The sequence below is a fragment of the Eucalyptus grandis genome, chromosome 3 (assembly GCF_016545825.1).
Source record: "Eucalyptus grandis isolate ANBG69807.140 chromosome 3, ASM1654582v1, whole genome shotgun sequence".
Taxonomy (NCBI): domain Eukaryota; kingdom Viridiplantae; phylum Streptophyta; class Magnoliopsida; order Myrtales; family Myrtaceae; genus Eucalyptus; species Eucalyptus grandis.
Window position 1 is genome coordinate 5847883 of NC_052614.1, and position 72089 is coordinate 5919971.

Genomic DNA, 72089 nt, shown 5'->3' on the forward strand with positions numbered 1-72089 from the left:
CAAAGAGTAGGGAAGAGAAAATTGAACACAAGGTTTATAGTGGTTCGGCTTATTTCAAGCCTACGTTCACTCTTCCGCACTGATAGCCCACCAGCTGGATTTTACTATGAACAAAAGAGTTGTTACAGCAAAGCTCTCCCTTGATTCCATAGTGTAGATATTCTACCACACTTCCTCAAGATTTCTCATGAATATAAACTCTCTTTTGCATACAAGATTTCGCTCAACAAATGAATTGACTAAGAACAAAAAGCTTCAGACTTTGGAATTCATCTTATCGCGCACACACTCGAACAACTGGAACGTCTTCCTTATATACTCCTTTATGCCATCATACCCGTTGGCACTTACCAAAAGAATTCCTCCAAACTACCCATTGGACAGAATCAATTAGGAAGATCATTCGAGCTATTAAAGGAACATGTCGATAGCCCATCAATCATGCTCGCCCATACAATCAGGATCTCAGTTTCCATAAGTAGAACCTTCCAAGTATACTTCGCCAATCATCGGATCCTTAACCTCCGAATCAATCATGATCAAATAAAGGATTCCGTTATGTCATATCCAGCCAAGAGATCTTCTCCAGTCGATAAGGTCAAATCCTTAATGAAGCACCCAGTTCTGGATAGCTCTTCTTCAACGGATTAGAAACTGTCAATGAGAATAGACTTTGAATAGAAGAGTCTACAAATCTTCAGACTAGACTGATAGAAATGTTTTGTCAGCTTCAAAATACTTGAGGAGGATTTCTCCAACAGTAACAACCAAACAAAAGTAAAGTCAAACAAAAGTCAAATCTGCAAATCTGCACCAACATTCTCCTGTTTTTTGTTAGCATTAAAAAGGTAGAGATGAAATAGAGATATGAATAAAATCAAGATTGCTTTGGAATGCGAACGAGCTGGAAATCTCCCATCGACTTGACAATCTCCTCCGGCTTTCTCAAGTCTTCCTTTAGTTGTTCTACTTCCTCATCCTTGGTAATTGCTTGTATTTGAAGATTAAGGGCATGAATTTGATTATGCAAAGAAATTGAAGAGTCTTGATTGGCATTCCGCATATTCTAAACTTCGCATCCCAAGGCATAAATATGCCCTCACATCTCCAAAAGAACATCAAGCAACCTTAGAAAGTCTGCTAAGTTGTCAGTTTGAGTGCTTGCTTCTGCATGATCAGTTTGTGGAGTATTGGCAGATGATGGCATTTTAGCATGAGCACCTAGATTTGGAGATGAAACCTCATGACCTTCTTCAGGAAATTGAGAGGCATATACATCTTCTTGATTGGCAGGAGAACGGCTAGCATCATAACTAGTAAAAATAAGTGAAGAAGTACCTCTTTTCTCAGAAGCTCCCCCTGTTTTAGTGCCTTCGAGTGGAGAGAAGTACTCTTCATGCTCTGTCTCGTCCACAATGACATGATGATCTTGTACTCCTCTTTCCTCTTCTTCTGCAGTTCTTTCTTCCTCTGCTGCTTTTCTCAATGCTTCCCTCTCCTCACGTCTCTGCGCTGTCTCTTCTTTGTCTTGATCCTCTCTCTCCTTTGTCTTTGGAACAAAATGCTGAAGGTTTCTTAAGGCAAGAGTGGAAATGGTAACATCATCCTCATCATCTTCATCCTCCAAGATGAGTGCTCTCTTTTTCCTGGATAGAGCTGTCAACGGCTCATTGCCTTTCCTTTTTGCTATCACAGAGTCTTTTCTAGTCTTGACAGGGGTTTTCTCCTTAAATTGTTGCAAAGCTTTGTTCAGCTCCTTCAGACGCATTTTGAAAACCATATTTAGTCCCACCACCATCTGATCACACATTCGAACACACAAGATTTTGGGAGGCTGAATATGAAATGTATGAATAACTGAGTAACAAGAGCTGAATAAGGAAGTTGGACCTTGTCCTTCACCATCGATCTATACATGTGAAGCATGATAGTGTGTGGCAGAGAGAACTTTTTGCCAGCATTGATAGCATACATCAACTTCGCTTCTGAATTTGAGACGTCAGTCTTTGAGGTTGATTTAGGTCTAAGGAAATTGATCACAATCTTGTGAACCAAAACATTTGAGGCATTCATCCTCAAGTACGAAATTCGTCCTTCCGCCATTCCATCCCAAACAAGCTCTACAGTCGCACGACCAATAGACACACTAATTGATCGGAATAGCCCTCTCTCTACTCCAATCACATCAGCCAAAGTGTCCATATCAACTACATAGTCCTGGTCTCAAACACTGAAAGAAAATCTATTCACATCCAAGAAACTTAGATTATAATAGAAATACGTAGTAAGTTCTGGATGAGCCACTATTGTCTCAGAACAAAATCATTCAAGTTGAAGTAAGGTGAATTTCTCTCGCAACTTCACGTTCAGAGAATCAAGAAAATCAAAGTCCACACTTCTTGGGTTCATCACCCCTCGCTTCAGCAATTTAGAGTAAATTCACTTGTGTTCCTCAAAGCGAAACAAATATGTCCTTCTGCTTTGAATATTCGCCGCAACACCCATTCTAAGATTAAAATGAGTGTACATATTGTCATCATTATTTCCATCAGGTTGACTAAGTCCTCCAACACGTGGATCGCTTGGAATATTCGCAAAGGCTCTTTATGCCGACCCCGCAGGAGCAACTCCTAAACGTTCCATTGTTCTTAAAAAGTGGGTTTCATTTCGATACCCTTTCTCTTTCAAAAATTCATCAATAAAGTTCAAGGAAGTATCTCCCTCCTTCAAGGCAGAGTAGAGTTTAAAGGTAAATGCAGGCTTTTGAGTTCTTACAGGTTCTGCATCTTCAATAATTTCTTCCTTCGCTCAATGATGAACATCCTGAGGTCTAGCTTGAGGAGACTGACGCGGTTGAGAATGTTGTGGATTATGCTGCTGTCTTGGAGATTTTTGTTCCTCTGTAAGATCAAAGTGCATAGGACCCTCACTCATATTCTGTGGTTCCCTGCTTGCAAGCCTTGAAGATTTTCTTTGGAAAGACATTCTCACAGTCTTTGAGATATTCCAAACTCGATTCGCGAGAAAGATGAAAACTTCGAGGGTTAAACTAGAGAGTAAAAGTAAGAAGATGATGCGCCGCTTCTAGGGTTTTGTGAGTAAAACAGAAGAAGACAAACAGTATATAAAGCAATCGAAACAGGGTATACGGATCGCCGTAGAAGGAAAAATAGAAAATGCTTTTTCAAAAAAATAACTGCCATTTTGAAAACAGATAAAAAATAATAAAAATAAAAACTGTTTTTTCGAAAAGGATAACTTCCCAAGTTTTGTAATTATAATTGCTATAATTACAAAACTTGGGAAAATAACATTAATCAATTACAGATTAATAGACATTCGTACCTTTTTGAGATTTAATCCAAGAGATAAAATTCTAAAACTAAAATAACTTATAGTTGTGAATCTTGATCTTCTGAGTCTGAGCTTCTTCAGACTTTAAGATATTAAGTCTGGAATGAATAGACTCAAATTGACTTTTCTCGAGGTTTTGTAAATATGTCCGCCGGTGATTCTTCGATTCAATAAATTGAATCAATACTTCTCTATTTTGAACATGATCTCTAATAAAATGATGTCGAATCTCTATATGCTTTGCTCTTAAATGAAGAATTGGATTCTTGGTGAGATTAATCGCGATGGTGTTGTCACATTTGATCTCAGTGCATGCATATTCTATTCCAAAGACTCTATTAATAATGTAACATACTGTAGAAACTGCTTCAACCTAAAAATGAGAAGAAATGTTACTTTCAATTAAAAGTGTTCTAACCATTTCTTGCAATGATCTATTCTTTCTTTCCACAACTCCATTCTATTCTAGAGTGTAAGGAGAGGAAAACACATGCTGTAAACCAAATTCATCACAAAATTTAGCAAAGTCTTGATTTTCAAACTCACCTCCATGGTCTGTTTGTATGCTTGAAATAACATACCCTTTCTCATTTTGAACTTTCTTAGCAAATTTTATAAAATAAGAAAATGTTTCAGACTTACTAGAATATATACCCAAGTGAATCGTGAATGATTATCTATTATTACTAGGCAATATTTTCTTACCACCAATGCTCTGGGTTCTGGTTGGTCCAAAGAGATCCATATGCAAGAGCTGTAGCACACGATTAGTGGAAACTTGATTTATTGGTTTGAAAGAATTTATAACCTGTTTCCTCAACACACATGATGTGCATAATTCAGATTTTTGGTTTGTTAGGTTGGGTAGTCCACAAACAAGCTTCTTTGTTGAGATCTTGGCTATTTGCTTTATGTTGATATGGCTAAGTTTTCGATGCGAGAGATTAGCTTCTTCTTGAATTGAAATCAAACACTAAGATTTTTCTGCTTTGATGTCCAATAGATAGATGTTCCCATGCCTTCGTCCCTTAAAAGTCTGAGAGAAGTCTTTACTAGTTCCTGAACATATTCCTTCTTGAAAGTTGATTTTGAAACCTATATTGCACAGCTGGCTGATGCTCAGCAAGTTGTAATTAAGTCCTTTCACTAAGGAAACGTTGTTGATTGTGAGACTTCCAATCTTTACTATTCCGTAACCAACAATTCTTCCTTTGTTATTTCCACCAAAAGAAACTTTTCCACCATTAACTTGCATAAGCTTTATGAAACAACTTGAGTGTCCTATCATATGTCTTAAGCATCCACTATCCAAGTACCATTTGACATTTTTCTTGATAGTGACTTGCATTTAAAAAATAAATTCAAGCTTTCTTAGGTCCAATGGAGTTAGTGCAATATACGGTATTTGCACAAACCTTCTTAATAGGTTTCCAAACCATAGGACATTCTTTCTCAAAATGTTCTGAGCTATTGCACTTAGAACATTTAAGAGCATTACGACCAACGGATTTTACAAAAACTTTTTGAAAATGATTTCTATAAAAATCTTTTGTAGGTCTTTGTTTGATCATTTCCTTTACTTTTGGAAAATCAATTAGAGGGATGGTTTCAGTAGTGATTCCCAAACCTGATTTATTAAAATAAGGTCTTTGAACTAAGAGAATATTTTTCAATTTCTCATATCCTATAGAAAATCTTTTGAAATGCTTGAAATATCGTTTTTCAAAAGTGTATTTTCTTTTGAAAGAGAGTCTGCATTTTATTTCAGAGTAATAAAACTTTTATCTAAGTTTTCAAATTTTTCTTTCCAAACAGTCTCTTGTTGCTTCAGTGCAAAATTTTCCCTTTTTAGTTCAAAAATCCTTTTGAGAGAGGTTTTAAGACTAAGACATAGTCCATCAATATATTTAGAGACTTTAGTAGGAATTTTTAAATTACTTACCTCGATTTCACTGTCTGAATCTGAGTCTGTCTCAAAGTCTGAATCTGATTCTGATTGTGCCATTAGACAAATATTAGCATAATCATCATTACTCTCTTTGCATTTGGTATCACTCCAAGTTTCTGCTTTGAGAGCATTTATGTACTTCTCAATTTTTCCTTTCTTTTTCTTCAGCAAGGGACAGTTGGATCTGCTGTGTCCATTTTTCTTACATTCAAAACAAATCACATCTTTATTGGATTCATCATCCTTAGCTGATTTATTTTGAACCTTTTGAGAGCTTTGTTTCTTCCAATTAAATCTTCTTCCCTTTTTGTTCAGTTTTCTGAACCTTCTTATCATGAGAGCAAGCTCTTCATCATCCATATCGTCTTCAGAATCTGTAACATCAGAATTATCATTAGATTTTAAAGCAATGGATTTGTTACCTTTAGGATCTTCATCTTCATTGATTTGCTCCACTTCATAAGACTGAAGAGTGACAACCAATTCATCAACGGAGTGTGGCATGATCATTTATGTCTCCCTTATTGAGTTTTTATGTGATTCCAATCTTTTGAAAATCCACGCAGCAGTTTGTTGACTTTCATGGGTCCAGAGATTGTTAACCTCAATACTCAAGACCATTCATGATTTCTATAAAACGATTAAACATGTCAGTGATAGTTTCTCCTAGTTTCATCTTGAAGGCTTCATATTGACCAAGTAGAATATTGATTCTGGTTTCTTTCACTCGATCAGTTCCTTCATAGGTGATGTGCAGCCTATCCCAAACTTATTTAGCTGTTTCACAAGAATATATTCTATTATATTCAGTAGGAGATAATGCACAATATAAGGAATAAATTGATTTTGCATCAAGAGCTTGTCTCTTGGATATCTCTTCTTGTGTCATCACGCTAGCCTCAACAGCTTCTTTTCCCTTTTCTAAGACTATTGTAGCTTTAGAAATGATTCCTTTGTCTACCACATCCCATTCCAAAGGATCTTTTTATCTTAGAAATGCCTTCATCTTGTTTTTCCATATGTTGTATTCATTTCCATCAAAATAAAGCGGTCTGGTCTTGCTTTGCCCTTCTACCAAATCTGGAGCCAACATACTAGCCATGGATCGTTAACTCTGAAGTAAAAACACTTCAATTCAAATGAGAATACAGGCTCTGATACCAATTAAAAGTGCTAGTATGAGCACCTATAAGGGGATGAATAGGTGCAAAGGCAAATTTTGCAAAATATAGTATAAATTTTTTCCTTTTAATCAGAGTCTGGTTGACAATAGACTTTGCATAAAGAATCAAACTTTAACAATTAAATAGAGTAACGAACAAAGTAAAAGAGTTCAGGGAAGAGAATAAGAACACAAGGTTTATAGTGGTTCAGCTTAATCCAAGCCTACGTCCACTCTCCCGCATTGATAGCCCATCGGCTAGATTTCACTATAAATCAAAAGAGTCGTTACAGTATCACGTCCTTGATTCCACGGTGTAGAGACTCTGCTACACTTCCTCAAGGTCTCACAAGAATCTAAACTCTCTTTTGAGTACAAATTTACGCTCAACAATTGTATCAACAAAAAACAAGGAGTTTCAGACTTTGGAATTTATCTATCACGCACTCTCTCGAATAACTAGAGCGTCTTCCTTATATACTCCTTCATGCCTACATAAGCGTTGATACCTTCCAAATGAGTTCTTCCAATCTACCCGTTAGACATAATCAATTAAAGAGATCTCAAGTTATTTAAGGAATGTGATGATAGCCCATCAATCTTGCTCACCCATACAATCGGGATCTATGTTTCCATAAGTAAAACCTTCCAAGTATACTTCGCCAATCAACGGATCCAAATTATTCGAATTGACTTCAAAACGAATAAAAGATCTTGAGATGTTATTTCCAGCAGTGAAATTTTCTTTGGCCACTCGAATCAAATCCTTAAAGAAATACTTGATTATGGATAAGTCTTCTTTGACGGTCTAGAAACTATCAATGATGGCAGACTTTGAATCTTGAGTCTAGAGGTCTGGTGGTCTTTAGATTTTGACAAAAGAGTCTGCAAGTTTTCAGACTAGACTGATAGAAATATTTTGTCAGCTTCAAAACAAATAAGGAAGTTTTCTCCAATAGATCTAATAGCAAAAGCCGGATGGAAAATTCTTGATTGAAAGGCATTAGGTTCGATTCATCTAGGGTTGACAAAAAAGATAAGGTACCACATTGTGAAAGCAAAAACTACAAAAGAAGCCATGGATATTCTAACAAATATTTATGAGAAGCTATCCACATCAAATCGGGTATTTTTGTTGAAGAAACTGGTTAATATGAAGTTATCTGATAGAGGTTCTATGGCAAAGCATATTAATAGTTTATTGTAGGTCACAGGTCAATTGCATTCCGCAAGCATAAATTTAGATATGAAGCTTCAAGCTTTATTTATTTTTTTGTTCTCTTCTAGAAAACTACAATACCGCAGTGCAGTGAATTTTGAGCACCGTGAAGGATCATTTAACTCTTGATGATGCTGTGAGTAGTATCATGGATGAAGAGATGCTAAGGAAAGTTTCAAGTGGAGATAATTTTTTTGCATCTACATCTTCAACGACACTTGCAGTGGAGAACTGTGGAAGAAATAAAAGTAAAGGAAAATTCAGCGGACATGGCAAATCACAATCAAGGGGTAAGAGACAAGTTACAAAAGATGAGTGTTGGTTTTGTCACAAAACCGGACACCGGTGGTTTCATTGTGAAGCCTATAAAAAGAAGCAACAAGATGAGAATCAAGAAGCTAATATGGTTAGCGATGAATCTTTGTTAGATAACTTGTGTTTGTCTGCAGGGTTTGACTTGACAATAGATAAATGTTTTATTGATGATGGTGCTTCTTTTTATTGTACCTCGCAAAGAGACATATTTTATGATTATGCTGATGGAGATTTCAGACAAGTGGTTGTGGGAAACGGCCACATGTGTCCCATTGATTGGAAAGGAACTATGACTGTGAACATCTCAGATAGAGGATGTCTAGTTTTGCGTGAAACTAAACATATTCCGGAATTATAAAAAAAAAAATCTAATTTCAATTAGTAAACTTAACCAAGAAGGTTTGGTAACAACTTTTGGATGTGGAGAATGGAAGATAACCTCAGGGGCAAGAGTAGTAGCAAAGGGAAAGAATACATGTACACTTTACCTTCTCCAATGAGACAATATTAGTGATATGGTTACAACTACAATTGCTACAGGTAATTTGTCTACTCTTTGGCATTATCGTATCGACATCTTGATGAAAAATGTGTAAAGTAGTTACACTTAAGGAAATTACTTCTAGGTTTGCAAAAAGTTGAGTTGGATTTTTGTGAGAGTTGTATTTATGGAAAATAGAAAGTTGTTAGTTTTCAATTGAATGGACGACAAAATAAAGGCCAGAAGCTAGAGTTGGTTCATATTGATATATAAGGACCTGCTTAGGAACTCTCTTATGGTGGTAAGAGATATTTTATCACCTTCATTGATGTTGTGACAAGGAAGACTTGGGTCTATACTCTTAGAGAAAAATCGAAAGTGTTCAAGATGTTCAGAATGTGGAAGACCATTATAGAAAAAGAAACAGGTTATTAGATTAAAGCTCTGAAGTCTGATAATAGTGGTAAATACACGAGTAACAAATTTGTAGAATATTTGAGTCAAGAAGACATATATATAACCTATTCCTAGATCTCTTCAAGAGAACGATTTAGCTTAAAGGATTAACAGGACTATTCTAGAATGTGCGAGATGCATGAGGCTACACGCGAGTCTCCTGCTACACTTATGGGCTACCATAATTGATGCAGTATCAATAGAAGTCCATCTACTGCATTGGATGGAGAAGTACCACAAGAATGTCGGTCAGGTAAAAAGATTAATTATTCACATTTAAAGGTGTTTGGTTGTATTGCATATGCTTTAATTGATAAAGAGGATAGGAAAAAGCTTGATGCTAAGTCCCAAAAGTGTGTCTTTATTGGATACGGTGGCGACGAGTATGGTTATAGGCTTTAGGATTATGAGAATAACAAAATCATCTGCAATTGGAATGTGGTATTCCATTAAGAAAAGATGTACAAGGATTGTCAGACAGAGCATGAGAAGGTAGTACAACCAGAATATGTTGAATTAGACACAATGCCCATGAAGATGTTTCCAGTAGATCAAAGTGCACTTGAAAGAGAGGTTCAAGATGAGCCTATTATCAATGAAGAGGTAGTTCAAGAGGAATGTAGTGATTCGGAGCAAACTAACAACCCTGAAGTACTTGTATTGAAGAGGTCTACGTGTGTGAGAAAGCCAAAAGTAATTTTTGATCCATTAGCTAATACTGTTTTGAGCCATGTCTTATATACAGATTCAGGGGAACTGGAGACTTACAATGAGGGAAAGGTAAACACGTCTCACTTGCAGTTCGAGTGTGCTATGAAAGACGAGATGAGCTCATTACTTTAGAAAAAAAACTTGGAAGTTGACTAAGTTACCCACAAGTAAAAAAGCTTTATTAAACAAATAGGTGTACATGATTAAGAATTAAGCAGATTGTAGTATTAGATACAATGCGAGACTTGTAGTCAATGGATTTTCTAAAAAAGAAGGGATTGACTACTCCGAGATATTTTCACCTGTAATGAAAATGACCTTAACTAGAGTTTTGCTGAGTATAATTGCAGTGGAGGATCTTCATCTTGAGCAGTTAGACGTAAAAATAGCATTTTTACACAGTGACTTAAATGAAGAACTATACATGGCACAACCTAAGGGTTTTAAAGTCAAAGGTAAGGAGCACATGGTATTTCGCTTAAAGAAAAGCTTGTATGGCTTGAAACAAGCTCCGCGGTAATGATACCTAAAATTTCATGGTTTCATGAAAGAAAAAAGATTTGCACACTATGAGTCTGATCACTATGTTTATTTTCACAAGTATGATGATTGTGACATTGTGTATCTCTCTTTATATGTGGATGACATACTAGTGGCTAATTACAATATGAAGAGAATCGTAGAAATGAAGAAGATGTTATTATCACAGTTTGCTATAAAAGACTTGAGAGAGGCCAAGAATATTTTAGGCATGAAAATCATCCGGGATAGGAAAAATAAGAAATTATGGCTGTCGCAAGAAGACTATGTGAACAATGTGTTAAAGAGATTTAACATGGACAAGACAAAACCAGTTGCAACTCCTCTAGCGGGTCACTTCAAACTTTCCAAGGATATATGTCCGAGCACTCAAGCTTTGAAAGATGAGATGGCGATAGTTCCATATGCATCAACAATGGGGAGTTTGATATATACCATGTTGAGCAAGAGACTAGACATTACACAAGCAGTGAGAGTTGTGAGTCGATATATGCAAAACCCATACAGAGAGCATTGAAATGAAGTGAAATGAGTTGGAGAAAACTTCCGTATTTGTTTTGAAGCTGACAAAACATTTCCATCAGTCTAGTCTGAAGGCTTGCAGACTCTTTCGTCAAAGTCTGAAGAACGCCGGACCGTCAGACTCAAGACTCAAAGTCTACCTTTATTGACAGTTTCTAGACCGTCGAAGAAGTCTTATTCAGAATTAGGTATTTCTTTAAGGATTTGATTTGATCAACTAAAGAAGATCTCATGGCTAGATATGGTATCTTGGAACCTATTATTCTTGAATTTAATTCAGGTAATTTGGATCCGTTGAATGGTGAAGCATACTTGGAATGTTCTAATTATGGAAACCTAGATCTTGATTGTATGGGCGAACATGATTGGTGGGCTATCGTCACATTCCTTAAGTAACTCGAGATCTCCTTAATTGATTCTGTCCAACGGGTAGATTGGAAGAACTCCTTTGGAAAGTGCCAATGGTTATGAAAGCATGAAGGAGTATATAAGGAAGACGCTCTAGTTATTCGATGGGTACATGATAGATATATTTCAAAGTCTAAAACTCCCTGTTCTTTGCCAATTCAATTGTTGAGCGTAAACTTCTACTCAAAATAGAGTTTATACATTTGTGAGACCTTGAGGAAGTGTAGCAAAGTCTTTATACTGTGGAATCAAGGACGTGATACTGTAACAACTCTTTTGATTCATAGTGAAATCTAGCCGGTGGGCTGTCAGTGCGGGAGAGTGAACGTAGGCTTGGATTAAGCCGAATCACTATAAACCTTATGTTCTTATTCTCTTCTCTAACTCTTTTACTTTGCTCGTAATTTTACTTAATTGTTAGAGTCTCTTTTCTTTTTAAAGTCTACTATTAAACAGACTCAAGTTAAAAGTAAAGTTTTACATTATACTTCTCAAAAGTTTATTTTTGCACCTATTCATCCCCTTTAGGTACTCGTACTAGCATTTTCAATTAGTATCGGAACCTGTGTACTCATTTAAATTGAAGTGTTTTTACTTCAGAGTTAACAATCCATTACTAGTATGTTGGCTCCATGTTTGGTTGAAGGGCAAAGCAACACCAGACCGCTTTACTTTGAAGGGAAGGAATACAGTATATGGAAAAACAAGATGAAGGCATTCCTAAGATCGAAAGACCCTCTTGAATGGGATGTAGTAGACAAAGGAATCATTCCTAAAAGTACAACAGTCTCAAAAAAGGGAAAAGAAGCTGTTGAGTTCAGCGAGATGACTCAAGAAGAGATAACTAAGAGACAAGCTCTTGATACAAAAGCAATTTATTCTTTATATTGTACATTCTCTCCTACTAAATATAACAAAATATCTTCTTGTGAAACAACTAAAGAAGTCTGGGATAAACTGCACATCACCTATGAAGGGACTAATCGAGTAAAAGAAACCAGAATCAATATTCTGCTCAGTCAATATGAAGCATTCAAGATGAAACCAGGAGAATCTAGCACTATCATGTTTAGTCGTTTTCTAGAAATTATGAATGATCTTGAGTATCAAAGTCAACCAATCTCTGGACCCATGAAGGTTAACAAATTACTGCGTGGACTTTCCAAAAATTGGAATCATGTAAAGACATCAATAAGGGAAACACAAAGAATCATGCCACTCTCCGTTATCGAATTAGTTGGCACTCTTCAGTCATATGAAGTGGAGCAAATCAATGAAAATGAAGATCCCAAAGGTAAAAAAAATCTATTGCATTAAAATCTAATGATGATTCTAATGTTACAAATTCTGAAAATGATATGGACGATGAAGAGCTTGCTTTCATTATAAGAAGATTCAGAAAGCTGAACAAAAAGGGAAGAAGATTCAATTGGAAGAAACAAAGCTCTCAAAAGTTTCAAAATAAATCATTTATGGACGATGAATCCAATAAAGATGTGATTTGTTTTGAATATAAGAAAAAGGGACACATCAGATCCAATTGTCCCTTACTGAAGAAAAAGAAAGGAAAAGATGAAAAATACAGAAATGCTCTCAAAGCAGAAACTTTGAGTGATACCAAATGTGAAGAGAGTGATGATGATTATCATAATATTTGTCTAATGGCACAATCATAATCAAATTCAGACTCTAAGACAGACTCAGACTTAGACTCAGATAGTGAAATCGAGGTAAGTGATTTGAAAATTTCTACTAAAATTTCTAAATATATTGATGAACTGTGTCTTAGTCTCAAAACCTCTCTCAAAAGGATTTCCAAACTAAAAATGAAAAATTTTGCACTGAAACAACAAGAGATTGTTTGGAAAGAAAAGGTCAAAAATTTAGATAAAAGTGTCATTACTTTGAAAGAAAATGCAGACTCTCTTTCGAAAGAAAATGAACTTTTGAAAAATGATATTTCAAGTATTTCAAAAAGGTTTTCTATAGGTTCTGAAAAATTAGAAAAGATTCTTTCAACACAAAGACCTTACTTTAACAAACCAGGCTTAGGAATGACTGCTGAGACCATCTCTCTAATTGATTTTCTGAAAGTAAAGGAAAGAATTAAACAAACACCTACAAAAGATTTTTCTATAAATCATTTTCAAAAAGTCTTTGTGAAACCTGTAGGCCATAGTGCTCTTAGATGTTCTAAGTGCAACAGCTCGGGTAACATTTTGAGAAAGAATGTCGTATGGTTTGGAAACCCGTTAAGAAAGTTTGGGCAAAGACCGTATATTGCACTAACTCCATTGGACCCAAGAAAGTGTGGGTACCAAAGAAAACTTGAGTTTCTTTTTTAAATGCAGGTCACTATAAATATAAAAAAAAGGTTAAATGGTATTTGGATAGTGGATGCTCAAGACATATGAGGGGAGACTCAAGTTGTTTCATAAAGCTTATGTAAGTTAATGGTGTAAAAGTTTCTTTTGGTAGAATTAGCAAAGGCAGAATTGTGGGATACGGAACCGTAAAGATTGGAAGTCTCACAATCAGTAACGTTTCCTTAATGGAAGGATTCAACTACAACTTGCTGAGTATCAGCCAACTGTGCGACATGGGTTATAAAATCAACTTTCAAGAAGGAATATATTCAGGAACCAGTAAAGACTCCTCTCAGACATTCACGGGGCGAAGACATTGAAATATATATCTCTTGGATATCAAACCAGAAAAATCCCAATGTCTAATTTCAATTTAAGAGGAAGCTAATCTCTGGCATAGAAAACTTGGCCACATCAACATGAAGCAAATAGCCAAGATCTCTGCGAAGAAGCTTGTTCGTAGACTACCCAACCTAACATACCGAAGATCTGAGTTATGCACACCGTGTGTATTGGGAAAACATGTTAGAAATTCTTTCAAACCAATAAATCAAGTTTCCACTAATCGTGTGCTGCAGCTCTTGCATATGGATCTCTTTTGGACCAACCAAAACCCAGAGTATTAGAGGTCAAAAATATTGCCTAGTAATAGTAGATGATTATTCACGATTTACTTGGGTATATTTCATGGCAAGTAAGTCTGAAATCTTTTCTTATTTTATAAAATTTGCTAAGAAAGTTCAAAATGAGAAAATTGTGTGTTTTTCAAGTATATGGATAGACCATTGAGGTGAGTTTGAAAATCAAAACTTTGCTAAATTCTATGATGAATCTGGCTTTCAGCATGTGTTCTCCTCACCATACACTCCAGAACATAATAGAGTTGTGGAAAGGAAGAATATATCGTTGCAAGAAATGGTTAGAACACTTTTAATTGAAAGTAACATTTCTTCTCGTTTTTGAGCTGAAGTAGTTTCTACAACATATTATATTATTAATAGTGTGTTGACACCTAATTTTTATTTTCCAATACATAAAAAATTAGAGAAAAAGAAAAAAATGAAAAATAACAAAACAAGAAAAAGAAAAAGAAAAAGAACAAAACAACAAAAAATAGAAAAAGACATGGAAGGGCCGGGCTGGATTCGCCTTGGCCCGGCCCATGCCGCTTTCTCCCTCCTCCATTTTCGGTGAAACCCTAACAATAGAAGAAACGGAGGAGGATCGGGGGCAGCAGGGACATCAACACAGAAGAGAAGAATACAGAGGAGAGGGAGAGAAGACAAGGGAAAAATAGAGGGAGAGTGAGCTCGGCAGAGAAAAGAAGGGGGGAGAGTGAGCTCGGCAGAGAAGAGAATGAGGGAAAGGAGGGGGAGGAGGGTAGCGGCGGCGCTGCTCGACGCCGTCTATGTCGCTGCCCTCCGAACGCTGCTTCCTGCAGCCCGAAGCTACAATGCCGCCGTCGCAGTCCTCACCGCCTCAAACCGACGCCGTCCTCACCGCCGCCCTCCGAGCTCGACGCCGTTCGAGCTGCCACCGTCGAACTCCCTGCACTCGACGCCGCTTCTGCCGACGCTAGCAGCCGCAGCACCCTTCGTCGTTGCTCCCGACGCCAAGCTAACCGACACCAAAGGGAGAGGGAGGACAAACTCGAGCCATCGCGCCCGAGCGCTGCCTGACTCCGCCCGCGACGACCTGATGCTTCCGCTCGCCTCCGACGTAGCCGCCGCCCATCCTCGTAGACCCCGATGTCGTCGTTGCCATTCGCCGCGTAACCGCCGCCACCTGCTGCGCTCAACGCCGCTCGAGCCGTCGCCGCCCTCCGTCCCGACGAGCTGCTTGCTGACACTCACCGAACCGCCGCCTTCCTGCTGCTACTGCCGTCGTCCGCCGCCCACCGCGTCTCCGCCGCTGAGTCGCCGACATCTTGGCCATCCCTCTCGGCGCCGCGAAGAAACCTAAGGGTATCGGCCACGAATTGGGTCGCGCGAGCCGGGCCGGGTCCAATCAACCGGGTAGGGTTTTTGGCGTATTGGGCTGGGCATACTTGGGTCGGGCTTGGTTTATTTTTGCATGTGGGCTTGTGGGCTGGTCTCATGCAGGCTTAGGAAATAGGTGGGCCTTTTTGACTTTCTTTGGGCCCTGGTTAAAATATCCAAAAAAAAATGAATTTTAGGCCCGGTCGGGCTGTTTATGCCGCCGATCGGGCCGAACCAGGGTCAAACCGAACCCGACCCGGTTCACCTTTAAAATTAAAAAAAGTTAATTAAAAATTTTAAAAATATTTTCTTTAAAAAATCAAAATTTTAAAAATTTTAAAAAAATTAAAATTAATTAAAACAATTTCGAAAATCCAAAAAAATATTTAAAAATTAGAAATTAGTTATTTTTAAAAAAAAAAAATTAAAACAATTTAAAACAATTTCGAAAATCCAAAAATATTTAAAAATTAGAAATTAGTTATTTTTTTTTTTTAAAAAAATTAAAATAATTTCGAAAATCCAAAAAATATTTAAAAATTAGAAATTAGTTATTTTTCTTTAAAAAAATTTAAAAATTAAAAATTTCGAAAATTCAAAAATGATGGGGTTTGATTAGGACTTGCCATGTATTGCCATTTTAGCGTAATTAGTCCTTTATGTGCTCGGATTTTGATTACGTTGCATGTTTAATTTGCATATCTAATTATGTTTGATTGTACGTGTTTAATTTTTGTCGCAATTAAGATCTTTGTTATGGTTGTTACTTTAATGGTTGTGCACTCGCATTATCATCTCACATGTTAGTGGATAAGTATAAAATCAATTCAAACTGCCTGGGAAAAATCATTTTGTTAAAATGAACAAGATTAGGTACCGAAAGGGCACTAATCAGTTAATTAGTGTAAACAAGTCCCCGAACCTAGGATCTCTGGTCACGTAGGAAGTGAGGGACGCTCCCATGCCTCACTTGGTTTCTAGCCGACCCCAATAGGCTAGTGGCGACTCCTTTTGTGCAAAATTTCTTAAGAATATTCCAATGTCACGCGGGGTATGGGCTTGGGAGAGCTCGTGCCTAATCTTGGGCCTTAGGCCCGTCTTTTAGGCAATACCCCTAAACCTGTTCCCTCCCCCTGAGGGTAGGTCGCGACATAGTGTTTTTAAGGCCTATTCTGAAGAAAACTCTCTATGAGTTGTTCAAAGGAAAGAAACCAATTGTTTCCTATTTTCATGTATTTGGATGTAAATGTTTTATATTGAAAAATGCAAATGATCGAATTGGTAAGTTTGAAGAAAAATCAGAAGAAGGCATCTTCCTTGGATATTCAACAACCAACAAGGCTTATAGAATATACAACAAAAAGACTCAAATGTGGAGGAATCGATGAATCAAATTTCAAGACCTTATGCAAAATCAATTGATTCAGACTCAACCTGAAGAATATGAACCTGCTCCAGACTCTACAAAGTCTAAATCACCAGAAGCAGCTCAGACTTCATAAGACCATCAACGAACGATCATTGTAGAATCAAATGGAGAAAAAGATCAACAGTCTGACAAACCAACCAGCAACTGGAAGCACAAGTCTAGTCTTCTCAAATAACTCATTATTGGTGACATTGATGAAGGGATACGTACAAGATCCAAAAGGCGTGAAGAGTTTAGTACTATAGCTCTTATTTCTGAAATAGAACTCAAGAGCATAGAAGAAGCTTTAACTGATGAAAGCTAGATTGAGGCTATGCAAGAAGAACTCAAGCAATTCAGTATCAACGATGTCTGGGAATTGACTCCTAAACTAAAAGGTAAATCTGTCATTGGAGCTAAATGGGTTTTCAAGAACAAGATGAACGAGAAAGGAAAAGTCATAAGGAACAAAGCAAGACTCGTTGCCAAATGATATACGCAAGAAGAAGGGATAGACTATAATGAAACTTACGCACATGTAGCAAGGTTAGAAGTAATTAGATTATTACTTTCTTTTGCTTGTTATAAGAATTTCAGGTTATTCCAAATGGACATCAAAGGCGCTTTCCTAAATGGACTTACTTATCCAAGAAGAAGTCTATGTGGAACAACCTCCCGGTTTTGAAGACCCAAGGAAACCAGACTCTATATTCAGACTGAAAAATGCACTATATGATTTAAAGCAAGCACCTCGAGCTTGGTATAACAGGTTAAGTAAGTTTTTAATTCAAAATGGTTTTGTTAAAGGTAAAGTAGACACTACCTTGTTTATCAAAAGAGAAAGCAAAAACTTTTTACTTGTTCAAATCTACGTTGATGACATTATTTTTGGATCACATAATGAAAATCTATACAATAAATTCTCTAAGACTATGCAGGATGAGTTTGAAATGAGCATGATGGGTGAACTATCCTTCTTTCTCAGACTTCAAGTAAAACAATTAAAAGAAGGAACTTTTATTCACCAAGAAAAATATGCTAAAGAACTTGTAAAAAAGTTCAGATTGGAAAATTGCAAAAAATTGATATACCAATGTCAAGTTCCTTGAAGCTGGACAAAGATGAAGGAGGAAAGAAAGTTGACCAGAAGCTATACAGGAGTATTATTGGTTCACTTCTTTATCTTATTGCTTCTAGACCTGACATTTTGTTTAGTGTTTGTATTTGTTCCATATTTCAATCAAATCCCATAAAATCTCTTCTAAGTGCTGCAAAACGCATTATCAAATACGTTGCAACAACCTCTAATTTCGGTCTCTAGTATCCTAAAGAAAGGAGACTTTACTCTCCTTGGATATTTAGACGCAGACTTGGCAGGATGCAGAGTTGATAGAAAAAGCACCTCGGGCACTTGTCAATTATTTGGTAACACGACAGTATCTTGGTTTTCAAGGAAGCAAGGTATTGTAGCTCTTTCAACAACAGAAGCAAAGTATGTGACTCTTGGAAGTTGTTGTTCTCAAATCTTGTGGATAAAACAACAGTTAAAAGACTTTGGAATCAAAGACTCATGCATTGAGATCAAAATGTGATAACACCAGCGCAATTAATCTCACTAAGAATCCAATTCTTCATTCAAGACCAAAGTATATAGAGATTCGACATCATTTTATTAGAGACCATGTTCAAAATGGAGAATTCTTGATTCAATTTATTGACTCAAAGAATCAACTAGCGGGCATTTTTACAAAGCTACTGGAGAAAAGTCAATTCGATTTTATTCGATCAAGACTCAATATCTTAAAGTCTAAAGAAGTTTAGACTCAGGGATAAAAAGTCTAGAAAGGCTTAGACTCGGGAGATCAAGAATCACGGCTATAAGTTATTTCTGTTTTAGAAATTTATCTCTTGGTTAAAAACTCGAAAATGTACGTTTGTCTATTAATCTGTAATTGATTGATGTTATCTTCCCCAATATTCGTGATTATTGCAATCATTCCTTTTCGAAAAAAAGAAGTTATCTTTTAAAATGACAGTTATCTATTTTCAAAAATGAAGTTATTTTTTTGAAAAGGCATTTTCTATTTGACGTTCTGTATACTTCTCTTCGATTGCTTTATATACTATTTTTTTTCTTTCGCTTTACTCAAAAAACCCTAGAAAGCACATAACATCATCTTCTCTCTTTTACTCTCTAGTTTAATCCTCAAAGTTTTCATCTTTCTTGCGAAACGAGTTTGGAATCTCTCAAAGACTGAGAATGTCTTTACAAAGAAAATCTTCAAGGCTTGCGAACGAGGGGACCACAACACATGCATGAGGGTCCTATGCATTTTGATCTCACCGAGGAAGAAGAATCTCCAAGACAGCAGCGGAGTCCACAACATTCTCAACCACGTCAATCTCCACTAGCTAGACCTCGGGATATTCATCATCGAGCGGAGGAGGAAATTGTTGAAGATGCATAACCTGTAAGAACTCAAAAGCTCGCTTTTACCTTTAAACTTTACTCTGCCTTGAAGGAGGGAGGTACTCCTTTGAATTTTATTGATGAATTTTTGAAAGATAAAGGGTATCGAAATGAAACCCACTTTTTGCGAACGATGGAACGATTAGGAGGTGCTCCTGCAGGGTCGGCAGAAAGAGCATTTGCGAATATTCCAAGCGATCCACGTGTTGGAGGTCTTAGTCAGCCATATGGAAATGATGATGACAAGATGTACACTCATTTTAAGCCTATAATGGGTGTTGCGGCGAATATTCGAAGCAAAAGGATAGATTTGTTTCGCTCTGAGGAACACAAACGACTTTATTCTAAGTTGCTAAAGCGAGGGATGATTAACCTAAGAAGTGTGGACTTAGATTTTCTTGATTCTCTTAATGTGAAGTTGCGAGAGAAATTCACTCTACTTTAGCTTGAACGATTTTTTTCTGAGACAACAGAGGCTCATCTAGAACTTATTGCGTATTTCTATTCTAATCTAAGTTTCTTAGATGCAAATAGATTCTCTTTTAGTGTTCGAGATCAGGACTATGTAGTTAATATGGACACATTCGCTGATGTGATTGGAGTAGAGCGAGGGGCATTCCAATCAATTAGTGTGTCTATTGGTCGTGCAACGGTAGAGCTTGTTCGGGATGGAATGGTGGAGGCCGAATTTCGTACTTGAGGATGAATGCCTCAATTATTTTGCTTCACAAAATCGTGATCAATTGCCTTAGACCAAAATCGACTTCGAATACTAACGTCTCCAACTCCGAAGCAAAGCTAATGTATGCTATCAACGCTGGCAAAAAGTTCTCTCTTCCACACACTATCATATTTCACATGTATAGATCGATGGTGAAAGACAAAATAACTTCTTTACTCGGCACTTGTTTCTAAGCTATTCAGACATTTGAATATTTAGCCTCCCAAGATTCTGTGTGTTCATACCTGTGATCAAATGGTGGTGAGACTGAAAATGGTTTCCAAAATGCGTCTGAAGGAGTTGAACAAAGTTTTGGAGCGATTTAATAAGAAAACCCTTGTCAAAACTCACCAAGTTTCTATGGCTGCAAAACGGAAAGGGAAGGAGCCCATGACAACTCCATTCAAGAAAAGAAGAGCACTCATCTTGCAAGATGAAGAAGATGAGGAAGATGTCACCAGTTCCGCTCTTGCATTGAGGAACTTGCATCGTTATGTTCTAGAGACAGAGGAGAGAGAGGATCAAGATAGAGAAGAGTCAGAGCAAAGGAGTGGAGAGAGGGAATCTATGAGAAAAGAATTAGAGGGAGAAAGTGTTGGAGAAATCTTCGTGAAGTGTTTTGAAGCTGACAAAACGTTTCCATCAGTCTAGTCTGAAGATTTGCAGACTCTACTAATTAAAGTCTGAAGACCTCCAGACAGCCATACTCAAAGACTCAAAGTCTATCCTCATTGACAGTTTCTAATCCGTTGAAGAAAGGCTATCCTGAATTGGATGTTTCATTAAGGATGTAACCTTATCGACTGGAGAAGATCTCTTGGCTAGATATGACATAATGGAATCCTTTAATTGATCATGATTGATTCAGAGATTAAGGATCCGATGATTGCCGAAATATTCTTGGAAGGTTCTACTTATGGAAACCGAGATCCTGATTGTATGGGCGAACATGATTTATGGGCTATCGATATGTTCCTTTAATAGCTCGAATGATCTTCCTAATTGATTCCGTCCAACGGGTAGATTAGAGGAATTCCTTTGGTAAGTGCCAACGGGTATGATGGCAAAAAATAGTATATAAGGAAAACGTTTCAGTTGTTCGAGAGGGTGCACGATAGAAGAATTCCAAAGTCTGAAGTTTCTTGTTCTTAGTCAATTCATTTGAGCGAAATCTTGTACGCAAAAGAGAGTCTATATTCGTGAGAAACCTTGAGGAAGTGTAGTAGAAAATCTACACTATGGAATCAAGGGAAAGTTGTGTTGTAACATCTCTTTTGTTTATAGTAAAATCCAGCCGGTGGGCTATCAGTGCGGAAGAGTGGACGTAGGTTTGGAATAAGCCGAACCATTATAAACCTTGTGTTTAATTTTCTCTTCCCTACTCTTTGCTTTACTTTGATCATAATCTGTTTTGGAGATCTTCCTTTCTATCGTCTGCCTAGTATCGCTTTCGTATCTTGAGAATTTGTTTTTACACCTATTCACCCCCCCTCTAGGTGCTTATACTAGCTATCTCAATTGGTATCAGAGCCTGTGTACTCACTTTGTTTGAAGTGTTTTACTTCATAGTTAAAGATCCATGGCTAGTATGTTGGCTCCAGGGCTGGTAGAAGGGCAAAGCAATACCAGACCGCCTTACTTTGATGGAAAGGATTACAACATATGGAAAAACAAGATGAAGGTGTTCCTAAGATCAAATGATCCTCTGGAATGGGACGTTGTAGAAAAAGGAATCATTCATAAAGCTACACCTGTCTTAGAGAGAGGAAAAGATACTGTTGAGTCTAGTAAAATGACTCAGGAAGAGATAATCAAGAGACAAGCTCTTGATGCAAAAGCAATTTATTCTTTATATTGTGCTTTATCACCTATTGAATATAACATAATATCTTCTTGTGTTACAGCTAAAGAAATCTGGGATAGATTACATATTACCAATGAAGGAATCGATCGAGTGAAAGAGACTAGAATCAACATTCTTCTTGGTCAATACGAAGCCTTCAAAATGAAATCATGAGAATCTATAACTGACATGTTTAGTCGTTTTACAGAAATCGTTAATGGTCTTGAAAATCAAGGTCAACCAATTTCTGATCCCATGAAAGTAAACAAGCTTCTGCGTGGACTCTCCAAGGATTGGAATCACATAAAGACCTCAATAAGAGAGACACAAAGAATCATGCCATTATCTGTTGATGAGTTGGTTAGGACTCTTAGGTCTTATGAAGTGGAACGAATCAATGAAGACAAAGATCCTAAAGGTAAGAAATCCATTGCATTAAAATCCAATGATGATTCTGATGTTATAGATTCTGAAGACGATATGGATGATGAGGAGCTTGCTCTCATGATAAGAAGATTCAGAAAGCTGAACAGAAAAGGAAGAAGATTCAATCTAAAGACACAAAGTTTTCAAAAGTAACAGACTAAGTCTATTGAGGATGATGAATCAAACAAATATGTAGTTTGCTTTGAATGTAAGAAAAATGGACACATCAGACCCAACTGTCCTCTTCTGAGGAAGAAGAAATGAAAAGCTGAAAAGTATCGAAAGGCTCTTAAAGCAGAAACCTAGAGTGATACAGAGTGTGAAGAAAGTGATGATGATTATGCCAATATATGTCTGATGGCACAATCGGATTCAGATTCAAACTCCGAGGCAGACTCAGATTCAGACAGTGAATTTGAGGTAAGTAACTTCAAAATCCCTATTTACATTAATGAGTTATGTTTTAGTCTTAAGACTTCTCTTAAAAAGATTTCTGAACTCAAAAGAGAAAATTATGCTCTAAAACAACAGAAAAATGTTTTGAAAGAAAATGTGAAATGTTTAGATATGAATGTTTCTTCTCTTAGAGAAAGTGAAGATAATCTTTCAAAAGAAAATGCATTATTGAAGAATGATATCTCAAATGTTTCTAAAAAAAAATTATAGGATCTCGAGAAACTGGAAAAAATTCTTTATGTTCAAAGATCTTATTTCAATAAATCTGGTTTGGGAATGACTGCTAAAACCATTCCTTTAATTGATTTTCCAAAAGTGAAAGATAGAATTAAGCAAAGACCCACAAGAGATGCTTACAAAAATCATTTTAAAAGGATCTTTGTAAAACCAATAGGTCGCAATGCTCTCAAATGTTCAAAGTGCAATAGTGCAGATCATTTTGAAAAATAATGTCCTTTGGTCTAGAAACCTGTTAAGAAAGTATGGGCAAAAACCGCATATCATACTAATACCAATGGACCCAAGAAAATATGAGTACCAAAGAAAGTTTGAGTTTTTTTAAATGCAAGTCACTATCAAGAAAAAGGTAAAATGGTATGCGGATAGTGGATGCTCAAGACATATGACAGGAGATTCAAATTGCTTCATAAAGCTTGTTCAAGTGAATGGTGGAAAAGTCTCATTTGGAGGAAATAGCAAAGGAAGAATTGTAGGATTTGGAACTGTAAAGATTGGAAACCTCACAATAAGCAATGTTTCTTTAGTTGAAGGACTCAACTACAATCTGCTTTCGCATCGATCATTTGTGTGATACCGGTTTCAAAATCAACTTTCAAGAGGGAATATGTTCAGGAACTAGTAAAGATTCTACTCAATCATTCATCAGTCCAAGACATGGAAATATCTACTTCTTGGATGTGAAACCAGATAAATCGCAATGTCTAATCTCAATCCAAGACGAAGCGAACTTATGGCACAGAAAGCTTTGGCACATCAATATGAAGCAGATAGCCAAAATTTTAGCAAAAAAGCTTGTTCGTGGTTTACCTAATTTATCATACCAAAAGCCTGATCTATGTACACCATGCATATTGGGAAAACATGTAAGAAATTATTTTAAACCAATAAACCAAGTTTCCATTAATCGTGTATTGCAGCTTCTGCATATGGATCTCTTTGGACCAACCAGAACACAGAGCATTAGAGTCAGATGAAGGCATCTTTCTTGGATATTCAACCACAAGCAAAGCGTACAGAGTTTACAACAAGAAGACTCAATCTGTGGAGGAATCAATGAATGTCAAATTTCAAGAATCTATGCAAAATGAATCTACTCAGACTCATCTTGAAGAGCCTGAACCTACTCCAGACTCTACCAAGTCTAAATCTCAAGAAGCAACTCAAACTCTGAAAGATCAGCAACAAATGATTGTTAAAGATTCAAATGAAGAAAGTGATCATCAATCTGAAAATTTAACCAGTAACTGAAAGCATAAGTCCAGTCATCCCAAAGATCTCATTATTGGCAACATTAATGAAGGAATTCGCACAAGATCCAAAAGTCACGAAGAGTCTAGTGCTGTGACTCTTATTTCTGAAATAGAACCCAAAAGCATAGAAAAAGCTTTATCTGATGAAAGCTGGATTGAAGTTATGCAAGAAGAACTAAAGCAATTCAGCATAAATGATGTTTGAGAGTTAACTCCTAAACCAAAAGGTAAATCTATTATTGGTGCTAAATGGGTTTTCAGGAACAAGATGGACGAGAAATGAAAGGTCATAAGAAACAAAGCAAGACTTGTGGCCAAGGAATATACGCAAGAAGAAGGGATAGAGTATGATGAGACTTATGCACCAGTAGCAAGGTTAGAAGCAATTCGTTTATTACTTGCTTTTGCTTGTTATAAGAATTTCAGGTTATTCCAAATGGACGTCAAAAGTGCTTTCCTTAATGGATTCATTCATGAGGAAGTCTATGTGGAATAACCACCGGGGTTTGAAGACCCAAGGAAACCGGACTCGAGTATTCGAGACTCAAAAAGGCCTTATATGGTTTAAAGCAAGCACCTCGAGCTTAATACGACAGGCTAAGTAAGTTCTTGATTCAAAACAGTTTTGTAAAAGGTAAAGTAGACTCTACTCTGTTTATCAAAAGAGAAAGCAAAAGTTTTGTGCTAGTTCAAATATATGTCGATGATATTATTTTTGGATCCCATAATAAAAGTCTGTGCAAGAAATTCTCTAAGACTATGCAGGATGAATTTGAAATGAGCATGATGGGTGAGTTAACCTTCTTTCTCGGGCTTCAAGTGAAACAACTGAAGGAAGGAACTTTTACTCATCAAGAAAAATATGCTAATGATCTTGTCAAAAAGTTTGGACTGGACAATTGCAAAAAGGCTAATATACCAATGTCAAGTTGCTTGAAGATAGACAAAGATGAAGGAGGAAAGAAAGTCGACCAGAAGCTATATAGGAGTATCATTGGCTCACTTATTTATCTTACTGCTTCTAGACCTAACATTTTGTTTAGTCTTTGCATTTGTGCCAGATTTCAAGCAGACCCTAAAGAATCTCATTTAAGTGCTGCAAAGCGTATTATCAAATACATTGCTTCAACTTCAAGTATTGGTCTTTGGTATCCTAAAAGGGGAGACTTTACTCTTCTTGGATACTCAGACGCAAATCTAGCCGGATGCAAAGTTGATAGAAAGAGCACCTCGGGTACTTGTCAACTACTTGGAAGCAGGACAGTGTCTTGGTTTTCAAGGAAGCAAAGTACGTAGCTCTCTCTACAACGAAGCGAGTATGTAGCTCTCGGAAGTTGTTGTTCACAAATTATGTGGTTAAAACAACAGCTAAGAGACTTTGGAATTGAAGATTCATGCACGGAGATTAACTGTGACAACACCAGCGCAACCAATCTCACCAAAAATCCAATTCTTCACTCAAGAGCAAAGCATATAGAGATTCGACATCACTTCATTAGAGATCATGTTCAAAATGGAGAAATTTCGATTAAGTTTGTTGACTCAAAGAACCAACTAGCGGATATATTCACAAAGCCTTTGGAGAAAAATCAATTTGAAATCATCCGCTCAAGACTCAACATTTTGAGGTTTGAAGAAGTTAAAGTCTAGAGACTCTCAGACTCAGACAAACAAGACTTTGACTGTAAGTCATTCTCTCTCTCGAATCTCATTTTGAAAAGGCACGATCATCAACCGTGTTTGATTATTGCTATCTTTAATTGACGTGATTATTGCGACGTTTCTTTTTCGAAAAAGGAGTTATTTTTAAATGACTATCATCTAATTTTTCGAAAAAGGCAGTTATTTTTTTAAAAAGACATCTTTTACTTTCTTTTATGACGTTCCGTATGCCTCTCTTTTTAACTGTTTATGCACTGTTGTTTCTTCTTCGCTTTACTCTACAAAAACCCTAAGAAAGCACCGATCTTCCATCTCTGTTTTCTTCCCTTTGTTTAATCTTCGAAAAATTTGTCATCTTTCTTGGGAAAGTCAAGCAAGGAATCTTTCAAAGACTGAGAAAGATGTCGTCTTCAAGAAAGTTTTTGAGGATCGCAAGCGGGAGACCACGGCGAATGAGTGAGGGGCCTACGCACTTCGATCTCATCGAGGAAGAAGAGTCTCCCAGTCAGTAGCAGAGCCCACAACATTCTCAGCAACGTCATTCTCCTCCATCTAGTCCACATGACGATGCTCATTGAGAAAATGAAGAAATCATCGAAGGCGCAAATACTGTAAGAATTCAAAAGCCCTCTTTTATTTACAAGCTTTATCGTGCTTTGAAAAGAGGAGGAACTCCATTGAACTACATCGATGAGTTTCTTAAGGACAAAGGGTATGGAAATGAGTACATCTTTTTACGAAATATGGAGCGTTTGGGAATTGCCCCTGCGGGATTGGCAGAAGAAACCCTTGCTAATATTCCAAGTGATCCACGTGTTGGAGGGATGAATCAGCCAGATGGTAATGATGATGATAAGTTGTACAGTCAATTTCAAGCGAGAATGGGTGTTGCAGCAAAATTCGGGGAAAAATGACAAATTTGTTTCGATCGGAGGAACAAAAGCGTTTATACTCTAAGTTGTTGAAGCATGGGGTGATAAACCCTAGAAGCGTGGACTTTGATTTCCTTGAATAAACCCTAGAAGCATGGACTTTGATTTCCTTGATGCTATGAACGTAAATTTGAGGGAAAAATTCAGTCTTCTTCAACTTGAACAGTTCTGTTTTGATTCTACAGAAGTCTACGCTGAACTCACTGCTTATTTCTATTCGAATCTTAGTTTCTTGGATGCAAATAGATTCTCTTTTAGTGTCCGAGATCAGGACTATGTGGTGGATGTAGATATGTTGGCTGATGTCATTGGGGTTGAAAGAAAAAGATATCAACCGATCAATGTCTCAATTGCTCGTGCTACATTGGAACTTGTTAAGGATAGAAGAACAGAGGAAAAGATTTCCTACTTGAGGATGAGTGCGTTTAACATTTTGCTTCACAAGATTGTCATTAATTGCCTCAGACCAAAATCTACTTCAAAGACTGACGTTTCAAGTTCAGAGGCAAAGTTGATGTATGCCATCATCACTGGGAAAAAGTTTTATCTTCCTCACACTGTTATGTTCCACATGTATAAAGCAGTGGTGAAGGACAGAGGTCAACTTCCTTATCCAGGTTTTGTGACGAAGTTATTCAGACATCTGAATATTCAACCTCCACAAATTCTCTATACTCGATCTTGTGATCATATGGTGGTAGGACTGAAAATGGTGACTAAAATGCGTCTAAAGGAACTAAGCAAGATGTTGGAGAAATTCAAGGAGAAGACTCCTGTCAAAACTCATCAAATCTCTTCTGCAGCAAAAAGAAAAGGAAAGGAGCCCATGGTTGCTTCATCCAAGAAAAAAAGAGCTCTCATCGTTGAGGATGAAGATGAAGAGGAAAACATCACCATTTCTGCAATGGCATTGAAGAATCTAAGTCATTCTGTTTCAGAGAAACACTCAAAACAGAGGACTAGAGAAAGAGAAGAGAAAGAAGTAGAGGAGAGAGAAGCTGAACAAAGAGATGCTGAGAAGGAAAGAAATGAACAAGAAGAAGAGGAAGAAACAAGAAATCAAGAGGATGGAGAGCATGAACATTCTTCTCCACCTGAAGGCATTAAAACAGGGGGAGATCGTGAGAAAAAAAGGACTGTCCTCATATCCTGCTACCAGTGAGTGAGTCAGTCACTCTCCAGCAGATCCAGAGGACATTTATGCCTCTCAATTTCCTGAGGAAGGACATGATGTTTCTTCGCCAAATCTGCGTGATTATGCTAATTTGTCATCGTCTGCCTTTACTCCATCTAACCGTACAAAAGCTAGTATGCATACCGATAATTCAGCAAATTTTCACAGAATTCTGGATGTTCTCTTGGAAATGCGAGGTCAAACATATGCTCTGGGATGCGAAGTTCATAATTTGCAGAATGCAGGTCAAGCTTCTTCAAGTTCCTTGAATGATCAGATCCAAGCCATTTCTCTTCAGATTCAGGCTAATGCTAAGGGTGAGGATGTTGCACAACTGAAAGAGGAATTGAAAAAGCTGGAAGGCATCATTCAGTCAATGGGAGATTTCCAGCTTGTTCGTGTTCCCAAGCAATCTTGACTCTATTCCATTCTATCTCAACCTTTTTATGCTGACAAAAAGGGGGAGAGATGCAAGATTTGAAACTTTGAGAACTTTTGATTTATTTTGATGTTTGACTTTACTTTTGTGTCTGGATGTGGACTGAATTTGGGATTTCGGTTTGACTGCTTATATTAAGTACTATTGATATCTTATGGATGGCTTTACTCACATGCAAGACTAACCTATTTTTTTGTGGTTGCAGATTCTAGTGTTATCATTCATTAAGCCATTTATCTCTATAAGATATCCATATTTGGTTGAGTAATATTTTGCAAGTCAAAGTTATCCAAATTTGCAAGAAAGTTTTGTCACCATAAAAAAAGGAGGAGATTGTTGGAGAAATCTTCGTGAAGTGTTTTGAAGCTGACAAAACATTTCCATCATCTAGTCGAAGATTTGCAGACTCTACTAATTAAAGTCTGAAGACCTCCGGACAGCCATACTCAAAGACTCAAAGTCTATCCTCGTTGACAGTTTCTAATCCGTTGAAGAAAGGCTATCCTGAATTGGATGTTTCATTAAGGATGTAACCTTATCGACTGGAGAAGATCTCTTGGCTAGATATGACATAACGGAATCCTTTAATTGATCATGATTGATTCGGAGATTAAGGATCCGATGATTGCCGAAATATTCTTGGAAGGTTCTACTTATGGAAATCGAGATCCTGATTGTATGGGTGAACATGATTGATGGGCTATCGATATGTTCCTTTAATAGCTCGAATGATCTTCCTAATTGATTCCGTCCAACGGGTAGATTAGAGGAATTCCTTTGGTAAGTGCCAACGGGTATGATGGCATAAAAGAGTATATAAGGAAGACGTTTCAGTTGTTCGAGAGGGTGCACGATAGAAGAATTCCAAATTCTGAAGCTCATTGTTCTTAGTCAATTCATTTGAGCGAAATCTTGTACGCAAAAGAGGGTCTATATTCGTGAGAAACCTTGAGGAAGTGTAGTAGAAAATCTACACTGTGGAATCAAGGGAAAGTTGTGCTGTAACATCTCTTTTTTTATAGTAAAATCCAGCCGGTGGGCTATCAGTGCGGAAGAGTGGACGTAGGCTTGGAATAAGCCGAACCACTATAAACCTTGTGTTCAATTTTCTCTTCCCTACTCTCTGCTTTACTTTAATCATAATCTGTTTTAGAGATCTTCCTTTCTATCGCCTGCCTAGTATCACTTTCGTATCTCGAGAATTTGTTTTTACACCTATTCACCCCCCTCTAGGTGCTTATACTAGCTATCTCAGAAAGAACTGTTGAAGAAGAGGGCAGAGGAGAACAAGAAGAGACAGAGCATGAATAGTACTTCTCTCCGCTTGAAAGTAATGAAACATGAGCAGTTGCTGAGAAAAGAGGTACCTCTTCAATTGCTTTTACTAGTAAAGATGTTAGCCGTTCACCTGCAGATCCAGAAGATATATATGCCTCTCAATTTCCTGAGGAATATCATGAGATTTCATTGCCAAATCTAGGTGCTCATACTGAAATGTCATCATATGCCAATACTCCCCAAACTAATCATGCGGAGGCAAGCACTCACACTGACAACTTAGTAGACTTTCGAAGACTGCTTTATATTCTTATGGAGATGCGAGGCCAGATTTATGCCCTGGGATGTGAAGTTCAAAACATGCATAATGCCAGTCAAGCCTCTTCAATTTCTTTGCATGCTCAAATTCATGCCCTTACTCTTCAAGTTCAAGCAAATGCCAAGGGTGAAGAAGTGGCTCAATTGAAGGAGGAATTGAAAAAGCTAGAAGAGATTGTCCAGTTAATAGGAGATTTCCAGCTTGTTCACGTTCCAAAACAATCCTAATTTTATTCTCTTTTCGTCTCTACATTTTTAATGCTGACAAAAAGGGGAGATTATGCAGATTTGAGATTTGACTCTTGACTTTTTTACTTTTGATTGACTTTACTTTTGTCTGGTTGTTTGATTGTGACTGGTTTGGATTTGGATTTGGATTTGGATTGTTTGATCGTTTAATGTTTGCAGTATCTTAAGCGTTGTTAATATTCATGGCAAAGATAGTTGTTTTTAATAAGACTAACTTACCTCTTGTGGATGCATATTTAATGCTATCTTTACTAAGTCAATTATCTTTTGTAAGATATCCATGTTTGCTTGAGTATTGTCTTGCATGTCAAAAATATCCAAATCTACAGGAAAATTTTGTCACCATAAAAAAATGGGGAGATTGTTGGAGAAAACTTTCGTATTTGTTTTGAAGCTGACAAAACGTTTTCATCAGTCTAGTCTTAAGACTTGCAAACTCTTTCGTCAAAGTTTAAAGACCGCCGGACTAACAGACTCAAGACTCAAAGTTTGCCCTTATTGACAGTTTCTAGACCGTCGAAGAAGTCTTATCCAAAATTGAGTATTTCTTTAAGGATTTGATTTGATTGACTAAAGAAGATCTCATGGCTGGATATAGTATCTTAGAATCTATTATTCTTGAATTTAATTCGGGTAATTTGGATCCGTTGAATGGTGAAGCATACTTGGAAGGTTCTACTTATAGAAACCTAGATCCCGATTGTATGGGCGAACATGATTGGTGGGCTATCGTCATATTCCTTAAGTAACTTGAGATCTCCTTAATTGATTCTGTCCAATGGGTAGATTGGAAGAACTCCGTTGGAAAGTGCCAACAATTATGAAGGCATGTATGAGTATATAAGGAAGACGCTCTAGTTATTCGATGGGTACACAATAGATAAATTTCAAAGTCTGAAACTCCTTGTTCTTTGCCAATTCAATTGTTGAGCGTAAACTTGTACTCAAAAGAGAGTTTATACATTGGTGAGACCTTGAGGAAGTGTAGCAGAGTCTCTACACTGTGGAATCAAGGACGTGATACTATAACAACTCTTTTGATTCATAGTGAAATCCAGCCGGTGGGCTGTTAATGCGGAAGAGTGGATGTAGGTTTGGATTAAGCCGAACCACTATAAACCTTGTGTTCTTATTCTCTTCTCTAAACTCTTTTACTTTGCTCGTAACTTTAATTAATTGTTAGAGTCTCTTTTTTTTTTAAAGTCTGCTATTAAACAGACTTAGGTTAAAACATTATACTTCTCGAAAGTTTGTTTTCGCACCTATTCAGCCCATTTAGGTGCTCGTACTAGCATTTTCAAAATTGATATTGAGATATCTAGTAAGTACTTCCAATTACTCACTTTGTTATGGTGATATATCTCTAGAGTTGCAAGGTTATATAGATGCAGATTATTCAGGTGATCAAGATAATGGTAAGAGTACCACTAGATATGTCTTTACAGTTGTAGGTATAGCAGTGAATTTGGTATCTCAACTACAAAAAGTAGTGGTTTTATCGATGACAGAGGCAGAATATGTGGCGATCACATAAGCCTCCAAGGAAATCATGTGGTTACAAGATTAAATGGAGAAGTTACATCGAAAACAGCCAGTCAATACACTGTGGAGTGATAGTCAAAGTGCAGTGCACTTAGCAAAGAATACAGCTTATCACTCAAGGACTAAACATATCAAAAAAATGCTATCACTTTATCAAGTCAGTATTGAAAGATAATGAGTTAAAGCTATAGAAGATTGATAGCTCGAAGAATCTAGCTGACATGTTGACTAAGGTAGTAGACAGAGAGAAGCATATTTTCTATACTACTATCATTGGTATTACTCTATGTTAATTGATGAAGAGTATCGCAGAAGCACAAGTTTTCAACTACCATTTTTTGAAGAAGATGGATGCAAAGTTGCTTGGTTCTTGGGTATATTTGTCTTCAAATGGGAGGTTGTTATAGATGAAGCCAAATATATTTAAGGGCTTTTTTGTCTTTTCTATCATATTTGCTTTTAGGTTAAAAGTGATACATTTATATTAGCGATGGCAAGACATTGGCTGTCAAGATGCTAAAGAGGAAAAATAGAGAGACAAGAAAAAGAGAGAAGAAAAAGAGAATTTTTTATTTATAGGAGTTCTCAATCTTTTTGTGCCCTAATCTTGAGAGAATATCATCGTTGTATTTCCAACTTTTTTTCGAAATATAGTGGATTCGCAGAGTGCCTCTGCACAAAGACGTAAACCAGGTTTGGGTGAATTTCGTTAACAAATTTTCTAGTGTGTTCTTCTGATTCTGTTCTTTTATTATTATATTATGCCTGGTGAATTATTTGCAAGTGTAATTTTTCTGGAAACGATGTGCGATTTCGTAACATGAGTGTGATGGCCAAGAAAACGACCAACACCCAACAAGGGCTATTAATGAATCAAGAGGAATTTCAATTTAGTGCCATTTTAGGAAAGATGAGTCTTAGTAGATGTCCCACATTTTAGTAGTAGAATTGACAAGAACATAAACTTGGTTAATAGTTTGTTGAAACTTTAGCCTATGATTTCAATTAAGGGGATAAGTACACTAATGGTGCCATAAGTTGTGTACGGCGCTCACTTTGGTGCCAAAAGTTTCCGTCGGATCACTTAAGTGCCAAAAAATTTGAAAACGCTCACTTTGGTGCCAACTCCGACGAAATTGGCCGGAAATCCGACGTGGCATTTTTTATTAATTTTTTACGCCGACGTGGCTTGTCGGAGAGCTGAGTCAGCATCCAAACACCAAAACGACGCTGTTTGGTGTCTCCCCCAATTCAAAACCCTAATCTCTGGCTGTCGCCGTCCTTGATGGTCCTTGCGCTCAGCGGCCACGGCTTCAACCCCGACCTCGACCCCTACCCCGACAATGGCCACTCAACGGCAGTGGCTCCGACCTCGACCCTAACCCCGACCCCGACGATGGCCACTCGGCGGCTGTAGCTCCGACCTCGACCTCGACCTCGACCCCGACCGCGACGATGGCCGCGGCTCAAACCCCGACCCCGATCTTGACGATGGCCACTCGACGGCCGTAGCTTCGACCCCGACCCCGACCCCGACCTCGATGATGGCCACTCGGCGGCCGCAACTTCGACCCCGACTCCAACCCCAACCCCGACGACGGCCACGGCTTCAACCTCACCGAAACCCTAATTTCTTCCCCATGTGAGCTAAATGGCATCGTTTCCATGAAGCTATCCACGTAGGATGGCAAAACGACGTTGTTTTCTTAAGGAGGACCGAAAACGACGTCATTTAAAGGATTATCAATTTTTTTTTTAAAAAAAAAAATCATTTTGGCCGGAATCTTTCACCGGAGGCCGGAATCTTTCGCCGATGGCACCAAAGTGAGCGTTTTCCTCGATTTGGCACTTAAGTGATCCGACAGAAATTTTTGGCACCAAAGTGAGCGCCGTACACAACTTATGGCACCATTAGTGTACTTATCCCTTCGATTAAGTATTACAAGATTGGGTCGAGGGGAGTCCCATTCTCACTATGGAGGCCGATGTCTTGCAGTTATGCCAGGGTCTATCCTTGGAAGTGGCCCAAGCTCTACCTCGTTGTCAGTTGAATCTAGCTTACCGACTTATGGAGGGTTGGCTAAAATTTTCAGCGCCAGTGACATTGAAAAAGCTACTAATCATTTCAATGAGTCAAGAATCCTTGGCGAAGGTGGCTTTGGGCATGTATACAATAGCATTCTTGAAGATGGGACCAAAGTAGCTATGAAAGTTCTGAAGAGGGAGGATCAACAGGGTGGCCAGGAATTTTTAGTTGAAATCGAGATGCTTATGATTTCAAGGGAAAATTGTTGAAAAAAAATCCTAAACATTTTCACTTCATGTCAATTGAGTCAATCCGACCGATTTTGTTTGGAAAATACTGATGTAAATGCCGATGGTGCTGCATAGGACCAACAACTAACATGGACAATTTTCATAATATTTTAATATTTTTGAATTTTTTTTTTTTTTTTCTTTCCTTTTTTTTTTTTTTTTTTTTTTTTTGGCTTCATTCTTTTCCTTTTGTCGATGGCCAGCCGGCTGGCCTCACATGCCACAAGCGAGGTCCAACCAAGCAAGAGCGAGCCCTCATAAAGGGAGCCATCACCTAGGCATGGCTCGGCGAGGGTCAGCCTCACTCAGGCTAGATCTAGCAAGGCCAGCCCTCACCCAAGACAAGGCAGCCTCGTTGGGTGTTGGTCGATTTTTTTCTCCATAAAGCTTTGAAACAGGCTCAGTCAATATGTGGTGTTGAGAAAGCTAAATAAAATGTGTTATGATGAAAGGTAAGCCTTATCATACAAACCCTTATACATTAAGAGATGAGAATTGAAAATTTCCATGATGTTTAAACCCTTTGAGCCTAAATGTTAAAAGGATTTCTCTCAAAATTAACCCTATCAAGAGCCACCCCACACAAGGGCCAAATGGAGGTAAGGGTGACTTTTTTTTTTTTTTTTTTTGGTCAGTCCTACTTTACTCTTATTACAACTCTTAATTTTTTGTTTTACCTTCTTGTAGAAGGTAGGAACTAAAACCCACATAAGATACTAAATCGTTCTCATCCCAACCCTCTAAGAATATGAGGATTTAAACATCCCAATTCCCCCTTCTCATGCGAGAAGAATGGTCACTAGGGTAAACTCCAGTGATTAGGTAATGGTGACATTATAAGGTGAAATGAATAGAATTTTCTTGCTTTCACTTGTACCAATCTATAAATCTCTCTAATGCAAACGAACTTAAATGTGAATTTAAGTGCCTTAAAGTGATGAAGAGATCCAACCAAAAAAAAAAAACAAATGTGATGAAGAACATCCATTTCTCTCTTATACTCACTTTTATCCGTTGTTAGCCCTATTGAGTTTGCAAATTCATTTTTCAAACTCAGTTTCATTCCCCAGAGCAAGGTAAATGGATTATGATATTGAGACAACACGATCTAGATTGATGGCTTAAGATGAAGACCCGAGAGTCCAAAATGCTAAATCAAGAGCGGATGTAACCGCAAAATTAGAGTCAGATGAGTCTTTTGCTCTTCTGCAAGTAAATGTTTTAGCGAATAATCTTTTATACTCACTTTTCCGCATTTCCTCCACCTTATGTTTTCTTCAATTATAATAATACACGCACGCATGCATTCTGTTTATTATAGTCCTTGTTCAATAAAATAAATAAATAAAGGAATGTGACCCATTCCTTTTTTCTTAAATTTTGCATCGGATAATTAATAAATAATGTACATTAGTTTATAGCTGCCACTATAATTTAAAACACTCGTTCCAGTCTCGCCACTGTTTAAAGTTTGCGGATAACTCCAAAAGAAGAAATAAATTAAGGAAAAAAGTATATATTGTTTTTGCCCTAATCCGTATCACCAACCTTTATATGCTTCTCTTGCTTCGTCCATCCATGGTTACCAACTGAAAGTCTGCAACCATACAGTCCCCAGAGAAAAACCCTACAAAATGTAAAGGGGGAAAAATGCTGGTGCAAATTGATTCTGGAGAACCCTTTTCTCATTTCGATGTTCTCGAGTCCATTCGCTATCATCTTCTTGACGGCAACATGTACAGTTAGTCCTCGAGCTACACCGGCTTTTTGGTCACGGAGAGCTGGAGCGAAGACCTCCCGCTAAGTGTCGACGACTCCAAGCACATGATTGTGTACGGTGCACTGCGTGATGCACTCAACTCGAAGTGGGTCCCCTTCAATTTAACAGCTTGATTTTGAAGCACGGTGCTGGTTGGTCATGCCATCATCAATGATATGTCGGAGGAGAAGGGCTGGCGAAGAAGGCGGAAGAAACGCGCTATAGAGGTGAGGAGGAGGCCATAAGGCAAATACGCTGCGGAGATAAAAGACCCCAAGAAGAGTGGAGCCCGGATTTGGCTCGGGACCTATGAGACCCTTGAGGATGCGGCATTGGCCTACGACCAGGCTGCTTTTAAAATGCAGGGGTCTAAGGCCAAGCTCAACTTCTCTCACCTCATCGGATGAGCTGAGTACAAGCCCATTAGAGTCAGCCCCTGGCGCCAGTTGGCTGAGCCTTGCTCGCGACGGTGGCTCGGTTAGGACTTCTAAATGACTATAGATGGATTTATGGAATGATATGACATTCCAACTTCCACAATGTAGCCTTACTTGACCTTTGCGGACACGTTAATTATGCAGGCTGTCTGTCTTTGTATCCCACGTGTAATCACTACCATGGACTATCTTATTCTATATTATTAAGAGAACATCTCAACTTTCAAATGATCGTGATAATGTTTTAATCCCTTCTCGAGGAAAAGAATAGCGAGTTGATGAGGAGGAGAGATCAGATGAAGGGGTAATTTTATTTCAATACACGCCCTAACATTAATTATGGTTAAGCCACAGTAAATATTCTAACGTTATTCTTTCTCTTAGTATGAAGATCAACAGTTGTGACCACCGGCCACGGTGGCTCCACTAGCTAAGACTCTACTAATCCTCAACGAAGATGTGAAGGGTTCAAAACCCAGGAGAGGCGCTAGGTGTATTAAGTGTGACTCAGGTGTGGTGGGTCCTCCTACTTAAGTGTCACCTTGGGGTTTACGGCGCGGCTGTCGACTGCAAGCCAGTTCCTCCAAAGACAAAAAAAAAAAAAAAAACAGTTGTGGACCATTCACCCCGTTTAATGTGACATTTTCAAAATTCAACCCTATTCAGAATACGATAAGGGGTTTACTTCTATCAATGCGCAATTAGTAGAATTAGACTTTAAATTGGTTCGTGAACCATTCAAGAGTATTAAAGCTATTGGAAAAGATAATTTAGGATTTCGATGCGGAAGACTAGAGAACTCAAACTTGGATTGATGATTTGACCATAAGGATCGATGAGAGATAATATTAAGTTATTTCACACCGATCCGGGAACAATTATAGATCAATTCAATAATAGTATATAATCGAATTGCGGGTTATTCCGCACAATTACTATATTAACTTCAAACAACCCTAAACCAATTTTGAAGCAAGCAATTGACCCCTCACAATTACATGATAGTCGAGGATCATCCATGAATTGAGGATTGATATTGAATCAACCACAAGTCAAACTCGCCAAAACCCCTAAAAGATGCCCATTGGTTTTAATTATGATAAGTCACATTTGATAGATTTCAATTACATCTAGTTAAGGATATCATACTTTAAAGGATTAAGTGACCACCATTGGACATTGCTTCATCGAATTCTTTAATTACTAGTAAACCCCAAATTTTTGGATAAGTGAAATTGGGCCGAAAATTGGAAGCCCAATGGGCTGCACACCCAAGTTACGGCCAAATTGGATGAGTTAAGTCCAAATCCAAGCCCTCTATGCATGAATAGTGTACATACTACTGGACCTTCACTATTTTCCAATTTTATAGGGCTTTCTGTGTTTTGAATCTCACAAAACTTCCTTAATGAAAGTTGTTCAAAAAATATTGATCTAAAACATGCTCTAATTTCAGATTTTTCTGAGGTAAATGGTTGGTACGAAAGCCTATTCTTTTACTGCGTAAAAACTGCCCCAATGCAATAAAAATGGTGTTTTGTTCGTCTTCTCGATTTTTTATAAAAAATTTCCTTTGAAATATGAACATGTTTCATTCACAAAAGTTGTAGATGACATCCATGCCTACAACATACTAAAATTTCAATGTTTTTTTATGAAGATTTTCATATTGAAATGGGTTTTCTTCTGTGTTCATTAAGACTATTAAACGGACAAGATTTTTGGGTTGTATTCGGTCTTTTCTGCTCTTAATAAAAATTGATTTATGCTTGGATTCCTTATTAAAAATGTTAGTTGAAGTGCTCTCTACAACATATTAACTTTTTATAATTTTTCGAATCCGGTAATGATAATTATTTTGAAAATTGCACAAAACCATTCTTCACATTGGAAGAAGAGACATGCCCAAAGAGTGGGCGGCCTAAGAGGGGGCGGCCAAGGGAGTCCCATGGACCCTCCAAGCCCACTAATCCTTTTTTTCATAAAATACTGACATTTAATACAACCAACTACGTGAATAGTGCACAATCTTGATAAAATGACTGAAATGTCATTTCATTGGACTAAGGACAAAAGGACAAAGTGGGAAATTATATATGGAGGTTACGATACAAGTAAGAGTGGGCATCCAAGAGCTTGAGAGAAGCCACCTAGCCTACCTAACTACCCTAAACCTAAGCCTATCCATTCAAGTGCCTAAATCCCCTCATTAATGTAAGAATTTTTCCCTCTTAAACAAGTTACCTTGATTGATTGATGAGAGTCCAAGAAGATGTGGATTTGATGGGCATTAAAGAGCAAGATTTCTCTTTTGTCTCTCTTCTTCCTCTTGCCCCAAACCGACGGCCATCCTCCCTCCCTCTCATTCTCTCTCCCATTTCTTTGCTTTTATTCTCAATCTCACTATTCTCTCCCTCTTTGCCATAGCTGAACCTCCCCTCATCCATTTGCATATCTTTTGCAAGCTTTTATCTTCATTTTCCCTTTGTTTTTCTATTAACGATGACCGTCCTTTGAACCTTGACACTGCACCACCCTCCGCACGCCATTTCCGTCACTGTAACCAAGCTTTGAAGCTGAGAAGGCCACTACCTAGCCCCCACAGCAACTCCCTCTTGCTCATTTCTTCTTCGGTTTGGTCCCCCGTGAAGTCCAAAGGCCATGTCGATGCCAAGCCATTGCTAGACCACCTATCACTACCAACCCCTCATAGGAGAAAATAGATTTAAATGTATTGCCTAAAGGATGGAGCTAAGGCACATAATTAGGCACGAACTCTCCCAAGACCATACATTGCCCAACATTGGGGTGTTCTTAAGAATTTCATAATAAAGAGTCGCCACTAGCCTATTAGGGTCAACTAGAAACCAAATGAGACATGGGAGTGTACCTCACTTCCTATGCAACTAGAGAATCTAGGGTCGATGACTTAATTATACTAATTAACCAATTAGTGCCATTGCGTTTTTTAATCTTATTCATTTTAAAAAGGATTTTTGTTAGGCAATTTGGATTAACTTTTGACCAATCCATTAACATGTGAGATGATCATGTGGGTGCACAATGATTAAAATAACAATTAGTAACCAAGGAAAACATTAAATAAATTGCATAGGAGAGCAAAGATTTAATACTTTAGAGAAGACAAATGCTAATCCTAACTAGACTAAAGAGAAGCCAAACTCACTGCATCAATATTGTGCATTTAAATGCATTTGTCCCTAAGGACAATTGAAACTCTTAGGTAAAGCCCTAGAGGCTTAGTCAAACTTAAACATAATTTTAAATTTGAATACTTCCATTTTTTAGGGAAAAAAATAGACCGAAAGGTTGATTTTAACATTTTTGAAGATTTTTTAATTTTCTTAGAATCTTTTTGAATTTTTCGATTTTTTTAAGAAAAAATAAATTTTCGAATTTCCCCTAAAAAAACTAGATATTACAATTGTTTGAAACTTAACAAAAAAAAATCGATTTTTTTAATGTTTCCAAAATTTTGAATTTTCGGAGGAGTTTTTGAAATTTTATTATTTTTCGATTTTTAAATTTTTTTTAAATTTTTAAATTTGTTGAGATTTTTAATATTATAATATTCGAGGGAGCGGGTTCGGATCGGAAGAACCCGATCCGACCCGCTGACGTAGCCCAAACCCCGATCCGACCTAGTGGGATAAAAAGATTTTTAATTTTTAAGATTTTTTTAAATCTTTTAAATTTAATATTTTTCTTTCTTTTTTCTCCACGCCTTTCGTCTTCTTCCTATTTCGTCTTCTTCTACTGCACTTTCTTTTCTGCCACCCCTCCTTCCTGAAGCAAATTTTTTTTTTTTAACTTTTGGGTGCACTTTTTCTCTTGCTTTTTCTTTTGTTTTTAATTGCCTCTTCACCTTCGTGCGTTCTACTCCCCTACGTCTTCTTAACACCGACACTTCTTTGGCCGCTACACAGGGCATCGACGCCGAAAGTCTGGTGACAACATCGGGTTTGGCCCACTGACCCAGCTCGCGACCTGCTACACCAGTTACGACGGAGGTGGTGCAGCAGCAAGATGCCGCGTTTCTGAAGTCCAACCCAGGCGCGACGGCGCTGCCTTGACCAAGCCAAGCCTAATGCTTAGCCCTCGTCCGACCGGTGGCGACTCGATGGCCACAAGAGCCGCCACCTATGCCCCGGAACAGAAGAGATCCGCGGCCGCTCGTGGGTCGCCACAAGAGCGGCCGCGGGTCGAGTGGAGTGGCTATGCCCGGGACGTTAAAAAATCACAGGAAAACCTCGACTAGGTGGGACGGTGCCTAAATGACGAAACAGGACTGGATCTCATTCAGACATTTTACCGAACAGGTGGAGTGCTCTATCGAAACTAAAAATTCTCGGCCCAAGAAAGATCGGGATCCGCATCGGGACTCTCGATGGCTAAACCAGGACGCTCACAACAGGCGATGCCCAGAGCTCGCGTGAGTCGAGCGGTCGCAAGCTCCGGCCCGGTATGCTCGAAAATATGGCGAAAAGAGGGTTGGGGCTTACCGGTTTGGCTCAAGGGCGTCGCTGGGAGAGGTCGGCGGACGGTGGTGGAGTGTGGTTGAGTCGCTAGATAAGGCTCTCTTGTACTCGACCCTCGGTCTCTCTCTGGATTCTCTCTCGACCAAGGCAAAAACTGAGCCTCCCTCACTCCCTCGAGCTCACACTCTCTCAAGCTCGCTTTCCTCTTATGCCCGCTCCTTCTCACGACTCCAATTGGGCTATATCAACGAGGCAGTGAACCTGGATTCAAGCCTCCAGATATTAACGGCGAATCTGTATCCGCTGTGCCCGCAACCGGAACTAGCTATGGGCATGGTCTGACACCTGGACGATGGCCTATTGACCATCCTCATGCAGAATGGAATTGGTGGCCTTCCAGTGCACCTCAGCTGGAAGTGGGTCGAAGTCGATCCCATTCCAAACGCCGTTTTGGCCAACAGTGGTGGTCACCTCGAGGTACATAGGTAGGAATTAATGTTTCATCTTTCAAATCTCCCCCATAAATTTTGCAAGGGAGGTCCAATTTGTTTCAAATTTTGGTGTGTGAAGTGTAAAGTGTGCCTTGGTTTATAGATGCAGATACGACAGAGGTCTTTATGGAAGGGACATTGTTATTACACGTAAACTATGGTACATATAGTTCTTCTCATTACCATAAAGCTTATTTGCAACTAACTTTTTCTTTTTCTCAACACTTTTCAGGCAAGGCTATGAGCAATGGGAAATACAAGAGCATTCTGCATCGAGCTGTCATGAACAAGGCTATCAATCTCTCTATCTAGTGGACCGTCGCTGGACACTGTTGTCATGCCAGTGGAGCAGCTAGTGGATGGCGAGAACAACTGAACCGTGGACAACTAGATGAAGTACAAGGACTACTTGGAACTTCAACAGAGCAACACACCAGATGGGAAATCGGGCCTAGAATGGGTAAAGATATAATTTTGTGCAGCCTGAACTATTATACTGTATTATGTAAAAAGTGCACGTGTGACTAGGTTCTCCTTCTCGACTGTTTAAACTCTCTGAAGTGCAACCTCATTGAACATTTAATATATTGTGATGCAAGGTACAAGCGCCAACAGCACTCATGAATGTAAACTGATCCTTTCTGTAATGTAAAGTTCTTGATATAATAAATGGAAGTGATAACTTCATAATGTTAGATTAAACACCATCAGTTTTTTGTGCTATACCAAATCATGATGGTTGGTCAGCAGGAGCTAGCAGATTTGTCTGTCTAGATTTTACTGGAAATGGTCATTTAATTAGGCTGAAAATCTTGGGTACTCGCCGAAACTTGAAGAACTTGTTTTGAATATAATCTCCTCTAAGGAATAACTGAACTAGTTAGGCTGAGGCAATGCGCTCTACCCCAAGCATCATAACCATAGAGGCATCCCGGGCCTATGATTGGGATGGCTAAATACTGGACCGATGAAATCCGAGTCTATTCAGTATCGATGGCATACCGAGAGGGTTTATAACCACAATATTCAATTATCACATAGAAGTATTAGTTCTTGAAGCAAATTTAAGCATAATTCAGATGTTTCAGTAGAGGACTCACTATGTTCGGACAGCTCCCTTAGTCTCTGTGTTTGGTTCCTTCCCTCTTATTACGTCTGTTGACACCTAATTTTTATTTTCCAATATATAAAAAATTAGAGAAAAAAAACGAAAAAGAAAAGGAACAAAACAACAAAAAATAGAAAAAAGACATGGAAGGGGCCGGGATGGATTTCGCCTTGGCCCGGCCCATGCCGCTTTCTCCCTCCTCCATTTTCGGTGAAACCCTAGCAATAGAAGAAACAGAGGGGGATCGGGGGCAGGGGCGGCAGACCGGCAAGGAGGGGAGAAAGAAAGCAACAGCGGGGCAAAAAAAAAAAGCAAAAACAGAGAGAGAGGGAGCAGGAAGGAAGGAGCCTCAGCGGCTCCGCCCCGCGGCCGCGGGAAGCCTTCACTGCGTCGGCCGCCACACGGCGGAGCCGCTCGTCCGCGAGCACAGCGCCACCACCGCCGCGCCCCAAGCCACCTCGCTACAGCCCGTGCCGTCGCTCGCCCGCCTCCACCTACAATCCAACGCCGCCGCAAAGAACCCGCTGCAACCGGCTCCGTCGCTAACGCCGCAAAGTGACCACCGCGGCTCGAAGCCGTGATGCCGCTGCAGCACCCGCGCCGCGACGACCATCGCGCCAAAGCAATCGAAGCTCGAGAGAGAGAGCTCACGGAAGAGCAAACCGGAAAGAGAGAGAGAGAGAGAGAGAGAGAGGCGGCTCCGCCCCCGCGGCCGCTCGAAGCATTCGCCGTGCCAACCGCCTCACGGCGGAGCCGCTCGTCCACAAGCACCGCGCCACCACCGCTGCGCCCCGACTCGCCTGCAGCCCGAGCTTCCGCAACCCCCCTGCTGCAACTGTAACGATCAACAGCCCGCCCTGCCGGCCCGCGACGCCACCGTTGTTGCCGCCGTCTCTGCTCGACACTAGCAGCCCGTGCCGGCCACCGCTCCTCGGCCGCCCTGCCCGCGCCGCCGTGACCAACTTCCGGCATCGGCCACCGCTCCTCGCCGCGAAGAAACCTTTGGGTTTCGGCCACAAACGGGTCGCGCAAGGCGGGCTCGGTCCGATCAACCGGGTAGGGTTTTTGGCGTATTGGGCTGGGCATACTTGGGTCGGGCTTGGTTTATTTTTGCATGTGGGCTTGTAGGCTTGTGGGCCTGGTCTCATGCGGGCTTAGGGACTTATGGACTAGTGGGCTTAGGAACTTAGGGAATTGTGGGTTTCTTTTTAAAAAAAAAATAAAAGAGATTGGGCCCATTTGGTTGGGCCCAATCCGAACCGAGAAAGGCCCGACCAAGGTTGGTCGGGCTGGTTCGGCCTTGCCCCCACTTGGACCGAACCAGGTCCGGTCGAAGACCGGACCCGATCCGATTTGATCGGGTCGGGTCGAACCGAACCCGACCCGGTTCACATTTTTAAATCAAAAATTAATTTTAAAAATTAAAAAATATTAAAAAATATTTTCTTTTAAAATTAAAAAATTAAAAATTTTAAAGTAAAAAATTTAAAAAAAAACTTAATTTTTTAAAAATATTAAAAACAAATTTAAATTTAAATTTTTTTATATAAAAAAATTAATTAAAAAAATTAAAAATTTCGAAAATCCGAAAATGATGGGATTTGATTAGGAATTGCCATGTATTGTCATTTTAGCGTAATTAGACTTTTATGTGCTCGTATATTGATTATGTTGCATGTTTAATTTGTAAATCTAATTATGTTTGATTGCATGTGTTTAATTTTATGGCAATTAGAATCTTGATAATTATGATGTTTACTTTAATGATTGTGCACCCGCATGATCACCTCATATGTTAGTGGATAAGTATAAAATTAATCCAAACTGTCTGACAAAAATCATTTTGTTAAAATGAACAAGATTAGGTACCGAAAGGGCACTAATTGATTAATTAGTGTAATCAAGTCCCCGAACCTAGATTCTCTGGTTGCGTAGGAAGTGATGTATACTCCCATACCTCACTTGGTTTCTAGCCGACCCCAATAGGCTAGTGGCGACTCCTTTTGTGCAAAATTTCTAAAGAATATCCCAATGTCACGCGGGGTATGGGCTTGGGAGAGCCCACGCCTGATCTTGAGCCTTAGGCCCGTCCTTTAGGCAATACCCCTAAACCTGTTCCCTCCCCCGAGGGTAGGTCGCAACAACGTCAGAAACATCTTAGTGAATCAAAGTCCAATATCTTCAGGTTCATCGCAATATCAACTAGAATAGCTCCGTTCTCATTGCCTTGATGATAGTGAACTGTTTAGGCCAATCTAGTGATTGCAATGGGTTGTGCCCATTGACTACAGTAGCAAGGAGGTCAGTCAATCTCATTCCCACCCAATTCCTACTTCTTTATGCATTTTCCAACACCTCTATGATGTGTAAGATTTCAGTTCTTATTCTGTTAGTCTAGAGTCCCAAAAATGGCTATTAAGATGATACAAGAATCTTTCAATTGTAGCCAACAGTTTTGGGAAGTCAATTCCTTTTCCTTTTCCCCTGTTTTAGGTGCATTTGAGCTTGTTGATGTCACCGTAATGCACACTGTGATTTGAAGGACATGGTTATATTGGCATGATAGAATAGAAGAAACATCACTGTGCAGATCTTGACAGAGCAACAGTTTTAGTACTGATTACGATCTCGCTTGTAGTTATGGCCACTTTTTCCCTAATTTATAATTTTGTCAATTCAAACTGAATCAGACATTGAAACATTAAGGATTATTTCAAAAATGTGAGTTTACTTCTCTAAGCTCACGGATATTCTTAATAAGGTATTCAAGGGTTTCTTTGCTAGAATATCATACCAAGAAAAGACTCTGAAATTTTCACTATGTGGTCCGTGTACACATTCTTCGTTTTTTGATCGGAATCCAGCAAATTTTGGAAGAACAAAAGGCACAATCTTTCACATGTCCCCGTAAGGTCTTTCAATTCCAGATTAAGAGATGACTCTCATACAAATGCCATGATCCTCTCGTATTCATATGGGATCAATATAAACATAATTGAAATTTCAGAAATATCATCTAGGCAGTAAATGTGAAATAGTTATTTCGTTGGCCGAATATTTCTTATGCCTGCTGTCGCTTGAAGAACTTGCTTCGGATGCAGATGTCTCGTCAAAAAAACCAGGCCTTTTAGGCTGAGGCAATGTGCTCTCACTGCTCAACATCATAACCACAGATGACATCTCCGGTCTATCGTGCGGGTTATTTTGAACACACAACAAAGCCACACGGATGGATCGTAAAACTTCCACAGGGTTAAATGTGGATACAATCAATGGATCGACAAGCTCCATGAACTTTTGATCTCTTGACAGTGTCCAGGCCTGCATTATTGTGTTAGTCATCTAGAATAAGACTAGAAACTAACTGAAGATAAATAAGCAAAGAGATCTGATAAATCTTTACGCTTACATATCCGAGAAGGCTTAAATGCTTGTCAGGATGATTGAAACCTCGATTTCTTTTCCCACTCACGATTTCCAGTACTAAAACGCCAAAACTGAAGACATCTGATTTTACCGAATAAAAGCCGTTGATGGCATACTCTGGGGACATGTAACCACTATGCAAAAAAGTTATTGAAAGGAATGATTAGTTCTTGAAGCAATTGGACCAAAATCAGTGGAGATCATTTGTCAAGAGAACTCACAATGTTCCCACCACTCTCTTTGTATTTGCTTCGCTCTCATTACCTCCGAAACTCCTCGCCAAACCAAAGTCTGATATCTTTGGATTCATTTCATTGTCGAGCAGGATGTTTTCAGCTTTCACATCTCTATGAATAATCCTTAATCTTGAGTCTCGGTGAAGATATAGGAGCCCCAAAGCTACGCCATTGATGATAGTGAAGCGCCTAGGCCAATCCAGGGAAACACCCTTCTCTTGGTCTGCCAAATTATAGGCCTTATGAGTTATGAAATGGAAGCTTCTTCACTCTTTTTCGATGACAAAAGCAATTAAAATGTAGGAACTGGAGCGAAGCAAACCGAAAATGAAACAATCCAAGCTTCGGTTGGGCAAGAACTCGTAAATCAACATCATTTCATCTACTTGAATGCAGCATCCCAGAATCTTGATGAGGTTTCGGTGTTGAAGTTTTGCGACGTAAGCGACTTCGTTCTTGAACTCGACCTGTCCCTGCCTAGAGTTTTCCGACAGCCTTTTCACGGCAATTTCTTGGCCATTCTTCAGAACACCCTAAAAGACAGAAGTTCTTTTGCTCCTTTTTCGATTGTGCATTTGGATATGTACGAGCATATTTAGAATTCCAACAAATGAGAATAGTCACCTTATAGACAGCTCCAAAGCCTCCCTCTCCGAGTTTGTTGTCTTCAGAGAAGTTACCTGTCGCGTTCACTAGGGTTGTGAGGTCGAACATAGGTAAGTCTAGATCTTCACTACGGCTTTGATGGGAGAATCCAAAGATTTGTCCTACAAGTAGAAATTAAAGTGAGTAAATTCATCAACTAAAGAGAAATCATAATTGAGCTTTAAAAATCGCAAAACAAAATTCAAAGCAACACTGATGTGAATCGTTGCGGAAAGAACATTCTATGAAAGCCCAAATGGTGCGAATTGCAAACCTCGACCTCCAATCAAACTTGTGATTGGCAACCTCGCTATGAACGTGACCTATTGACAAACGCGTGTCAACCAACCAACGTTATAGACGCCACGAGCGAAAGAATTCGCTATCTCACTCGATAAGTCGAATCGACCATCACAAGAAAATCTTGATAATGTCAAGTCCTCAAAAGAGCAGTAGAAGAGAACCTCTCAATTCTTTTCCTCAAAAATAAAAATATATCTATCTCCCAAAGGAAGTTGACTAGTCGGCCTTTTAGTTGCCACGCAAACCCTAAAACCATCCCTAGAAATCTAATACGTCATATTCTAGAATATATCTAAATAAGAAGATAATTTTTTTGACTTGGTTAAATATTTGATGACCAGATAATCAAATTGCACCAAGATTTCCAAGATTCTTCGAGATTCGATCCAAGATCATCTCCACGCCAAAGATTATGCCAAGATTTCCAAGATTCTTCAAGATTTGATCCAAGGTTATCTCCACGCCAAAGATCACGAACCATCACGCCAACTGCTTACCTGAATTGCTTGGCATGCGCTCGATTAATCGAACCAGTAGGAATAGACAATCAGTCCCTAGCACTTCCTCCTCGATATGGCTCGATGTCCACATCATTTTCTCCCCCGTGCAAAGTTTTGATTGGAGGTCGAGGTTTGCAATTCGCACTATCCAGGCCTTTGTAGAATGATCTTTCCGCAACGTTTCACATCAAACACACATTTGGTTCATTCATATTTTTCAGGCCAATTGATTGAAATTTTCAAAGGGAGATGATATGATGAAACTTTGCATTTGATGCAGAGCAGCATCATTTAAAACCTATGCTAACAAGAGTTAAAAACGACTCTTGTGGATCAAGAAAAGCATCTTGCTTGGAAAGCGTAATTTTCTGATAAAAACGATTTTACCATCTCTCCTATACTTTGTGAAAACAGCCGCGATGCCAAGAAGAAGCACCGCAGACAGCACGGCGCCGACAATGATGCCCGTGCTTTTCCTTGCGCCAGGATTTCCACTGAAATTGCTGCCTTAATACACATTACAATAAATTGAAAATAGAGTCAGTAAGAGTCCGACAGTTATTTCGAACTCATTCTCTTCCTCGGGTCATCATATCGAAAGTAACTCAGGGTTCGAACACGTACCAACTTCTGATGCAGCCATCCTTACGTAAATACCCTGGATGTTCTCGTTCACCTGTCTGATATCCATCAGATCACCGAACCAAAGTAAACATCCACTTCCTTGCCCTCTGATATCCAGGTTTGAATAAGCCGTGCACGAGCAGTTCCTCAAGCATGTTTGCTCGCATTCTTGAAGGTTCATGCTCTCGTTGAACCACGATTGCCTCGCGTCGGGCAACTTCACTTGGGTGTACTTCAGAAATTTATCTCCTCCCATACAATCCAGTTCGGTCCTCCGGACACACCCGTTTGACCAATCCCCAAATTCCCAATCGCTAGGGTCTTTGGGCACGAACCCTGTCAAGCACATGCATTTTGGAGAGCTAGCAATGTTGCAATTCCCATTCCCTCCACATGATGCATAAGTGTCACAGTCATCTGTTTGAGGAGACGAATACAGAAACCAACTCTTTGTCCGGTCTACCCAAGTGAAGCGCTGAACGATACCATTCTCATTTAAAACCACCATCGACGGGACGGAACTTTTCAGAAGATTGAAGTAATAGTAAATTTCATTTTGGTTGAAGACGAAGCCAAACCTAAAGACTGGATTTGTCCTCAACTGAGGGATCCCGCTAAACCGAATGCCGTTCCAAGGTCCCGAACTGGACAGCACTACTGATTTGTTCATCAGGATCAGCTGCGGATATCCTGAAGAATTGAGCCTATATGTGAAATCACCCGGTGAAGGGTCATCCCTGCTTTTCCATGAGGTCAAGTACCGGTCCAGGCCTTTTGCTCGGTCTATACCAAGCTTCATGCCAGCCAAAAACGAATTACAAGGGTGATCAAAACTCTGCCAGATTGCATCACCCAAGTCATTGCCATTTCCTTCTTTTACAACGAAATTGGCGGAATCCAAAAGCTGCGCAATTGGATCCTGGCCTGATCTCGACACATTGGAGGACCAAACAACCCCATCGGTACGGTTCAGGAGAGTCAGTACACCCTGAGGAGTGAGCTTTAGGACTCCTGAAGAGTCATTCAGGGGATTTTCTCGGTTTGCGACCCAAACCACCCTCCCGGCCGATAGCTTCTTGTACCATATGCCCACATACCGGTTCTTGGAGCTGCCAGGGCTGAAGAATCCTAGCTCAAAGTTCCTGCCGGCAGAGACTATCGTTTGGCCATCTGTGATGTTCTCGCCAGCTGAAATGGAGTCCAGCGCATAGCTCATCTGCAACACAAGGGACATGAAGCACAAGCTATGTAGAAGAATTGGAAGGCAGGATTCCATAGATGTTGTTCAGCTGATACAGTACTAAACTGACTTCTGATTTAGGAGGAAATCAAAGAGGAGAAGCAGAGTAGAGGCAGTTTGGCTGATTAATCTCTTCTGTCTGTGCGTTGTTCTAAGAAACAGGAATTAGCCACAATGTTGGACCATGACCACATAGAATGATTATTAAATGATGTGCAAAAGCAACAGTCGATGAAATTATAACTGAGTTTCTGCGGGTAAAACAGCATCCAAACAACGTTTTCAAGCTCAGAGCCACCCTTGTAAACATTATCGCGTGCCTCAGACAGACAACAAGTGTGCCACGAAGGCATCATTCCATATCTGCAGCAACGAGAACAGCAGACAAATGATTGGCTTCTAATGTGTCACCAATGGATCTATCCGGGGATATGTTTGAGAGTCTGAATTGCGGGCATATTTTTTTGGGACACATTGGCGAAAGAAGCATCGAGGTTCTAAGTGAAATATAACATCCTCAATTTCGACCCCTCTTTTGCTTCCGACTAGTAGGCCAAGGGCTGACCACATGATAGGTCGAAGGAACTACTCACGGATCGGCCAAAGGACCGCCTGATTGGTCCAAGGCCCAACCATTAAACCCTAGCCTCAGATCATTGACTTATCCGAGAGAGTGATTTTGACTTCCAACAAGCATCTCAAGGATGGTTTTGCCACGAACCTTGGGTGCGTCAAATGGTCATTTGAGAATGTCCATAAAAAGCCATTGCTCGGTCTCGGTTGCACTTTTAATGGCCTATTTCCCATGTTCGCCATATTCTTTGTAAATAAACAAAATATAATATTCTAGAACCCCTTAGTCATTTAATGAAAGGGGGTGATTCATCACCTTAGGTGACCTTGGGAAGATTTGGTAATGATTACCAAATATTTGCCTTGAGGATTAAGTTGATGAGTCATGGCACAAATGAATCAATCAAGGGAAGGTTTTAGAGAATTTAGCTTAGGGAGCAAATTCTTGAAAATAGGCCATGCGAGAAATATCCAAATCTAATGATTACACAAATCCAAGCATTAAAAGGAAGAAACCTTATCATCATCTTAGGTGTCCATCTTAAAATTATGTAATAATACCAAAATATTTGCCTTAATGAATAAGTTAGTAATTTGTGGCTTAAGTGAACTACCCCATGAGCAAGAATAGCCATGAAAAATGTGCCAAAATCCAAGACTTAGATGGCCATATCTTAAGCATTAAATGAAGGGATGAATCACTAGCTTAGGGCCATTTGAGGATTTGACCATCATTACCATAAGATTTTCCTCGAAGATTAAGTCAGGTCAAGTAATGATGAAATGGTGACTTACAAGCTTTGGTGGACCAATTAGGAGTGGCTTGGAGAATAAGTAGCACGTGTTCCTTTGAGGCTAGTCATTAAATGAAGATGTGACTCGCTAACTTAGGTGACACGTGTCCCTCTCTCCCTGTGGTTTTCTCATTTTGAGTTTTCCATGTAAATCTTGCGGCTCATGTAATTTCGATTTTCCTTTTATCCTTTGCTACTTGTGCTTTGATTGGTGCATCTTTTGGCATTTTTTCACAACATACCGTCCGGGAACTCAAGGGCTCGAATGGAAGTTCCATCGATATATAGCTCTCTCAAAGCTTCCAAGCAACCTATATCTTTTGGTAACTCTTGCACGAAGGTGCAAAACTTGATATCCAAATAAACTAAGTTCCTTAGCTTGCTAATGGACATGTGTCGCGACCAATTTTTCGGGTGTGAACCACCTATGGTTAGGCTAATGAACTAATAAGTTTTGAAGCTTAGCTCAGGCTCTCCCAAACCCATACCAAATCGTGACTTAAGGTTCAATTATCTAACATACGAATGATTAATAACTAGAAGTCGCCACTAATCGGTTTATGGTAGATCGATTAGACACCAAAGTAAAATAATGGGAGGATTATTTTACTCCTACGAACCAGAGACTATGGGTACGGGGACTTAGTTACATTAGATTTCTCTAATGTCCTTTCGGTACCATTCTTTTTGTTTTCAAAAATGTTTTTTTTGCAGGCAGCTAATTTATTTTAACCTAAATTTCTATCATGCAAAATGATGATCACACAGATGCTCAATCATCATTAAACATTGAATAAAAAGATAAATAAATTGCATCACACAAAGCAATCAATCATTTTATTTTTTTTTTGGTTTTCTTAAAATTAGAATTTTTTTCATAAAAACATGCATTTTAACTATATGACCTAAACTATATTACATGAAGAAATGCAATAATTAAATGCAATCTAAATGACCTAATTCTAATGACATATAATGCAATGCAATGACATACAAAATTATTTCAACTAAAATGTCATGTAACATGCAATCTAATATGCGAGCTATATGTCACGCGACATTTATTAAATGACCTAGTCTAATGTGAGCAATTCCTATTATAATGAACGTAACAACAATTACTAAATGACGTGCATTTCATGAACTTAATTCTATATGATGTGCATATGATTTTTTATCCTAAAAATGCAATCTATTCTAAATAATGAAGTGAATTTAAAATGAAATTTGCAATTTTATCCTAAGATGCCATGACATACAAAGAATGCCCTAATTCTACATGATATATGCATGATGATTCTTTTGTGTTTTTATTTTCATAAAATTCGAAATTAAATCCCGATACTAGATATAAAATATAACAAGAAATATTCCAAAACAAACTGAATCCTAATTCAAATATTTTTTGGATTTTTTAGTGATTCTCCAAAACAAGCAATTATCAAATAAATATTGTATTTAAACTAATCAAGACATTCAATCAAATAAAGGATCAAAATAATCGAAAAAATAACATGTTGTCTTACAGGTCAAATTAACAATTATCCTAACCCTAATTATCACGACAAATAGTTCAAAATAACTAAAAATCTTATCCGAATTCTTATGGATCAAATTAATAATTATATTGATTCAAAAATTAAAGTACTATCAACAAATCCCAAAAAACGCTCTCACGTCACTCTCCTTGCAGACTTTTCCTTTCTTTTTTTTTTTTTTGCGGTTTTTCAGGAAAAGAATAGAGAAAAAGCTCTCCTTTGACTGAAGATGGACGAGGAAGAAAGCCTTTTTCTCTCTTTTTTTTTTTTTACTTCGACCAAGAGAAAAACCCTAGAAAGAACCCCTCCTCCCCATTGATCTCTGTACGCATCCTTTTATAGGCGAAACAAAACATGATCTTTTTTGTTAATATTTTCATCTCACGAATATTGCTTATAACCTCTTGATCACAAAAATCCTTATCTTAAAAATATTCTCCCCCGATTTCATCATCTATTGATAAAGATAATATTACAATGCGATTTTTTAATTTCCAAAAATCATCATAATATCACATCAAATCTTAATTTTTCACAAGATAATTAATTTAACATAACGATGGGCTTGGGTTAATTTTCTCATTTCGTGGGCCTAGCCCAGCCTGCTAATTTAAAACCCAAAACTACTACTTCGACCCATCCACCACCGGTCCAGTAAATAAATGTAAAACAAATGCAAATTAAAAACAAATGGACTTAAACCTATATGCTATGCAATTAATATTTTTTTCATGGATAAAATTAATCCCTAATTTTTTAAGGCGATAAATGACTAAATGGGTCACCAAAATTTAGGTGTCAACAACATGACAACAACTGGAGGTAATGCAGAACAATTTCCCAGGGTTAGTCTCTCTAAGTTTACAGGAGCATGGAAAACCTTTTAGGATCAAAGCTTTCAAGTTGTTGAACCTCTGCAAAACAAGAGAATAATATAAAAGCCATGTTTCTACAAGCTGATGTCGAATTTGATGCAAAAAAAAAAAAAAAAAAAAAAACAAAGTGCAGGTATGCCATCATAATTTGTTTCCAGTGCTTCCAATTGCTGGAAATACTCCCAAACAAATCAAGAACGATCAATTCTGACAGATCTAAAGCTAGCAGGGTGGAGATATCGTTGCACCCTTGCCATTCAAGCTACTTTAACCTTCAGAGGAAAAAATCCTCTCTGGAGCTCTTTGCACTCTGCTTATATGCTTTAACAATAGCGTGGTTCATTTTCAGATACCTAAGCTTTGAGAAATTATTAAAGAATCTACGTTTAGGATATAAATGGGGTTGGCGAATGTGTCACTAAGGGGCTTCAACTGCAGCGTCCCGCCAATCCTCGAACAATCGTAAAAGGAGAAAGTGAAAGAGATGCATTTTAACTATTCAAAAGAAGTATTGTAATGCAAACTATAAAAGAGACATCTTTGTCTTCTAGATTTACTGTCCTTTCATTCAATATTGGTTCAATGTCCTCCCAATTCCATAGCCTGCTCCGCTTGAAAGGTTCACTTGGATTTTCTTCCTCGACAATCTCCCTCCCAAGGAATTTTAGTTGATTATGCATCCACAATTCATTGTTTTCTCTGATTTTTACCATAGACATGTTATGAAGCACGTTGATTCCTCTATAAGGATCATATTTCCCAGCTTCCTGTATGTAAGAGGTCATTGTCTAGTCCTTTCCCACAAAAAAAAAAAAAACTATATCGAGAAATATCTCTCAAGCATTTTTATCTAAATCATCATATCTTCTCTTCAGAATATGTTTTATTTCCTTAGAGTAAGGCTCTCGGTTCAATCCATACAATGCCTCCTTCCAAAACTCTATGGGCTTTCCACGTAAAAATGAACTAACAACGTTAATAACCAGAGGAATTCCTCCAGCAGCCAATATAATTTCGCATGCCAAAGAGGAAAATTCCTTTTTAAGAAGTTTTTCTCTAAGAGCATTACAGAATAGCTGAAAAGCATGGTCATAATTCATTTGTTTTAGTTTGTACTTTTGAACGAGAATGTTAACAGTACTGCTGCTTGTAGGGGTCACAGGCACCTCATTATACTTGTCAACAAGATTGCTTGTCACAAAGATCACAATGATCCTGCTCCCGAACCAAACCAACTTAGATCTCTAGCCGGTGAACTGATTTGTTTAAAATCACTAACATCGTCAAGGATAATGAGAACTCTCAGATCTCTAAATGTGTACTTGATAATTTGGTACCTTCAATAGGAAATTAATATATTACAATCAAGCTTTACCTTCCATTTTTTGAACTGTGGATCACATTACCATTTGTTCCTAGTAAAGTTACTAAAACATATACTGAACATAAGTAATTTGTCATTTGTAGTAGACAATTTTATGTGTAATAAAAACACTCGTGGGTATTTAAACATGTTATTTCTAGTATTATCTCCTTTTTAAGAGTGTAATATTGATGAAAAATAATCGACCAAACCAAATAAGGGTTAATTAGCACCCTAAGACAAAAATAAGAGAAAAAAAAATCAAAAAAGAGAAGTTTTAAAAAGAAATCAGAAAAAAGTAGTTTTAAGATTAAGAATTAGAGAAAAAAAAACGAAAAACAAAAGGGAGTGGCTGGGCATTGGCAATCACCGCCAACTCCGGCAGGGAACTTGAACTTGATCCCCTCTTAGGATGCATGTAAATAGTTTCAATAAGTTTTAGGATTTAGTAACATGATTTCATACGTCCGAGGACTTGAATTGGGGAGAAACCACTAGATTCACATGTTCTTGGTTTATTTCGTCTTCAAGTAACTGTAGGGCAATCTTGTAAGGGGTCTTGCCTGAGATACTGCTGCAAACTGGGGCTTCCAAAAGCGCAATGGTTAAGAAAATAATTCATCCAATCCCTTTAGAACGTTTTCCTTTGGTAGTGCCAATTTTTATTATTATTAATTTTTTTTTTTTTGGGTTGTTTGATTGCCAATAACTTATTAATTCATAAATAATTCGCCTATTTTTCGACGGACTTCTTTTGGTCATTTAAAACGATTTATCTTTGTGGTGAGATTTTATTATTTTGCGTCTCATACGCCTCGTAGAAATACATCATCTTGTTTCTCAAAATTCGTGAGAACCTATTACATATAGAAAAAATGACTCAAAATTTTGTTGATATCACAAAAAATCTCAAATTATGCTCATTGTATTATAAATATTTGGAAAAATTCCAAATAAAGGCAAATAGTACCCTCAATTTCTCAAATAAGGGCCTAAAGTAGGCCTTATTTAAATTAAAAAAAAAGTTTAAAATGGTCATATCAATCTAAAAGAAGAGTCTAAAGCGGTTATAGTTTTTTCAAACAAGGGCCTGGCCTCGTTGGGGCATTTTACTGTTCCTGGCGTCACCATCAGTATCATCAATGTCTAACTCGCCACGTCCTTTCTTCCACTGCTCAGGGACAACCGTCAAAATATACGAAAGATTGCTTTAATTAGGGTCGTTGTGAGGGAGAGAAAGAGGAATCAAGGGTAGTTGTGAGAGCTAAAATGGCCTTTAATTCGACCAGTCTCCATGTCCTTTCTTCTGCTTCCTGGGGACAACCATCTAAATAGACGAGAGATTGCTTTAATTAGGGTAGTTGTGGGAGAAGGAGAGGGAGAGAAAGAGCAATTGAGGGTAGCTGTGGGAGTTGAGATGACCTTTAATTTAACAAGTCTTCACGTCATTTCTTCTAATGCTCAGGACAACCATCAAAATATACGAAAGATTGCTATAATTAGGGTAGTTGCGAGGGAGATAGCCTTTAATTTGACAAGACCCTCTTCTAGAAACGCATGGTTTTATGCATTTTACTGTATATTTACTTGACCAGTCACTACCATTAATATTTGTCACCACGTCCTTTCGTTGGCAAACATGAGAGTGTACAATTAGGGCCATTGTGAGAAAGAGAGATTAATTCGGATAGTTGGTGGAGACGAGGCGGCGTTTAATGCGCCAACTCCCTCTTCCAATCAAGCAAAGAGTCGCCAATAATTTAACTAAAACTGACAACTCTCTTGATGAGGCCCAAACGAAAAGCTTTCCTTCAATTAGCCCATTGAGAGCCAAGGAGACAGGTGATCTCGATGATTTGTCACCGTGGAGATTATATATTAAATGGCAATTTTTGATAATTCTCTTTATTAACACATTAGATTTGGGCTAATTTAGACTCTTATATCTAATTAATATTAATCATTAGTTGAAAATAAGTCTTTGACTTTTCATGTATTATCTTTCACTAATTTGTTGACAAAAAGCCCTTGGGGCATCCCTTTAAGTGAAGACAAAAAAAAAAAAAAAAAAACTAAACTTTAAAAATAATATTGAAGATGTTTAAATTTTTATGCCAGCCATAATTGTCAGAATAGAATGTTAAATTGCTCCTACATTGGGAAGTTCTCTTCATAACTAAGTTGATAAGAATCTTTTTTATAAAAACTACCTAGTTTATGATGAATAAGTGCATATGAAAAAATTATCGTGTAAAGTTAGCATCGTCCTAAATAAAAAAGCAATTCTTTTTATATCTTGTATATTCACGACACTTGACGGTATTTGCTAGTTGCAGGACTTATAATTTGCAGCCTTAACTATACCATAGGGCACATAATCCAAAAGTCATCTACATTAACCTGTCAAAATTTCTGCTCTTAAACTTTGCATTGGGTACATTATACAATCTCAAAATTTGCAAATAGTAGCCCTCAACCTGATCCACTAGGGGCCGGGACACCCTTGCTTGTGGCAAGCGAGAGTCAGCCAGTGAGCCTTGCCACTCAATGGAAAAAAAAATTAAACATAGAAAATAAAAGAAAATTATACAATTGGGTACAAGATGTTTACGCTGTTCGCAAAAGCACCACATTGGGCAGATCCAAAGTCCAACAATGCCACCAACTTTTTCGTTCACTTTCTGGGATCTAACCCCACTTGCACGCAATAATTCTTAACTCGAGGATTCGATTACAATGTAAGATTTGATTTCTTGTGCACGCCCCATTTTGAATTCTGACTGGTTTGGAAGAAAAACGACGTGCACGGGCTCACCACAGGCAACTTAACAACTGCAAGTCAAGATGGCGTCGTCATATTTGGGAGGCGAGTTCGTGTAAGATTTAAGAGCAGCCGCTAGTTTATCACAGAGAAAACAAGATACATGTTGTGGTAATCCTTCCATGAGCCGTGTGCATTGAACAAAACTTTAACTCGTGGTCCAAAAGATGTAAGACAAACTAATATCTATGAGCATCTAAAGATTAGGGAAAGCAGAGTCTTCTCTTCCGTCTGCAACGCAAGGTGGAGGGGTAAAGGGAAAAACTGGCGGCGATGCTTTCAAGCACCGTATGACCATGAAAGCACACAGCCGAGGCCAACCTTTTTTGGACTTTTCTCCAGAGATGAAAGCGGAATTGCTCAGGTCACATGAATCTAAATAATTATACCACTTCACACTTTGTAAGAACTGGATGTACCTAGTTGATCAAAATTTTCTTTTTATTATACATTTTTTTCTCTAGTGTTGTAAAATTAATGCAAAAATTGACAAGATCTTGCTATTAAGCTCGTAAATGCCATTCTATTTGTCGGTCTTATTTCTAACTAGAAAAAGATTTTCCTATTTACATTTTTTGGATTAAATTTTTGATATTGCTAGTATGAGTACCTAGAGGGGGTTGAATAGGTGTCTAAACAATTTATCGATATACGGAAGCGATTCTTAGCATATGATAGAAAGTAAATTCTCTCTTAGTTAACAAAATGAAATATGATCGAGGTAGAGAGAGTAAGGAAGAGAAAATTGAACACATGATTTATAGTGGTTCGGCTTATTCCAAGCCTACGTCCACTCTTCCGCACCGACAGCCCACCGGCTGGATTTCACTATGATCAAAGAGAAGTTACAGCACAGCTTTGCCTTGATTCCACAGTGTAGATGTTCTACCACACCTCCTCAAGGTCTCTCATAAATATAGACTCTCTTTTGTATACAAGTATTCGCTCAAAGGATTTATCTAAACAAATAGGAGCTTCAGACTTTGGAATTCTTCTATCGCGCACACCTTGAACAACTAAGACAGTCTTCCTTATATACTCATTTATGCCATCATACCCGTTGGCACTTACCAAAGGAATTCCTCTAATCTACCCGTTGGACGGAATCAATTAGGAAGATTGTTCAAGCTATTAAAGGAACGTGTTGATAGCCCATCAATCCTGTTCGCCCATACAATCAGGATCTCGGTTTCCATAAGCAGAACCTTCCAATAATACTTAGGCAATCACCGGATCTTCAATTATCGAATCAATCTTCGATCAATCAAAGGACTTCGTTATGTCTTCTCCAGCCACGAGATCTTCTCCAGTTGATAAGGTCAAATCCTCAACAAACATTCAGTTCTGGATAACCTTTCTTCAACGGATTAGAGATTGTCAATGAGGATAGACTTTGAGTCTTGAGTCTGGCTGTCCGGAGGTCTTCAGACTTTAAATAGTAGAGTCTGCAAGCCTTCAGACTAAACTGATAGAAACGTTTTGTCAACTTCAAAATACTTCAAGAAGATTTCTCCAACAATTTTGAGTTAAAATACGTGTTTGATTACAACATAAAATTTCTATTCCTAGAATAGAAATTCATTTGATAGATCTTCTCAAATATCTCCCTCCCAAGTGGTCGACGGGGGCCAACGGGCGCTTAGCGTCAAGGGCGAGCAATGAGTAAATTTCTCATTTCTATTTCATAAATAAAAAAATAGAAAATTTCTACTTTTTATTTCCATTTCAAATATAATTCCGGGCTAAAAATTTGTGCAGAAAAAAATTGTTACCTAACAGATTTTTGTTTCAAACCTACTCCTAGCAACAAAAAAATTAAAAAAATAGATAAATAGATTGGATACTGCGTGCAACCTAAGTTTTTTTTTTTTTTTTTTTTTTGCTGGAGGTACGTGTAACCTAAGTTAATACAAAGTTACTAGAGAAATAAGCTAGGAACAATAAATGACATTGGAGATCATGGCTTGGTCTGAGAGTTGGTACTTATTCCATAGTGAGAGCCATTAGCAAATAATTTGCTAATAATCGAAGAGTCAAAGTTACAATTGCTCATACGCTTGAATGTTTTCCATACTTAGATTAAGTTCAAACCCAAATTTTTATAAATAAATAACTCAATTGGATGTAAAATTCACAACATAAATTAATTTCCACGTGTCTTGCTCCAATCCCCGGCCGAAGAACAAACTCTTTCGCGCGTCCAAGAAAGAGTCGCCTGTTCGGCTCGTTGGTAATCCTTCTTGGAGTCCGCTATACGGCTTAAACAAGAGCTGCCCTTTTATCTGTCTTTCTTGTGCGACTTTTGCGTTGAACAAGAAAGAGATGTCCACTTCTTGGTCAAATACTTATACTTGGATAAAAAAAGTAACCACCGAATATTTTGTTCTGAACCTTGGATTTATATATATGCACTATAATCCAAGATTATTATTCGTGAAAAGGCAACATCAGATTTTGAAAACATCAAAATCCTCCAATAAAAATGGGTGTCATACACGACACAAACCCGAGACATTAATAGCTAGTGCTTGAGGATCCGATAGTTGGATAACAACAATATATCATATGTATATGTGAGTCATAATATCACAAGATATGGTCCTAAAAATCTCGTTAAGAAAGAATAAAGATGTCTTAAAAAGTTAGCATATTAATCATATAGTAGATATTAAGGAAATTGCGTTGTAAATATTGGAAATAAAATGCACCAGTTTTTGTTAGTCAAGTTGATCACACTACTCTGTCAGAACTAAAAAGTTCTCTTTTCCATCGTGCTTGTAAGCACAAATTTTCATGCTAGATATTCATTTGAATGACCCAATTAATGTTGCCTATAGTTACATTAATACATATATATTTTTCATACTAGTTAAATTAAATCAATGATCAAGATCACCAAGCAATAATCATTTTCAGTTTTATTTGAAAAAGCAATCACTTCCAATTTTGGGTAATATAGGTGCGACAACATCCACAAACATACTGTTTCTTTGAAGAATTTTTGTCAGATGGTCAAATGCAGAATCGAATTTTTCGTTTTAGTTTTTAAATTGGCCAAAAGAGGAATAATAGCAAGATTTCATTCTCTACTATTGACCATATTCTTAACCTAGGCAATTCCTACTCGGCAAACAAACTTTTCGCGGTCAAATTAACGATTTTCAAAAATCATCAACAAGCGTCAATTCGATGGTAGTTGACTTCGGCATACTGGAGAACAAAATCCAGTGGCAATGCTTATGCCATGAATAATCATTAGCATGTATGCACAAAATTGCAGGAAATTGACAAGCATACAAGACAATAAAAAAGTGAGTGAGTTGTTATAGATGAAGCCAAATATATTTAGGTTTTTTTTTTGTCTTTTCTATCGGATTTGCTTTTAGGTTAAAAGTGATACCTTTCTATTAGTGATAGCAAGACATTGGCCGTTAAGACACTGAAAAAAAAAATAGAGAGGCGAGAAAAAGAGAGAAGAAAAAAGTGAGTTTTTTTTTTTTTTTATGGGGCTTCTCAATCTTTTTTTTTGCCTTGATCTTGAGAGAAGATTATCATTGTATTCCAACTTTTTCAAAGTCTAGTGGATTCGCAAAGTACCTCTGCGCGGAGACGTAATCTAGGTTTGGGTGAACTTCCTTAACAAATTTTCTAACATGTTCTTTTAAGTCTATTCTTCTATTATTATATTATGCCTAGTGAATTGTTTGCGAGCGTTATTTTTCTAGAATCGACATGCGATTTCATAACAATTGATATTAGAGCTTGTGTTGGCTAATCGAGAACATCAAGGGTTTTTTGGTGATGTTCGATTGAAAGCAAACAGGATGGCAGAAGATAAAATCAGAATCAATAAGTTCAATGGGCAGGATTTCGGATGGTGGAAACTACAAATTGATGATTATCTTTATAAAAAAAAATCTCTATGCACCACTTGAGGGTTGGAAGCCCAAGATGGCGGAAGTAGCTCTAACAGTAGAAGCCGAGTGAAATATTCTTGAACAAAAGGCATTAGGTGTGATTTAACTAGGGTTGACAAAAAGACAGGGTACCACATCGTAAAAGAAAAAATTGCAAAAGAAGCCATTGATATTCTAACGAATATTTATGAGAAACCATCCACATCAAATCAGGTATTTTTGTTGAAGAAACTGATTAATATGAAGTTATCTGATAGAGGTTCTGTGGCAGAGAATATTAATAGTTTTATGTAGGTCACAGGTCAATTGGATTCCGTAAGCATAAATATAGATATGAAGCTTCAAGCTTTATCTTTTTTATATTCTCTTCCAGAAAGCTACAATACTGTAGTGTAGGGAATTTCGAGCACCATGAAGGATGATTTAACTCTTGATGATGCTGTGAGTAGTATCATGGATGAAGAGATGTGGAGGAAAGTCTCAAGTAGAAATAATTTTTCTGTATTTACATCTTCAACGGCACTCGCGACGGAGAACCGTGGAAGAAGTAAAAGTAGAGGAAAATTCAGCGGGCGTGGCAAATCACAATTAAAGGGTAAGAGACAGGTTACAAAAGATGAGTATTGGTTTTGTCACAAAACTGGACACCGGAGGTTTCAATGTGAAGCCTATAAAAAGAAGCAACAAGATGAGAATCAATGAGCTAATGTGGTTAGCGATGACTCTTTGCTAGATAACTTGTATTTGTCTGCAGGGTTTGACTTGACAATAGATAAATGGTTTATTGATTCCGATGCTTCTTTTCATTGCACCTCGTAAGGAGACATATTTGATGATTATGCCGGTGGAGATTTCGAACAAGTGGTTGTGGGAAACAGCCACATGTGTCCCATTGTTTGGAAAGGAACTATGACTGTGAACATCTCAGGTGAATGACGTCTAGTTTTGCGTGAAACTAGACATGTTCCGGAATTAATTAAAAATCTAATTTCAATCAGTAAACTTGACCAAAAAAGTTTGGTAACAACTTTTGGATGCGGAGAATGGAAGATAACCTCAGGGGCAAGAGTAGTAGTAAAGGGAAAGCGTATGTGTACACTTTACCTTCTCCAAGGAGACAATATTAGTGATATGGTTGCAACTACAATTGCTATAGGTAATTTGTCTACTCTTTGGCATTATCGTATGGGACATCTTGATAAAAAAAAATGTGTAAAACAGTTACACCTGAGGAAATTACTTCCAAGTTTGCAAAAAGTTGAGTTGGATTTTTGTGAGAGTTGCATTTATGGAAAGCAGAAAATTGTTAATTTTCAATTGAATAGACGACAAAATAAAGGCCAAAAGTTAGAGTTGGTTTATACTGATATATGGGGACTTGCTCAGGAACTCTCTTATGGTGGTAAGAGATATTTTATCACATTCATTGATGATGTGACAAGGAAGACTTGGGTCTATGCTCTTAGAGTAAAATCAGAAGTATTCAAGATGTTCAGAATGTGGAAGACCATGGTAGAAAAAGAGACAGGTTATCATATTAAAGCTCTGAAGTTTGATAATGGTGGTGAATACACGAGTAAGAAATTTACAGAATATTTGAGTCGATAAGGCATATATGGGTTAAAGATTATTCCTAACACTCCTCAAGAGAACGGCGTAACTAAAAGGATTAACATGACTATTCTAGAACGTGCGAAATGCATGAGGCTACACATAGGTCTCCCACTACACTTATGGGCTACCATAATTGATGCAGTTGTTTATCTTATCAATAGAAGTCCATCTAGTGCGTTGGATGGAGAAATACCACAAGAATGGTGGTCAGGTAAAAAGATTAATTATTCACATCTAAAGGTGTTTGGTTGTATTGTATATGCTTTGATTGACAAACATAATAGGAAAAAGCTTGATGCTAAGTCCCAAAAGTGCGTCTTTATTGGATACGGTGGCGACGAGTATGGTTATAGGCTTTAGGATTATGAGAATAATAAAGTCATCTACAGTTGGAATGTGGTATTCTATGAAGAAAAGATGTACAAGGATCGTCAGACAGAGCATGAGAAGATAGTACAACTAGAATATGTTGAATTAGACACAATGCCCATGAAGAAGTTTCCAATAGATCAAAGTGCACTTGAAAGAGAGGTTCAAGATGAGTCCATTATCAATGAAGAGGTAGTTCAAGAGGAACGCAGTGATTCCAAGCAAACTCACAACCCTAAAGTACTTGTATTGAGGAGGTTTACATGCGTGAGAAAGCTAAAAGTAATTTTTGATCCATCAGCTAATACTGTTCTGAGCCATGTCTTATATACAGATTCAAGAGAACTAGAGACTTACGATGAGGCAAAGGTAGACACGTCTCACTTGCAGTTGGAGTGTGCTATGAAAGACAAGATGAGCTCGTTACTTCAGAAACTTGGAAGTTAACCAAGTTATCCACAGGTAAAAAAGCTTTATTAAACAAATAGGTGTACAGGATTAAAAATTAAGCATATGATAGTATTAGATACAAGGTGAGACTTGTCGTCAATGGCTTTTCTCAAAAAGAAGGGATTGACTACTCCAAGATATTTTCGCCCATAATGAAAATGACCTCAATTAGAATTCTGCTGAGTATAGTTGCAGTGGAGGATCTTCATCTTGAGCAGTTAGACGTAAAAATAACATTTTTACACGGTGACTTAAATGAAGAATTATACATGACACACCCTAAGGGTTTTAAAGTCAAAGGTAAGGAGTACATGATATGTCGCTTGAAGAAAAACTTGTATGGCTTGAAACAAGCTCCGTGGTAATGATACCTAAAATTTAATGGTTTCATGAAAGGAAAAGGATTTGCACACTTTGAGTCTGATCACTATGTTTATTTTCGTAAGTATGATGATGGTGACATTGTGTATCTCTCTTTATATATGGATGACATGCTGGTGGCTAGTTCCAATATAAAGAGAATCATAGAAGTGAAGAAGATGTTATCATCACAGTTTGCTATTAAAGACTTGGGAGGGGCCAAGAATATTTTAGGCATGAAAATAATCAGGGATAGGAAAAATAAGAAATTATGGATGTCACAGGAAGACTATGTGAACAAGGTGTTAAAGAACATGGACAAGGCAAAATCGTTTGCAACTCCTCTAGCGAGTCACTTCAAACTTTCCAATGATATGTGTCTGAGCACTCAGGCTTTGAAAGATGAGATGTCGATAGTTCCATATGTATCAGCAATGGGGCATTTGATATATGCTATGTTGAGCACAAGACTAGACATTGCACAAGCAGTGGGAGTTGTGAGTCGATATATGCAGAACCCAGGTAGAGAGCATTGGAATGTAGTGAAATGGATATTGAGATATCTAGTAAGTACTTCCAATTGCTCACTTTGTTATGGTGACATATCTCTAGAGTTGCAAGTTATGTAGATGCAGATTATTCAGGTGATCGAGATAATGATAAGAGTACCGCTAGATATGTCTTTACAGTTGCAAGTACAGCAGTGAGTTTGGTATCTAAACTACAAAAAGTAGTGGCTTTATCGATGACAGAGGTAGAATACGTGGCGATCACAGAAGCCTCCGAGGAAGTCATGTGGTTACAAGATTATATGGAGGAGCTACATCGAAAATAGCCTGTCAATATACTGTGGAGTGATAGTCAAAATACAGTGTACTTAGCAAAGAATACAGCTTATCACTTAAGGACTAAAAATATCGAGAAACGTTATCACTTTATCAAGTCAGCATAGAAAGATAATGAGTTAAAGCTATAGAAGATTGATGGCTCGAAGAATCCAGCTGATATGTTGACTAAGGTAGTAGACAAAGAGAAGCATATTTTCTATACTACTATCATTGGTATTACTCTATGTTGATTGATGAAGAGTATTGCAGAAGCATAAGTTTTCAACTACCATTTTTTGAAGAAGATGGATGCAAAGTTGCTTGGTGCTCTAGTATATTTGTCTTCAAGTGGGAGATTGTTATAGATGAAGCCAAATATATTTAGAAGGTTTTTTTTGTCTTTTCTATCAGATTTGCTTTTAGGTTAAAAGTGATATCTTTATATTAGCGATGGCAAGACACTGGGCGTCTAAACGCTGAAAAAGAAAAATAGAGAGACAAGAAAAAAAGAGAAGAAAAAAGAGAATTTTTTCTTTATGGGAGATCTCAATCTCTTTGTGCCATAATCTTGAGAGAAGATCATCATTGTATTTCCAAATTTTTTTGAAATATAGTGGATTCGCAGAGTGCCTCTGCGTGAAGACGTAACCCAGGTTTGGGTGAACTTCGTTAACAAATTTTCTAACGTATTCTTCTAATTCTATTATTTAATTATTATATTCTACCTAGTGAATTTTTTGCGAGCATTATTTTCTAGAATCGATGTGCGATTTCGTAACATGAGTGTGGTGGCCAAGAAAATTACCAACACCCGACGAGGGCTATTAATGAAACAAGAGGAATTTCAATTTAGTGTCATTTCAAGAAAGATGAGTCTTAGTAGATGTCCCATATTTTGGTAGTAGAATTGACAAGAACATAAACTTGGTTAATAGTTTGTTGAAACTTTAGCCTATGATTTCAATTAAGTATTGCAAGATCGGGTCAAGGGGAGTTCTCCCATTCTCACTATGGAGGCCGATGTCTTGCAGTTATGCGAGGGTCTATCCTTGGAAGTGGCCCAAGCTCTACCTCATTGTCATTTGAATCTAGCTTACCAACTTATGGAGTGTCGGTTAAAACTTTCAGCGCCAATGACATTGAAAAAGCTACTGATCATTTCAATGAGTCAAGAATCCTTGGCGAAGGTGGCTTTCGGCGTGTAACAGTGGCATTCTTGAAGATGGGACCAAAGCAGCTGTGAAAGTTCTAAAGAGGGAGGATTAATAGGGTGGCTGGGAATTTTTAGCTAAAATCAAGATGCTTATGATTTCAAGGGAAAATTGTCGAAAAAATCCTAAACATTTTCACTTCATGTCAATTGAGTCAATTCGACCAATTTTGTTTGGAAAACACTAATGTAAATGCCGATGGTGCTGCATAGGACCACCACAGCGACATGGACAATTTTTCTTAATATTTTAATTTTTTTGAATTTTTTTTTTTTTTTTTTTTTTTTTTTCTTTCCTTTTTTTTTTTTTTTTTGGCTTCATTCTTTTCCTTTTGCCGATGGCCGGCTGGCTAGCCTCACATGCCACAAGCGACGTCTAGCAAGGCAAGGGCAAGCCCTCACAAAGGGAGCCATCGCCTAGGCATGTTTCGGCGAGGGTTGGCCTCACCCAGGCTAGATCGGCAAGGCTGGCCCTTGCCCAAGACAAGGTAGCCTCGTTGGGTGTTGGTTGATTTTTTTCTCCATAAAGCTTTGAAACAAGCTCAGTTAATATGTGGTGTTGAGAATGCTAAATAAGATGTGTTAGGATGATGAAAGGTAAGCCCTATCATACAAACCCTTATACATTAAGAGATGAGAATTGAAATTTTTCATGTTGTTTAAACCCTTTGAGCCTAAATGTTAAAAGGATTTCTCTCAAAATTAACCCTATCAAGAGCCACCCCACACAAGGGCCAAATGGAGGTAAGGGTGACATTTTTTTTTTTTTTTTGTCAGTCCTACTTTACTCCTATTCCAACTCTTAGATTTTTGTTCTACCTTCTTGTAGGAGGTAGGAACTGAAACCCACACAAGATACTAAATCGTCCACATCACAACCTTATGAGAATGTGAGGATTTAAACCTCCCAATTCCCCCTTCTCATGTGAGAATGATGGCCATTGGGGTAAACTCTAGTGGTTAGGTAATTGTGACATTATGAGGTGAAAAATGAATAGAATTTTCGTGCTTTCACTTGCACCAGTCTATAAATGTGACAGCCCGAGCGATGGTCCTCAGACGTGTGTAAGGAAGGGGTCCCTCTCTTCTCTTGTCCCACATCGTCTAGGGAGGGAGGTCTTAGTCAGCTTATAAGGCTTGGGTTCCTCTAATCTGTGTAACGCGTTTTAAAGCTGTGAGGGAAAAGACCGTGGCTGAGATGGCGGTTCGTCTGCGCTAGGACGGGTGACCCAAAGCGGACAATATTACACAGTGGGGCCCAGGATATTACAAGTGGTATCAGAGTCGACTCTTGACCGCGTGTGGGACCACATCAAGAATGCTGTTCTGACTCCCGACCTCGTGTTGGGCCATAGCGAGGATGCTGTTCTATTAAGATGTGGAGAGTGTGATAGCCCAAGTGACGGTCCTCGAACGTATGCAAGGAAGGGGTCCCTCTCTTCTCTTGTCTGACATTGCTTAGGGAGGGAGATCTTGGTCAGCTTATAAGGCTTGGGTCCCTCTAATCTATGTAATGTGTTTTAAATCCATGAGGGAAAAGACCGTGGATGGGATGGCGATTTGTTCGTGCTAGGGCGGATGACCTAAAGCAGACAATATTACACAGTGGGGCTCGGGATGTAACAATAAATGTCTCTAATGAAAATGAACTTAAATGTGAATTTAAGTGCCTTAAAGTGATGAAGAGATGCAACCAAAAAAAAAAAAAAAGAAGAGAAAAACGAACGTGATGAAGAGCATCCATTTCTCTATCATACTCACTTTTATTCCTTGTTAGTCCTATTGAGTTTGCAAATTCATTTTTCAAACTTAGTTGGTGATCATTCCCCACACTAGAGCAAGGTAAATGGATTATGATATTGAGACAATATGATCTAGATTGATGGCTTAAAATGAAGACCCCGAGAGTCCAAAATGCTAAAACAAGAAAGGATGGAACCGCAAAATTAGAGTCAGATGAGTCTTTTGCTCTTCTGCAAGTAAATGTTTTAGCGAATAATCTTTTCTGCCTGTATGGGTGATATAAAATGGTGCAAGAGGTTTTAATTGCTTGCGCTTACCTACCCCACTTTCTTTAATTTAACAATTTCTTTTTTCCGTAGTCCACCATTTCTCGTACCCATTTTTAATACTTAGATATATGTAAATTATATTTTTATGTCACATAGAATTGAAGGTAATTATATGGACGTGTTATAGGGTTTTGAGATTTCCCGCTATCTGAACCTAAACCCTGAGTTTGAGGAAGCTGACTTCTCCTTTTCAGTTCTTGAATTTTGAAATTTAGACTTCGTACGCGCCTTATCACTTCACAACGATCCAACAAATTTTCTGTACCTAATCAAGACTTGTAATTTGGCCATAAGTTAATTGAGAATTTCAAAACGTATTACATATTTAAAGAATCATATGGTAAAGGTTTGGAGATTTAATTTACTTTTCACTATGATCTTGTCCCTCGTTATTGTATAATGAAATTATTGCATGGATTTGCGGTGCTAACCGATGCATTTCTTGTAACATTTCCTCCACCTTATGTTTTCTTCAATTATAATAATACACGCGCGCATGCATTCTGTTCATTATAGTCCTTGTTCAATAAAATAAAATAAAAAAGGAATGTGACCCATTCCTTTTTTCTTAAATTTTGCATCGGATGATTAATATATAATGTACATTAATTTATAGCTGCCGCTATAATTTAAAGCACTCGTTCCAGTCTCGCCACTGTTTAAAGTTTGCGGATAACTCCAAAAGAAGAAATAAATTAAAAAAAGTATATATTGTTTTTGCCCTAATCCGTATCCCCAACCCTTATATGCTTCTCTTGCTTCGTCCATCCATGGTCACCAACTGAAAGTCTGCAACCATACAGTCCCCAGAGAAAAACCCTACAAAATTCATTCTGGAGAACCCTTTTCTCATTTCGATGTTCTCGAGTCCATTCGCTATCATCTTCTTGATGGCAACATGTACTGTCAGTGCTCGAGCTACACCGGCTTTTTGGTCACGGAGAGCTGGAGCGAAGACCTCCCGCTAAGTGTCGACGACTCCAAGCACATGATTGTGTACGGTGCACTGCGTGATGCACTCCACTCGGGGTGGGTCCCCTTCAATTTAACAGCTTGATTTTGAAGCACGGTGCTGGTTGGTCATGCCATCATCAATGATATGTCGGAGGAGAAGGGGCTGGCGAAGAAGGCGGAAGAAACGCGCTATAGAGGTGAGGAGGAGGCCATGGGGCAAATACGCAGCGGAGATAAAAGACCCCAAGAAGAGTGGAGCCCGGATTTGGCTCGGGACCTATGAAATGCTTGAGGATGCAGCATTGGCCTACAACCAGGCTGCTTTTAAAATGCAGGGGTCTAAGGCCAAGCTCAACTTCTCTCACCTCATCGGATGAGCTGAGTACAAGCCCATTAGAGTCAGCCCCAGGCGCCAGTTGGCTGAGCCTTGCTCGCGACGGTGGCTTGGTTAGGACTTCTAAATGACGAAAGAGCCGAGCCGAGCTGGATTTCAACGCAACATTTCCGATTTTGAATGTAGGCACAGTGACGGTGGATGGACAGGTCTTTGTATGATTATAGATGGATTTATGGAATGATATGACATTCCAACTTCCACAATGTAGCCTTACTTGACCTTTGCGGACACGTTAATTATGCAGGCTGTCTGTCTTTGTATCCCACGTGTAATCACTACCATGGACTATCTTCTTCTATATTATTAAGAGAACATCTCAACTTTCAAATTATCGTGATAATGTTTTAATTCCTTCTCGAGGAATAGAATAGCGAGTTGATGATGAGGAGAGATTAGATGAAGGGGTAATTTTATTTCAATACATGCCATAACCTTAATTATGGTTAAGCCACAGTAAATATTCTAACATTATTCTTTCTCTTAGTATGAAGATCAACAGTTGTGGACCATTCACCCCGTTTAATGTGACATCTTCAAAATTCAACCCTATTCAGAATATAATAAGAGGTTTACTTTCTATTAATGCACAATTAGTAAAATTAGACTTTAAATTGGTTCGTGAACCATTCCAGAGTATTAAACCTATTGGAAAAGATAATTTAGGATTTCGATGCGGAAGACTAGAGAACTCAAACTTGGATTGACAATTTGACCATAAGGATTGATCGAGAGATAATATTAAGTCATTTCACACCGATCCGGGAACAATTATAGATCAATTCGATAATAGTATATAATCGGATTGCGGGTTATTCCGCACAATTACTATATTAACTCCAAACAACCCTAAACCAATTTCGAAGCAAACAATTGACCCCTCACAATTACATGATAGCCGATGATCATCCATGAATTGAGGATTGATATTGAATCAACCACGAGTCAAACTCGCGAAACCCCTAAAAGATGCCCATTGATTTTAATTATGATAAGTCGCATTTGATAGATTTCAATTACATCTGGTTAAAGATATCGGACTTTAAAGGATTAAGTGACCACCATTGGACATTACTTCATCAAATTCCTTAATTATCGATAAACCCCAAATTTTTGGATAAGTGAAATTGGGCCGAAAATTGGAAGCCCAATGGGCTGCCACCCAAGTTACGCCCAAATTGAATGAGTTAAGTCCAAATCCAAGCCCTTTGTGCGTGAATAGTGTACATACTACTGGACCTTCACTATTTTCCAATTTTATAGGGTTTTCTGTGTTTTGAATCTCACAAAACTTCCTTGATGAAAGTTGTTCAAAAAATCTTGATCTAAAACATGCTCTAATTTTAGATTTTTCTGAAGTGAATGGTTGGTACGAAAGCCTATTCTTTTACTGCGTAAAATCTACCCCAATGCAATAAAAATGGTGTCCTATCTGTCTTCTCGATTTTTTATAAAAATTTTCCTTTGAAATATGAACATGTTTTCTTCACAAAAGTTTTAGAGGACATCCATGCCTACAACATACTAAAATTTCAAATTTTTTTACAAAGATTTTCATATTGAAATGGGTTTTCTTCTGTGTTCATTAAGACCGTTAAACGGACAAGATTTTTAGGTTGTATTCGGTCATTTTCTACTCTTAATACAAATTGATTTAGTCTTGGATTCCTTATTTAAAATGTTAGTTGAAGTCTTCTCTACAACATATTAAATTTTTATAATTTTCAAATTCATTTAATAAGGTAATGATAATTATTTCGAAAATTGCACAAAACCATTCTTCAGATTCGAAGAAGAGACACGCCCAAAGAGTGGGCGGCCCAAGGGGGGGCAGCCAAGGGAGTCCCATGGACCCTCCAAGCCCACTAATCCTTTTTTTCATAAAATATTGACATTTAATGCAACCAAATACGTGAATAGTGCATGAATAGTGCACAATCTTGATGAAATGACTAAAATGCCCTTCCATTGGACTAAGTACAAAAGGACAAAGTGGGAAATTAGATATAGAGGTGACGGTACAAGTAACAGTGGGCATCCAAGAGCTTGAGGGAAGCCACCTAGCCTACCTAACTACCCTAAACCTAAGCTTACCCATTCAAGTGCTTAAATCACCTCATTAATGTAAGAATTTTTCCCTCTTAAACAAGCCACCTTGATTGATTGATATGAGTCCAAGAAGATGTGGATTTGATGGGCATGAATGAGCAAAATTTCTCTTTGTCTCTCTTTTTCCTCTTGCCCCACACCACTGGCCATCCTCCCTCCCTCTCATTCTCTCTCATTTCTTCGCTTTTACTCTCAATCTCACTATTCTCTCCCTCCTTGCCATAACTGAACCTCCCCTCATCCATTTGCATCTCTTTTGCAAACTTTTCTCTTCATTTTCCCTTTGTTTTTCTATTAACAACGACCGTCCTTTGAACCTCGACACTGCACCACCCTCCGCACGCCGTTTCCGTCACTATAACCAAGCTTTGAAGCTGAGGAGGGCACTACCTAGCC

The 72089-nt window shown here is 38.2% G+C and overlaps 1 protein-coding gene and 1 long non-coding RNA gene across 4 annotated transcripts; one reads left to right on the plus strand and one right to left on the minus strand.

Annotated features, from left to right (window-relative positions):
• Positions 1–40230: 40230 nt before the first annotated feature.
• LOC120291076 lies at positions 40231–41992 on the plus strand. Of its 2 annotated transcripts, none has more exons than XR_005548917.1 (2): positions 40231–41365; positions 41475–41992. It is a non-coding gene; the product is annotated as an uncharacterized LOC120291076 (long non-coding RNA). The 2 variants fall into 2 exon arrangements; XR_005548916.1 differs by having other exon boundaries at positions 41604–41992.
• Positions 41993–45347: 3355 nt separating this feature from the next.
• LOC104452891 (G-type lectin S-receptor-like serine/threonine-protein kinase At4g27290) lies at positions 45348–49880 on the minus strand. Of its 2 annotated transcripts, XM_039307978.1 has the most exons (8): positions 49524–49880; positions 48214–49429; positions 47977–48096; positions 46766–46908; positions 46464–46674; positions 46127–46364; positions 45889–46039; positions 45348–45800 (listed from the first exon to the last, which is right to left on the minus strand). In XM_039307978.1, exons 2-8 carry the CDS (start codon positions 49427–49429, stop codon positions 45492–45494), a joined length of 2388 nt encoding a protein of 795 aa, XP_039163912.1. In that variant the 5' UTR covers positions 49524–49880; the 3' UTR covers positions 45348–45491. The 2 variants fall into 2 exon arrangements, with proteins under 2 accessions (XP_039163912.1, XP_039163911.1); XM_039307977.1 differs by having other exon boundaries at positions 48214–49880.
• Positions 49881–72089: the final 22209 nt, after the last annotated feature.

Excerpts from the sequence above, each read along its gene's own strand:
- LOC104452891 (XM_039307977.1), bottom strand. The coding sequence starts at position 49,489 with ATGGAATCCTGCCTTCCAATTCTTCTACATAGCTTGTGCTTCATGTCC. Across the intron at positions 48,097-48,213 it reads GATGGCTGCATCAGAAGTTG|GCAGCAATTTCAGTGGAAAT; the intron begins GTACGTGTTCGA and ends ATGTGTATTAAG. Across the intron at positions 46,040-46,126 it reads AAGAGAGTGGTGGGAACATT|TGGTTACATGTCCCCAGAGT; the intron begins GTGAGTTCTCTT and ends TTTTTTGCATAG.